Source organism: Polyodon spathula, chromosome 3 (assembly GCF_017654505.1).
Source record: "Polyodon spathula isolate WHYD16114869_AA chromosome 3, ASM1765450v1, whole genome shotgun sequence".
NCBI lineage: Eukaryota > Metazoa > Chordata > Actinopteri > Acipenseriformes > Polyodontidae > Polyodon > Polyodon spathula.
The window spans coordinates 91516984-91589072 of NC_054536.1; the positions used below are offsets into that span (position 1 = coordinate 91516984).

The 72089-nt window shown below is 39.4% G+C and overlaps 1 protein-coding gene and 1 long non-coding RNA gene across 2 annotated transcripts; both read right to left on the reverse strand.

Moving 5' to 3' along the window:
* Window positions 1–2267: 2267 nt before the first annotated feature.
* On the reverse strand, window positions 2268–4397 carry LOC121308830. The gene is made up of 3 exons (XR_005948568.1): window positions 4308–4397; window positions 4039–4159; window positions 2268–2944 (listed from the first exon to the last, which is right to left on the reverse strand). It is a non-coding gene; the product is annotated as an uncharacterized LOC121308830 (long non-coding RNA).
* A 13600-nt stretch (window positions 4398–17997) lies between these two features.
* Window positions 17998–58014, reverse strand: LOC121313649 (serine/threonine-protein phosphatase 6 regulatory ankyrin repeat subunit A-like). The gene is made up of 27 exons (XM_041246388.1): window positions 57350–58014; window positions 56538–56621; window positions 51359–51437; window positions 49919–49989; window positions 48509–48709; window positions 41872–41959; window positions 41590–41732; window positions 40766–40978; window positions 38704–38782; window positions 38205–38319; window positions 37647–37729; window positions 37084–37147; window positions 36206–36274; window positions 35650–35790; window positions 35011–35146; window positions 33524–33598; window positions 32440–32641; window positions 31606–31693; window positions 31340–31457; window positions 30538–30757; window positions 28745–28832; window positions 28551–28634; window positions 28127–28272; window positions 27611–27693; window positions 27314–27396; window positions 21490–21581; window positions 17998–20762 (listed from the first exon to the last, which is right to left on the reverse strand). The coding sequence occupies exons 1-27, from the start codon at window positions 57467–57469 to the stop codon at window positions 20476–20478; spliced, it is 3252 nt and encodes a 1083-aa protein (XP_041102322.1). The 5' UTR covers window positions 57470–58014; the 3' UTR covers window positions 17998–20475.
* Window positions 58015–72089: the final 14075 nt, after the last annotated feature.

A 72089-nucleotide genomic window follows, 5' to 3' on the forward strand; every position in this document is an offset into this window, starting at 1 on the left:
CACATTGATCGCTTCTAGCCCTTCACAGTTCAAGTCCAGGCCTAGGATGGAGGGATCTTGAACGGCAGCTATCCAGACTTCATGGTGGTATTCGTAGCCTCCACATTTGATCCTCAATCAAATGTGGAGATCCTCGCACTTCTATGGGGGCTAGTTCACCAGTCACCGTCCGTAGCCAGACAGTCACTCAGGTTTTCCAGTCAGTGCGGGTTTGGTGGGTGACATCAGGGTGGACGACACTTATAGAAAAGCCTGTATCGATAAGAGCTGTGCACGGTACGTCTTCGATCTTGACTGGGGTGTATAGGAAGGCTTCTTCTTCGGTGCGCCCTACAGCAGCAGGAACAGATGTCAAAGTGCAGCTTTGGGGGTCGGGAGGTGGGGTCTGCATCTTCCCCTCTATGCGGACCTGTTCTCTTTTCCCAAAGCCTGACAGGCATCGGTCTCAGCGTCAGTAGATCCTCTTTATGTCCCGCACCCTCTCATTGTTCCACGGTCTGTTCTTAAGTATGTAAGGCCCCCTCTCACTCTCCTGTTCTTGCTTGATCCAGGAAATTTGGAGGTTTCTGTAACTGATTTTGCAGCAGCAGGCTAGACTTGCTTTCTGTAATTCGCCTCTTCAGGGCCCTTAAAAGGACTCTGTAGTCAGCTCTTTCCTCAGGTTCCAAATCCAGTAGTATCTCTAGTGTGGCTCCTTCAAGTGGTGGGTTAGATAAGATGCCTTCATGACGAGCTCCAGCCGCGCTCAGTGGCTGAGAGCGCAAACTGGGCCAGGAAGGGTTCAGGCGATGTCTGCCCGGAGAAGGGGGGGGGGGGGGTTCAGTTTAGGGCAGGAGAGGGTGTGTGCCTGAAGCAGCAGTGCAGTAGCAGGGTTTGTCGGTATGGTGGATGTAGGGGCCGGTGATGGGGTGGTAGTAGTAGGTAGTGGCCTCTTGCTGTGTTCAATTAACAGCTGCTCAAACTGTTTCAGCAGGGTCTAGAGGTGAACTTGGGCAGCCAGAGGCGAGGGTCTTGGTTGGTCTGCTCCAACCACTGACTCAGTGCAGGACATCTGTAGTTTTGAGGGTCTGGAGGCTGTTGCATTGGTGGGGGTCTGTTTTGGCTCTGCAGCTGTTCCAGGTCGAGCTTCTGGGGAAGCAGCGTAAAGCAGAGTTCTGGGGGCGGCACGTCTCGCAGCAGGGTAAACTCCTTCTCAGTATATCGGCAGTGTGGGGAAAGGCAACATAGGTCTGCTTCTTTTTGTCCACTTTCGTGAACACTCCCTCTTCCAGCTTCTTCATCAGCCAGGCAGCTGCCCATTCTCTGTTCCCTGCTTCTAGGGTGTTCAAATCCAACCTCTTCATATGCCACTGTTCCCACCACCCCCCCCCCCCCCCCCCCCCCCGCAAGTTCAGTACAGAGCACTCAAAGTCCCAATTCTCAGTTTCATTGACCCTGCACTACAATACACTCAAGGAGTCTTTTTGTAAAAAGGTAGAGATGTTTCGTAAGTGTATTGAATGAAAGACTCATTAACATGTGAAGCTCTGAGCTTTATATAAAAAGAGTACAGTAAGTGATAGAACCCAATTTCACGTTGTGACTTTTTAGTTTGTTTGTAAAACATCTCAATAACAAAGAGATAGCACTGTTGCAGCAGCAAAGGTCATTCAAAATGACAAGATTCAGAACTGGGCAGACACATGGCGAATTACATTTTATAGAAAAAACTGTAAGGTACTGCACACAGGCAATAAAAAATGTGCATTAGAATATTGCATTATTAATATTGCATTATTATATTAGAGATACCGAAATTGAAGAAGGAATCTATGAAAAAGACCTAGGAGTTTTTGTTGAATCAGAAATGTCTTCATCTAGACAATGCGGGGAAGCTATACAAAAGGCCAACAAGATGCTCGGATATATTATGAAAAGTGTTGATTTTAAATCAAGGGAAGTAATGTTAAAACTGTACAATGCATTAGTAAGACCTCATCTAGAATATTGTGTTGAGTTCTGGTCACCTTGCTACAAAAAGGATATTACTGCTGTAGAAAGAGTGCACAGAAGGGCGACCAGAATTATTCCGGGTTTAAAAGGCATGTCATATGCAGACAGGCTAAAAGAATTGAATCTATTCAGTCTTGAGCAAAGAAGATTACAGGGTGACCTGATTTAAGCATTCAAAATACTAACTAATGCTTCATGTCTTAGGTCAAGAATTAATGGTTGTATACAGGATAACAAAAATACACATATATAGACAGAGTACAGAGATTGGCATAGATCCAACTTAACCTTTTATTGTGAAATTGTTGAAAACTGTTTACAACTTGATAGAACTCTCCAAAGAATCACATTATTTGTTTGGAGCAACTTCAAATGAAAAAAAAAAAACAGATGGTGCAACCCTTTAGTGCATAGATTCAGTCAGTACACAAACTTTCACTTTACCTCTTATCACATGATGTGCACGAAGAATGTGAAACTAAGAGCTGAATTAAATCCAGTTGTGCCATTCTATAGGCATTGGGCAAATTCATATATATATATTTTTGCATACTATGCATTGGTAGTATAGTGTATGTTCTATCTCATGTGTTTATGTTCAAGGTTAAATATCAATTATTCACTGTCAAAAGCCTATATATATTTTAGTCATATTTGAAAAAAAAAAAAAACATTAAAACACATTTTAATTTTGGTAGTTGCAAATACCAAACCTGAAAGTATGCAAAGAAGGGTTTTCAAAAGGAAATTGCAGCTTAGTTAGTGATTGTTTGAAATTGATGAAATTGTTACATTTTCACACATAAAAACTGTTGTTCTCCAGCTTCTGCCTATATCTGTCATAGTTGGAGTTTATTTTTCCTCCCATATTGCCGAGCAGTTTGTCTTTTCTCCCCATGCCAACCAGCTTAATGCCTCTTCTGTTAAAGTAGGACTGGAGAATGTTGTAAAACTGTGAAGAGAACGGAGAGTTCAAACATGACATCGTGGTCTTGTTAAACAATCAAGGCTCACTTTCAAGCCATCTACATCAGGTACACTGGTTGAAAAAGTGTAGATATTGAAAAAAAGAATTCTGCATGATCCAGGATGGTCAAAACAGAAATAAAAGCAGTCTGTTGTAGCCTCATGCTGTAGTTTTCTGTCATTATACAGGCTTTTTTTTTACTGTGTAGTATGCTATATTTAGTATACAAAGATAAAAAGACACCAGCAAATTAGACACAAATTATTTTTCTTACTTTGAATCATTCTCGCAGTCTAATTGCAGACTAATATGCTGTTTTGGTAATTCACACACAATACCAGCTTTAAAGCTTGTTTGTGCATTTTTTTAAACGAGCATTTCCCAAAAGGATTCCAAGTGCATAGGTTTTATCTTCAGTGCAGGAGATGAGTTAAAAGCAAATATTTATTTGTGTGCATTGTAACCTGTTAAGGACATAACTGCATAATAATGTGCACAAACAAGACATGTGAATATAGGAAGAGTAAAGTTCAGAAAGTAGTCTGTTTATATTGTTTAGCAGAGAGTTTCATGAACTAAACATACAGATAGAAAACTACTAAACTAAATTCAATAAAAAAAAAGAAAAAACTGCCCAGCATAGGACATTTAGGTGGTACGTTAACCAGTCTCTTCTCTTCGCTTATACCGGGTTTTTTCAATTAAGGGTTACCAGTATTTTGATACCGGAGTTAAGGGAAGTTTAATCTGTGATGCTTGCTCCAAGTAAAAAAAAAGAATGAATTGCACATTATCTAAAAGAAAATCCCTTTTAATAAGCATCTAATTTCCTACAAACAAACAAGCTGCAAGTAGTATATCAAACAGGATTAGTCACGTATTAGAGAAATATTAAAAGAATAATCCATTTTTAAATGATTCACGTTCCTTCATTTCCAGCATACAAAACTGTAGAATCATAGAAATAATTTCCAGATTAGTATTACATTTACTGACAGATCATATACTGGTATTTAATTTCAATGTATTGTTTAACAAAATTATTATTTTAACCAAAATAAAAGTGTGAAATAACTTACCAGGTTCCTGTTCTGTGGATTTCCTAGATATTTCCATTCTTCACCTGAATCAGGCTCCGGTGTAACACAAGTAGCAAGTAATATAGTCACAAGGACTGCTGCAAACTGAGCATGCTTCATCCTACAGGGTGCAAAATAAGAATGCACAAACATACATCTATATCTTGTTTAACAAGTTAAGAAAAAACACATTAAATCATAATCAAACTGACCCTGTTGATATTGCTGATGCATGCATTTCATCAGGGAGAAGTGTGTGTGTGTCTTACCTGACTGAAGTTTGAAAAGCTTGTGGACACAAAACGCAGGTTTGTCAGCACAAACGATTTTCCTCTGTGTCCTCTCCAGCCCTCTTTGCAGCCATCATTTATAGCTTGCATTACAATAGCCATCCCACTCTTGAATTGCAATGCGATGAGCGCAGTAAATGAACCCCCCATTGTGACTAATAACAGGATTAGCAATTATTCACTGGTGATGAAGGAAAGTAGAGTACACCCAAAAGGAGTTGCAGCAGCAGAATGAAGTAAGAAGGTATATACTGTATATGTTATCCTTTATCTATTTGATTGAGATTTAATTTTCCATAAAATACAGCATGTTGTTTTCCTTTTTGGGGGGGGCACAGTCCTGGGCATTTTTTTTACCGCTTCCAATATAACATTCCCTATTTTGGTGTATTTAATAGTACATGATTTTCAAATGACTATTTCAGGCTGTGTTTTAGTGTTATTGAGCTTTGAACACTTGATTGCATATCTAAAATCTTATTCCACTTTCAATTTTATTTGTGGTGCTTTAGATTTAATGACCCTCATGTTGTACATTCACTCCATAAAATACAGCATGTTGTTTTCCTTTTTGCTAGGTTCCATTAAAACATAAAAGAGGACACACAAACCTGGTACCTTACTATACAATACCAACACTGCCTGAACCCTTCAAATAAGAAGAGCTGTATTTCAAAGTACCGCTATGCCATTAGAACTAAATGTGCCATGACCACTAGCCATAAAATGTCAATGCAAAAAATGAAGTGATCATTCACAATGGTCTGGAGTGCAGTGCAGGAGTGCACAGTAGAACTTCATTTAGATGGGGTTGGGGGGAGACGTTTTACAAAGAACTGATGTAAACAATTGTCCGTGTTTATTTGTTTCTGCCTTAAAATACCTGAGAATGAGCCACACCAGTCTTTGTGTCACCCTTCTTAGCAAGTACATTAATGCTTACTACAATGAGCGTTGCAGTATTTTCAGCAAAGCCCATGCCACTCTGGATATGGGTGTGCATTTGTGGCAGGGCAGAGCCCTGCTCGGAAATGGTGTTTTGTTTGTGTGTTGGTTGGGGTGGTTGGCAGGGACGGGGGTTAATTCCTATCCCTGTCAAATACATGTGAGAATGTGGCTGTTCCCAAATTAGATAATTGGTGCTAACTGACTAAGAGGCAGCAGTTGGGGTTGGAGAGAGATAGAGACACAGAGACAGAGGCAGAGACAGACACAGACACAGACAGGGCTCCAGGTCACTTGGGTGACTTGGAGTGAGGATTTTCTTTTGATTTTGTTGATCTGTGAGCGGATTTCTTTTTTTTTTTATTATTTAAATAAATGCACTCTCTGGCACTTAACTGCAAACTCCTGTCTGACCTTCTTGTTGTATTCCACCACCAGTCATCTTGTCATAGCATCAACAGAGTCCAACATTCTTCAAAGGTATAATTCATAATATCTACATTATTAAAAAAATATTCACTTCAAATAACTGTTTAATATACTGAACTCTTATGTATACATTTTGTTATTTTCTATTTATACTTCTGCAATTTAGCATACTATTCCCTATAAATCCCCCCCCCCCCCCCCCGAAAAAATAAAGGAAATACCAACTTGAAACAAGATCTACAAGGATATCATGAAAAATGTATGTAGTGCATAAAGGTTCATGCCAATAGATCATTAGACCTTTAATAGATTGCGCTAGCTGTTCCTGAGATCACATGTTTAATCTCATGGTTGCTCATGGCTGCTGGGACTGGTGCACTTTGTTTTTATTCTCTTCTTTACTACAGGTAAAAAAAAAAAAAAAAAAAAAAGTCCTTGTTTTGTCTTGGCAGTCATTGCTGTTTTGCGGCAGTGTCATACTGACTCTTCACAAGAGGACAGTGGACATTGCCTTTCTGCTGTTTATGAGAAGAGTCACGCTGAACCTGAACACCTGTGGTGTGTGCAGCCAGCAGAAAGCGCTGGAGCACATGAGCAAAAAACTGGAGATATTTGAAGAACAGGCAACTGAGACTTTACGAGACTAGCATAACTCTAATAGAAAAGTATAAAGTGAAGCATATCGTCTACGCACTGCCTGGATGAATCAGATGCCACTACTGGCTTCTATTCAGATCCAGCAGTCATTTGCAACTGCATTTGGATTAAACTTTCTGGCAGCCAATATTCACAGTATTGTCTTGAATATGACCAGCAGTGGCATACCCCTTCACACTCGGTTTACCATTACAACACAGATACTAAGGAAGGCAGGCTTCTAGTGACCAAGGTTCCTGTGCTCACAAACAGTGGTGGTGGCTCTTTTAAGAGCAATGTCTGGGATGTTTCCAGTGTGCAGCCCCATCCACAGTCTTCATTCTGTGTAAACAGAGACCAAGTGTGTGGTGGACCCTCAATTACTAAGATTAAAATCTGCCCAGGCCCCTTCCATGCAATAATGATGTATGATAATTACACGTTTGTCCCTCTTGTCGAAACACAAGTTGACTTTGACAGTATGTGATGGCCGTTTCTGCTGCCGATATCACATATCAACGTACCAACTCTACCAGTGAGCTCTATTCCCTCGGTGCTTTTAATGGGCTGCATGCAGTCCATGGTATTTATTACCTGGAGGTGTGCGCCCTGGTTAAGTGTGCTGACTCAAGCAGGGAGAGATGCAGAGAAGGAGTCATAGAGGCTGAGAGGTGGTTCAGAAACGGCAGAAGCACAATGCTGCATCAATGCCAGTTCTGAGACGTCATAACTCGTCTGTGTGAAAGGGGTAACAAAACCCAGTATATTCAATCCCAGGGTCACTTTGTTTGGGATGCTGGAGGATGCAGTGCTAAAGGTTATCGTCTCACTCCGCAAGTCATCCTAGACCTAATAGCTGAATTGAGGGATGAGCTAGACCGCAGCATCAAATAAGGAACCACTATCCCTACACACGTCAAAGTGTGTGCACTGTCTCTGCACTGCTTAGCTTCAGGTTACTTCCAGACCACAGTTGGAATGTCTGGAGGGATAGCCCAATCCACCTTTTCCAGTGATAGGCACATTTCTGGATTTCATGCTAAAAGGGCAGGCCAATACATAACTGATGCTGGCCGAGGCTTTTTTTAAGACTCTCAGCTCCATCTTGGAAAACTTTTTTTTTCTTTTCCGTGTGTCAAAAGGACTTTGCTACCCATCCTGACATATTTTTTTTGGTTTGTATTTGCGTGCTCCACAAATGTCAAACAGCAACTACTGCTCTCTGTACTTTTAAGTGCGACTGCTAAATTGACCAACTCACTGAGACCCTGTGCACTGTGCCTATACTTACATCAGCCCCATAATGTTTTTCTTATAAGGCATTTGTATGAATAATATTTCCAACAGTAATAAAAAATTATTATGATTTTATTTCAAGCAGTATTTCCAGTGATCTGTGAGGAGATCGGTCTGAAGTAAATAATATCTAGATGTGCCTTTTACATAATTTGTTGGCTCTTGCATGATTCGTACAATGTTCTCAGGAGGAATAATCTGAACGTTTCTTAGGCTTTTGTCATATCAGACCCATGTATGCCTATTTGAAATTGAATTAGCACAATCCTGATATCTTTTATTCAGGTTTATGAATTAATTAGGATCCATATACTTGAATTGTATAGGCAATTGTGTAGCCCCTGGTAATGTTCAGTTTAGCAGATTCTACTGGAGCATGTGGGAGCTAGTATTGTTAAATGGTTTACACAGACATTTTCAATGCAGGAAATCTGGAAGCATACAACAATTTACTCAAACCCTCCACTATTTTTTTTTACCACTATAACAACCTTGACTTGCATAAAGAAGGAAAAACATTGCAAGGCTGAAGCATAATCAACAAGTGCAGAGAAACAGACTCTGTAATTGACAAACCCACGACTGGAAGACCCAAAAAGCAATCTAACAAGGATGAGCAATACTTAAAGATAATATCTTTAAGGAATAGAAAGACAAGCGTTGAATTGACAGCAGAACTGGCAGAAGGCACAAGTGTCGTTGTCCACCCATCAACAGTCCAAAGCACCTTTGACCAGTGTTCCATAGTCCAACTTCTGTGTTCTTGTGGATATTTTAGCTTTTTAGTCTTGTTCCCCTTTCTTAACAGAGGTATTCTGTTAAGTATCGCTCATCCTTGTTAGGCAGCTTTTTGGGTTGTGGGTTTGTCAATTACAGATGATGTTTCTCTGTACTGTTGAATATGCTTCAGATACCACAGCTTGAAAATCGAGTAATGCAAACTATTTCACTCAATGTTTTTCCTTCTTTGTGCAAGTCAAGGTTGTTATAATAGTAGAAAACACTAGTGGGGGCTTTGAGGAAATTGTTGATGCTCATAATGCATCAGAGTAGAACAAAGCAACATGTCTAAGACTTGCACAGCAGTATATGGTATATATAATGTTATGTTTCTGCCAACTTCCCAATGTTTCGGTATGTTAAACATACCTTTGTCAAGGGAAAGTGTGTTTGAAAACAAACATTGGCAGTCATTATAGGCTTTTGATGCCATGGCAACTACTCTCCCTTATTTTTATTGAAATCTATTAATGTGTTTGATGTCATTTACTGCACAGTTAGTAATGTCACGATCTACTGTTCCTTTCTGTTTAACCCTCCTCGCATCGTGGTATTGAGTCTATTTCTGTATTTGTTTTCCTTTAGTCTTCTGTATTGTATATTATCTAATAGTATTTTTTCTAAAACTACAAATTGTTTGTCATTCATGTTATGTTACTTTTTTGTTGAACTATTTGTTAATTGCCTTTTTTGAGAGCTGCTTCTGTATTATTTTATATAATGCTGCACTTGCCTCTCCTACATATTTTATTTTGTTATATATATTGACTGAAAGAAAATGTACCCCATTTCAACTCAGAGTGTGGAATTAGAACTGCAGGTGATACAACTGAACCACAGTAGTGCACTCAGGAAAGAGACATTGTCTCTAACATGCTGGTCAATATAAAGCAAGAGGGATTGCAAGCTAAGCTTACCATCTGGACCAGTGTCTTTATAGACTTGGAGTGTCTTTTTAATACTGGTACTTCAAAGCTGGTGTCCAACTGCATTCAATCTGTTTGAGCTGAGAAGTTCGCACGTTGTCTGCGCCATATCGTAATTTATCAGTCCACTGAATTTCTTCAGGCTTGTTGCCTACATGATGTCTTTGAGAATGAGGCAGTCTGTCTGAGGTAAATATGTGTAATCAATTTAAGTGCATTTACTTATCTGTTATTGTATTATTACATGCGTAACCTATGGAGGATATCTTTTTTACTCGGCAGTTGATTCATTTACATACTCTGTAGGAAAATGATGCTCTAAGAGAACCTTTCTCGAGGCTTCGGCCCAGCGGCAGTCAACCCCGGGGCCCGAGCTAACCGCCGAACTCCAGCCACTGATGATGGAAGTCTGTCTCGGCCCCCTAGCTCAGCAGCAGCCCACACTCTGGCAACATGACATGGACACTGCAGCAGCTCCGAGTCGCATTGGCGAGCGGCACTCAAGCCTGATCAAGCCAGGGAAGTTTAGCAGGAAGTATATGCCAGGAAAAGAGAGGCTGCAGAAAAGCTGGGTGTCTTGGCCGTGGACACTGAACATTTGGCAAGCCGTGCCTTCAAGGATGCGCCACCTGAGCTCACCGAATGGCTTGCCCTCGACCTATTCATCCATGGCCTCTTTCCTAGAGAGCTGCGTCTCCATGTCCATCTGGCCCACCCACGCTCCATCTCACAGGTACTTGAGAAGGCAGATAAAATAGAGGCTTAATGGAAGAGTCCAGGGCCAGACGCCATAGTGGAACCAGAACCGTCCAAGCTGCTGACCTTTCCGGGACTAAGAGCAAGGGGGAACCCGAAGGGGAGGCAGAGCAACCACGGAAACCGCCAAACTGCTGTCAGTGTCACTGGCCCTTCACCAAGCCATGACCTTGGCCTGATCCTACTAAGGCACCTCAGCCCCCCAAGCCGCCGGGGAAATGCCAGCGGGTCGGCGTAGTGGAGGAACCACCAACCCATCTTACAGCACCCTCCAAACCAGCAACCCTCGGGTTCGTCGGGCGCATAGGACAAGGGAGAAGCCTGCATATCCAGTGCCAGCTTAACGGATTCCAGTTACAGGCCCTGGTCGACACCGGATCCACCATTAGTCTGCTATGCCCCGACACCCTTCCTATGGACAAAGGGGGGAACCTAGAAGTGTGGCACCCCACTACAGCCAGGATTAAGACATTCACTGGCCAAGTGGCACCCATCCATGGCAAATGAGTTCTAGAAATCTGATTGGGGGACCTCCTCCTGGCCCATGAATTCTGGCTTGCTGACATTGGGGACCCGTGTATCCTAGGCTTAGATTTACTCTCTAAGGCTATTGCACGGTTGGTGCCTCAGGGTTCCGGAGCCAAGCCGTTACCAGGGGTCCACCAGACGCTGGGCTTCCAACTACACAGCCCTGCCACAGACACCACCAATGCCGCACTCCTCCACGTGCAAAAGGCTGCCACGACCATGCCAACTCAAACTGAAAACCTGCCTACCACCTGCCCCGACACTGAACCCCTGGAACAGGAAGGAGTGGTAGCTGAGCTGTGGAAACGCAGCCGCAATGGCCTATCTTCTGACGATCAGAAGTCACTCTCCCACCTCTTGCATGAGTTAACGCAACGTCTTCTCCGCTAACTCCCAGGACTATGGCTGCATCGGGTTAGTTCAACACACCATTGACACAGGTTCCACACGCCCCATCCGCGAAGGGTTTCTCCACCCACTACTGGCCAAAAAGGAGGCTGCTGAACGGATGGTGTGAGAGATGGCTGCTGCCGGAGTCATCGAGCCATAGGACAATCCTTGGGCAGCCCCCGACCTGCTAGTAAAGATGGAGGAAAGGACCTACCAGTTCTGCATGGGCTATCGCCAACTCAACGCAGTGTCCCACAAGGACTCTTACCCTCTTCCCAGGATCGACGAGGCCCTAGATTGCGTCGCCGGGTCTTTGTGTTTCAGTTCCTTGGACCTCCGGAGTGGGTACTGGCAAATGGAACTAGACACAGCTGCACATGCCAAAATGGCTTTCTCCCTCGGACAAGAGCTTTGGACTGTGCAACTCTCCCGCTACCTTTGAGCATTTAATGGAAAGAGTTCTAGTGGATGTACCCCGGTCGGTTTGTGTAGTCTACTTGGATGACCTTATGGTGCACGCCCCCATCTTTTAGTAGCTTCATGAAAGACTTTGCCCGACTAGCCAAGCCTCTAGATCGCCTAACCGAGAAAAGATACCGGTTCCAGTGCGACTCTAACTGCCAGAAAGCCTTCAACCTGCTTCCGGAAACTCACCCAGACTCCGGTTCTCGTCTTCCCTGATCCCCCAGAAGGAATTTGTCCTGGACACTGATGCTAGCAATGTGGGCATCAGGGCAGTACTTGCACAACCGACGCCAGAAGGAGAACAAGTGTTAGCCTATTTCCATGCCTCTCTCCAGTGGCTGCTGTCTTTCAAAGAGCCCAAAGGACAGGTAACCCGTTGGATAGAGGAGCTTCAGGGGTTTGACTTTGCCATCTGCCACCGAGCTGGTCATTGTTATGCAAACGCATACACTCTCATGCCGCCCCTGTGAGGAGAGCTTGTGCTAGTACTGCATCTGCCTGGAGCAGAAGGAGCGCCTGCATGAACTGGAGGTGAGGGTCGTTAGCGACGGGGACAACGACGCCACGTCGCTTTTCACACCGGTAGCCCTCCAACAACTGCAGCAGGATGACCCAGAGGTAGCCCCCGTCCATCAGTGGAAGTTAGCCGGACAGTGACCTTGTAAGGAGGACCTTGCCAGGATTTCCCCCGCGGTCAAGGCGCTCTATGGTCAATGGGAAGGTTTGGAAATCAAAGAAGGCATCCTGTACCGGCACTGGTGACTCTCACCGCTGGCAACTACTGGAGCCAGTGTCATGCCGACATGGAAACTCACTGCCGCTGGTGAGACACTCTACACTGCAGCAGTACCAAGTGGGGGCACGCCTCGAGCAGGTGGGGGTCGACGTCCTGGGCCCCTTCCCTGCACAGATCTTGGCAACCATTACGTTCTTGTGGCCATGGACTACTTTATGAAGTGGCCCGAGGTGTATGTGGTGCCCGATTAAGGCGCCATCACCTGTGCAGGCGCCCTACTGGAGGGAATGTTCTCCCAGTTCGGTGTCCTCGAAATGCTACAATGCGACCAGGGAAGAAACTTTGAATCCCAGGTCCTTCATAGGGTTTGTGACCGTCTGGGTATTCGCAAAACCCGGACGACGCCTGTCCACCCTCAGAGCAATGGGTTGGTGGAGCGTTTTAATAGAACGATGTCCATCCAGCTGTCGATTGTGACCTCCAGCCACCAGCGCGACTGGGATAGTCACCTGCCCTTGACACTTCTGGCTTACCGGACCACCACCAAAGAATCTACGGGCTGCACCCCAGCAGCCCTGTTGTTTGGCTGCGAGCTGCATACCCCAGTTGAGCTACAGTTTGGGAAATCACTGGAACTGGAGTTGAGGGAGGGCCCCGGACTGAAATATCTGGCCACTCTCCAAGATTGCCTGGAAACTGCCCATGCTTTCGCCCGGGAACATCTACAGGGGGCTGGAGTCTGCCAGAAACAGGCCTATGACCACCGTACCCGTGACCAAGAGTTCCAAGCAGGTGAGCTGGTCTGGGTGTATTGCCCGCGGCACAAGAAGGAACTCAACCCTAAGCTGGATAGCGTCTGGGAAGGACCCTGCCAAATCCTAGAGCGTCTGACAGAGGTGGTCTACTGCGTGAGACTCCGCACCCTGAATTGGATTGTGGTGCTGCACAGAGAACATCTGGGTCGCTACCTAGGAAATAATTCCAAGGACCCCGCGGCCGACCACCCATCCCGGCAAAGCCCCCACACCAATACTGCTCCTGCCTCACCGGACTCAGAGCCTGCCCGCTCTGGGTCTGCACTGACCAGCCACCGCCACGCCAGTCTCCCCCCCTGCCTCGCCGGACTCGGAGCCTGCTACAACTGGGACCAGACAGCAGACCCTGCTCCGGAGCCAGCAACAGCGTAGGCTGCCAGTTCATTTCTGTCGCCGACTATTTGTCTATGGCCAGCCAGGACAGCTGGAAGCAGGGGGGGGGACGACAGTGTAACGAGCTGGACCTGAAGCTAGAGCTACTCCCCTCTGTCGGACGGCTTTGGGACACTTGGTGTAGAGACTCATTTGTATACAGTGGAGCAAAGGACTATGGGGATGGTCCAGTACCCGATTATTTTCCAAAACTATAAATGTTATTGTGTTAAAATGAAGAGTTTTATCTTCTGTTATTGTTCCTGTGACCCTCTGTATCTGTCTATGAAATGTAGGTCAGTCACCGTCATGTCACCATCTAGTCCGTGTGTGCCCCTTCCCCTCTGTGTGTCCTGTTTTTGGCTTGTTTCTTTCCCCAGTCTCTCTCTGTTGAGAAGATGTGTTGTCCTTTTAAGGGTTACTGGGAATTAAATAAAAAGCCCTTCTGCTAAAGATCCATCACAGTCTCTTTCATTGAACCCATGCAAGCAGAAATGCTACAATGCAACTGCATTTTAACTCACATAATTTTAAAAAGAAATACATTTTATACTGCTGCTTCAGGTTGTACTAGTATTGCAATTGTTGACTTTTTCATTACTGGAAAAAATAGAAATCTGACCAACAATAACATGCAGCATTTTCATTAGTGACGTAACTAGGAATTAGATTTTCTGACTGAACTTATATACAACATACCCTCGTTATAAAGAACCTGTTGGGGTCCATGCCTTTTGTTAGTTATATCGAGGGGTTCATTATAGCGAAAGGACAATCAAAATGAACAATAAACTGTTTGAGTGAATAAAAGTAGAATTACATGTACCTGTTCGTCTCATCTATGCAGCAGGCCTATTCTGCGTTATCCTACAGCAAATGGACTCAGAAATGAATTGACAGCACATTCCCATTTAAAAGGCTGAAATAAGAAAACAGCAACAAACAATATCTATTGTATCTTGTGGTAGTATGAACATGATCTGTCCAAAACACTGGGGGTTTATGAATCAGTCGCATCTTTTTGTCTTTGTGATCACTTGAGAATTATATAGCCTTTTATCATCGAAGTATAACACAATGGTCCAGATCTCTTTTACTTTTACAGTGGCTGAAAAAAACAAAAAGCTTTACTACACTATATAATGATAATGTTTTTTTTTTGTGTTTAATATTCAGGGCATTTCTAACCGTTAGTTCTATTTCCACCACATGATTTCAGTAATAGTGCTGCAGAATTTGACATGGCAATAAAGCAAGCGTGTCTGAAAGCCTGTTTTTTGGCTGAAAACAGGCACTTTAGTTACTATTTAAAGAATAATGGAAGTACTAGTTATAAAACAAACAAACCATGAAGAACATTTTGTCTTGCCTTAAAAAGTATTGTAGTCAGTGAAGGAAGCTGTTCTATTCAAAGATTTTTAAATTTTTCTTTTGGAACTGGCGTGGATTTCTATGTAGGCTATGAAATAAAAATAATGAAAGAGTTATAAGAGAATGCATGGCTGGTGTGACTCATCCAGACGACCACAGCAATTCAAAAGGCCTTAGATTATTTCTGAACTTCAGTTTATATTAGAAAAAGAAAGTATCTGTATAGAGTCATGGTGACAATGAAAATGTATCCGGGTTCAAACGAAGGAGCTGCTGAGGTCGAGTCATTTCAATGTGCTTTCTTTTTATACCTGGCTTGGACAGATAAAGGTGTGTTATTTATTCATTTATTTTGTGTGTGTAGTGTGTAGGCAGGAAGAAGTTTGTCTTACCTTTAAATACAGTCTTTGTATTGGTTGTCAGTATAGGAGGTCTTTATACAGTGTTAAGAAAGGCTTCCTGGAAATGACAAATGGCAAGGCCTTTTGGGAATGCTGTGAAAAACTACACAACTCACTTTGACATCAAATTGGCTGCCATTATTGTATATAATAATCTGACACCACAATCATTTGATAGGATTTGACAATCCAGATATGTCTGGTTTGGATTCAGTTTTCTTGTGGAAAACCTTTAATTCACAGAACATGTTCATAATGAAAAGGGACTTTGAAAAAAAAAAGCCCCACATCATCAGTCCTTAACAAAGCATTCTTTAAAACAGTTTTCTGACTAGCCTACCAGTCACAGATCAATCTCATTACTTTTCTTTGCTGTTTTCTTAACCTGTGATGGGCATATCCTTGCAAGGCGCACATTTCACGCTGTGACTTGTAGAAGTTTGGGATATTGAGCATTTTACATAAACAGCATTGACCCTGTTGCGTATCCAAGCGAAGGCTCCCTAGTAAGACCATGTTTTTTTTTTTTTTTTATTATTATTTTTTTTCTGAGACACAACTTAAAAGGGGGTGTTAGAAAATGGAATTCCATTTCTTCAAAATGGAATTTGATGAGTTTGGGTGATCAGGCACAAGGACATGGACAATCTGTCCACCAGGTGTCACTAGTGCTTTGTCACAGAGTGACCATAGAACCAGTCTTCTGTTGTAAAACTGCAAGCACCTTTTTTGAATGAAAGGTATATGCAGCAGAGATGTCTGGCTCTTTCATAGGAACAGCTTAATTTATTTTCTGGTTTGCCCTCTGACAAAGGGAATGAGAATGTAGAGATGGGAGCCCAGCTAACAAGATTTAAGTTTTTGCAGGTATCAAGTAAAGAGCCTGGTCACCCACACCTCTGATGTAAAACGCTGGATGAAAAGGTCTGTCATAGTGTTCATAGAGCTGAGCCTGGTGCAGAGTTCGAATCTTGTTGGGAACGGGCTGATTTGTCAGACATGAATTGGATAACTTAAACTAACATGTATGAAATAATATGATATACTCTGTCAATAATTCTAGTAATACTGTATGTATTCCTTTCAAATAAATCTGTAAACCCAGTAGAAAATATTATGTAGCTTTTTGTGTGCAGCACGTAAAAGAGCCTGAAGAGAACGTCTGGGCTGACCTTCTGTTGGCAAGCTCTTATCAGATGAAGGCAACTCTTTTAACTAGGTGCCAGACCTTGTTAGAACATTCTAGTTTGATGAGAAAAGGTAGCCAACTTTCTGGAGAGTTGCTGTGCTAAGCAAAAAAGGAATAACATAGCCCAAAGCAAACAAATATATATTTTTACTAATGTAGATGTTTAATGTAGAAAAAGAATAAAAGTCTTGTAATGGCAAAACTAAAAAGACTTAGAAAACCAGTGTATAGTTTAACTAGTTCAAGAACAGACTCCCAGTCAAGTCTCTTTTTAATGAAAGATGTGAGTTTGATTATAGAGAGGATCTTGGCATTTAAATTGCTGACCATCAGAAAAAAAGCATTGCCAAAACCAATAACATCTCCAGCACTGCTTCCACTACAAGTAGGTAAGAACAAGGTTACAAACTTAGTTGTATTCCTTCAGCAAGTTCACTGTTAAAGTTAGTTTATACTATTTCATCTTCTTGTCTTGCTTTTCCAAATATAACATTTCTAATGGCTGTATTATTTTGGTCTTTCTAAAAATGTGCTTATAACTCAAGGGCTCATTTTAGCTCAGTTCTTAATACTTATTTCAATTAAGGTACATGACTAATAACTATACTTTTGTTCAACTAAGAAATATAGCAGCACTTTTAAAACTGTAAATTACTGATTCGAGTATTCTGTTTCCATTACTTTAATTCAGTGTAAAGTCAAGCTTGTAGAAAGTTATTGATAAGGCTAAACAAGATCTGCAGTTCATAGGTGTCTTTATGTTTTATACGTCACTAGCTTGGTATATTTTCTTTAATTTAGTGTAAAGTCAAGCTTGTGGAAAGTTACTGATAAGGACACATTCCTTATTTTGGTATGATATCTGGAGGTGGTTGGTATCGTGTACTCTTCCTGCATCTTGTAATCTATTGCAGTAATATATCTTATCTGCAAGGTGTGGTGTCAAATGCATGTTATTATAAAAGGACCAAGAAAAGGTATGGAAGGATATTAAGCTACACTGGAAAACAAAGAATCACTGAAAAATGATGTCACCACAGGTTAGTTATAAAAAAGCTTATCTAAACTCCATGTTAGACCAGAGGAGGAAAATAAGACTGCATACAGTTGTTTCCAAAATTGGTAATTACACACATTAATGCCTTTTTCGTATTACATGCTTAATAGTTTAATAAAAGCATTTGTATTAAGAAAATAAAGTGTTGTATTGAGAGAATCATTCTGGGTTGATCCACACAATAAGACTCACACCAATGAGCCAGTTCACACATGCAACATACACCAGTGAGCCAGTAACACATGCAGCACAAAGACCAGTGAGCCAGTGACACATGCAGCACAAAGACCAGTGAGCCAGTGACACATGCAACACAAAGACCAGTGAGCCAGTGACACATGCAACACAAAGACGAGTGAGCCAGTGACACAGCAACACAAAGACCAGTGAGCCAGTAACACATGCAACACAAAGACCAGTGAGCCAGTGACACAGAAACATAAATAAACTGAAATCACTCTCCTCCCCGCAATGGGTATTTAACTTGTGTGGCCAAGCTTGTTTTGAAGCAGATACCAGTGTCAAAAAAAATGCAATATAGCTCAAGAAATCAATTTGACCATGAATAAGAAAATAGTAAGGGTCATACACACATTTTTATTTATTCAGAAAACAGTACTCAGGAGTAATTTAAATACAGTCAAATTTTTTATATATATTAGTCAGCAAGTTTGTTGAAAGGAGTGCTAGTAGTCTCGGACAACCTGGGGGTCCGCAGACTAAGTCTTAAGAATACCCCTCCCCCCCCTCCAATAAAAATAAATAATTCTACTTGTATCTTTTTACACTAAGTTTCATCTTTTGAAATAATAATAATAAAAATAATCATTTTAATGTGCTGGAGGTGTCTCTGCTGCCTTTCTCTGAAGTTAGTCCAGTGACCCTTGTCATCTTGTGTGGCCTCTTTGTCACAACCCCATTTCCTAGACAAGTTACTATGGCAGGCTGCTGGTTTGATGCAGTTCCCCTTTTTAAGAGAAAAGTAATGCATTTTATGTGCCTTGCGATATTTTGGCATGGACAACCCCCATCCGGAAAAACAAAACCCCCAAAATACAAACAAAAGCATGATTTGTTTGATTGTCATCTTCTCCGTACACTTGCTCCCTAGCAGTGGTGTCAGCTAAGCTGCATTTTTATATCCCCTTCTGGAAATAGTTAGGCGTAATACACTAGAGTCCAGTACTCTGCAGACAGTTCATACTCTATTCTACAGCACTGTTCCTTTTGGAAACAAAACTCTAAAAAATGTCACTTCTTATTTCTCCTCTTTAGAATTCCATGCAGGGATCTTGGGTAGAAGTCATATTTCCAAGAAAGAAAACCAAAAAAAAAAAAAAACTGACATCTACACAATAAAACCTGGATTTACTCAGCCAAGTAAACTAAGTAGTGAGCTGCTCAACAAAGGGGGGACGGTCGGACACCGATGCACTACGAATAAGTAGCCACACATCACAGCAAGTCACTTTGTTGGCTGCTTAATTCAGGTTTCACTGTATATAAAATTTACACATAAATACCACAAACAATAAAAATCGACTTAAAATTACATATAACCCACATGTGGATTTTATTACAATCCATCAAATATACAGGAATCTCAGAGATGTATTTAAAGAGTGCAGGTAGGTATAGTGTCCAAGCAGTCACCATTTCCTATGTACATGCTATCATTTCATCTCTTCAAAATAGAATCACAAAATGTATTAAAACAGACAAAATTGTCCCGTTCCACACTGCTATTTTTCAGAAAACCAGCTGATATACTGTACAGAGTTCCAGTTTAAAATGCACTGAAAATAAAAAGAAATGTTTTAAAAGTTCACATGCAAGACTGGCAATATCTTGCATGTAAAAAAGCAACGCCTGCAAAATTCATAAAAATGGCAATAAATGACAAGCAACAAAAATACAACAAAATAAAACAAGCTGTATCTGGTTTCAGATATAAGATTAAAAACCATGCAATCCTGGCATTGGTTTTTATACAGTGTTTTTTATTCCACATAAAATTAGTGTCAAACTTGAAATATTCAGGGCCATGTCTTTAAAGTAATGTAGCGTTCCTTAAATTTGTCACAGTTCTTAGGCTGCCACCCCTGACCTAATGACCCCAATTATTAAAAACACGAAGGCACCAAAACAAAAAAAAATGCTAAGACCAACATAGATCATAAAATGCAGAGATATAACACAACATAACTGAAAATGCATTTATTATTCAAGCACATGTGGGTCCATTATACTGAACAAGTGAGCTCATTCTGACGTGTTTTATCCACCTCACTCACACTTTTCAAAAGCTTATTTTAAAAGAAAAAAAAAAAAAAAAAAACATTACAATAAAATAAGGATTTCAAAAAATTACTAATTGGTGTTTATAGTGTAACAAGTATAACCCTGACAGCACCATATTAGCTGGTCTTGATATTATATAATAGAAAAGTAAGACACTTGTTAAAAAGAAGGTATTCTTCCCATCTATATTTTATTTCCTCTACGCACTTGGATTTATGCTCTTACCAAAATAACGAAGAAGAATGACTTTGTTGCCTTTCCATTATAATAAATGAAATTAATCTTAATAAAACATAACTAAAACTGAAAACTATACTTGCTCACAGTGGGTTAAAAAAAAAAAAAAAAAGTTAACTACTGTATTTGGTCCCTTTGGCAACTTACTGATCAAGTGCTAATATCCCCCACTGGTTTATTGCCGACAGAGTTTTATATTTAGAGTCCCATTAATTTTAAAATGTTGCTTCATTCTAAATAACATATTTTAGTAGTACTGCTTCTGTAATGACTTCTGGCACTGCAAATTAAATAGTAAAAGGTACAGAATAATAAAGTAATTGGCTTTTCTTTTTGCCATCAGCTTTGACAAAGAAACCCAGCATCCTTCCATTTTTACACACTTGGGCTCATCTGATAGTCACTCAAGAAACAACAATACCAGCCAATGAAATCTTGTTTGAGCTCTTCAGGTTTGGATAGTCAAAGCTCTCCTTCAGTAATTTCTCAGTCGTTCACACATGGATTCATAGCGGATTCAATAGGTCTCAGAGTCCGAGTCATTGAGTTCATCGTCTTCATTGTAAGGGTATCCGTCCTCCCTTCCAATGTTGTTGAAACTGCAGTAGGAGCTGTGTTCGTTCCTCAAGATGGGCAGCGAGTCGAAGGTGACTGTCTTGGAAGTGTTGGTGAAGTGATTAATGGCGTTAAAACTAAGAGTGGGCAAAGCAGTGTTAGGAGACACAGGCATCATGGTGGCCAATATAAGAGCGAGGCAGTCAGCAACGTCTTTGTTTGGGGCACATGCCAAGGCGGGTGTGTAACCTGCAAAGAAAGTTTGTTCAGAAATAAAACAGACATTAACTAGTGGCCTTAATCCCCCCCCCCCCCCCCCCCCCCCCCCCCCCCCCCCCCAGCAATGGTATTATCCACAATTTGACTATTCGTTCCGAGCCTTGCCTGTTTGTATGATTTCCTCATTTCCCCTTCTGTATCATCACACCACAAGGCTGGTTCTGTCTAGTATCTGGGATACAACAGAGCTTTACTAAAAATAAAGACACAAACTAACTTCAACTGTAGAGGTCGCCACAATAAAAATGGTTAAATATTAACTAAGCCCAGGTAATAAATAAATAACCTTGGTCAACCTTTTATTAATGATTTCTTTCTAGACACGATTCTTAAAATGGGTGTCCCCTCAACTACACAGAATAAAGCTGCCTTAAAAAAGTCCCTCTACTTCCCAAACTCTACAAATATCTAAAAAAATAGTCTGCAGGTCATAGAACCAACCCTAAATCAATAAAGGCCCCATGCTGCTAAACCAGAAAACCAAAACACCTGATGTGCAGCCACATCTATCCAATACAATTAAAAAATGGCACAATAACACCCACTGTAAATACAATTGTACACTTAATCTGCAGCAAAATGAAGGAAAAAAGTACAACACACATGGTTAAAGATGGTGAAGATCGTTGATGATGATTTTATGAAAGTTTTCTTTTACTAGAAAGCTGATTTAAGTGCAGCATGGGTTAACGCTTACCATTCTCATCTACAGCAAGAACACTGGCGCCTTTTCCTAAAAGTTCTTGTACTACCACAGTCAGACCATGGCGGGCAGCCACATGCAAGGGTCTAGGGGAAAACAAGAAGCAACTTTAAACAAAGACAGAACAAAACTGGGCGAAATAACTACTAAATACAATGAAATATAGGGTTCCATTTTTTGTACAACCTAAATTATCCTGCAAAGTAGTGTGATTGTGTGACTAGGATCACCCCTTAATTAAATGATGTGTTGACTGAAATGAGGGAAACAAAATGATATTATTAGGCTATTAAAGTACTTAGATGGCATAATTTTATTTATATACAGCTCTGGAAAAAATTAAGAGACCACTGCAAAATTATCAGTTTCTCTGGTTTTACTATTTATAGGTATGTGTTTGGGTAAAATGAACATTTTTGTTTTATTATATAAACCACTGACATTTCTCCCAAATTCCAAATAAAAATATTGTCATTTAGAGCATTTATTTGCAGAAAATGACAACTGGTCAAAATAACAAAAAAGATGCAGGGTTGTCAGACTTCGAATAATGCAAAGAAAATAAGTTCATATTCATTTTTAAACAACACAATACTAATGTTTTAACTTAGGAAGAGTTCAGAAATCAATATTTGGTGGAATAACCCTGATTTTCAAGCACAGCTTTCGTGTGTCTTGGCATGCTCTCCACCAGTCTTTCACATTGATGTTGGGTGACTTTATGCCACTCCTGGCGCAAAAATTCAAGCAGCTCGGCTTTGTTTGATGGCTTGTGACCATCCAGCTTCCACTTGATCACATTCCAGAGGTTTTCAATGGGGTTCAGGTCTGGAGATTGGGCTGGCCATGACAGGGTCTTGATCTGGTGGTCCTCCATCCACACCTTGATTGACCTGGCTGTGTGGCATGGAGCATTGTCCTGCTGGAAAAAACAATCCTCAGAGTTGGGGAACATTGTCAGAGCAGAAGGAAGCAAGTTTTCTTCCAGGACAGGACTTGGCTTGATTCATGCGTCCTTCACAAAGACAAATCTGCCAGATTCCAGCCTTGCTGAAGCACCCCCAGATCATCACCGATCCTCCACCACATTTCACAGTGGGTGCGAGACACTGTGGCTTGTAGGCCTCTCCAGGTCTCCATCTAACCATTAGACGACCAGGTGTTGGGCAAAGTTGAAAATTGGACTCATCAGAGAAGATGACCTTACTCCAGTCCTCTATGGTCCAATCCTTATGGTCTTTTGCAAACCTCAGCCTGGCTCTTCTTTGCTTCTCATTGATGAAGGGCTTTTTTCTAGCTTTGCACGACTTCAGCCCTGCCCCTAGGAGCCTGTTTCGAACCCTCCTCGCCGTGCACTTCACCCCAGCTGCCATTTGCCATTCTTTTTGTAGGTCACTTGATGTCATCCTACGGTTGCTGAGTGACATTCTAATGAGTTGGTGGTCATCCCGGTCAGTGGAGAGTCGTTTTCGCCCTCTGCTGGTCTGTAGCTTTGTTGTCCCCAATGTGTGCTGCTTGACCTTGTTCTTATGAACCGCCGTCTTTGAAATTTTAAGGATGGAAGCAACCTGACGCTCACTGTATCCCTCTGCCAGTAAAGCCAGAATTGAACCCTTCTTTTCCTCACTCAAAACTTTCCTTTTCAACTCTTTGGGCATGGTCAATAGTTATTTTTTTATTCCAATTACTTTTGAGGTACTACTAGCACTGTTTTGCCATCCAGCTGGTCCTATTGCAAGAGGATAGTGATGACCACAGGAGTGGTTTTTATACTTTTCCTCGTTAAATAAGATTTGGTTCAGGTGATCCCCTAATCAGTACCTCATTCAGTAGAATGAGGTGTGCCTGTGTTGGAATTCAACAGACACTGGAATGGAATGGCTGCCATACATGTAGAGATGCTGATTTAAGAAAAATTTGCAGTGGTCTCTTAATTTTTTCCAGAGCTGTGTGTGTGTGTGTGTGTATATATATATATATATATATATATATATATATATATATATATATATATATATATATATATATATATGTGTGTGTGTGTGTGTGTGTGTGTGTGTGGTATAAACCACGATGGGTCGCATCTGGCCTTGTCGTTACCTGCTTTTCTAAGAGTTTTCCTGACTGACAGGAATACATTGTTGCTGATTTTAAACTTGCTGTTAGCAGAGATGTTGAAACTGTTAAAATATGTATTTAGTCCAGCTCAGTGTTAAAACTGGAGACTGAATACTGATCCTTAGTTGAACTTGCACTGGCATAAAATTCCTTTAAATGATGTTGAGATTTTTTTGACATTTCCATAAAATAAATGTCCATAATTTTTTCATTACATACATTAACCAACCCATTTTTTTTTTTTTTTTTCAATCTTTCAATGTTTTCTTCTTCATTTAGCTGTTCCTCATCTGCTGTTTTGTGTTTACTCTTGCTTCACTCAAAGTTGGTGTTCTACCAGTTATGTGGACTTTCAAACCCAAATATATTAAAGGAAATGGGTGAAATTAATAACAAACTAATAAATAAAATGGCAGTTTGTCAAGTAATTTAGAATGTAGTGGGGCGCAGTGATTTATTCAGTGTGAAGTGGCTCATTAGTATGCAAGCCATGGTATACGCTATATATACACATGGTCATGTGATGCTGTTTAACCAGTCAGGGGTTGTTATTTTTCCCAAGATGTATGTATGCATGTATGTGTATATACAGTGGCTTGCAAAAGTATTCAGACCCCTGACCAGTTCTCTCATATTACTGAATTACAAATAGTACACTGCAATTTCGTTCTATTCGATATTTTATTGTAAAACACTTAAATTCAAAATCAATTATTGTAAGGTGACATTGGTTTTATGTTGGGAAATATTTTTAAGAAAAATAAAAAACTGAAATATCTTGCTTGCATAAGTATTCAACCCCCACACATTAATATTTGGTAGAGCCACCTTTCGCTGCAATAACAGCTTTAAGTCTTTTGGGGTAAGTATGTACCAGCTTTGCACACAGTGTCGGAGTGATTTTGGCCCATTCTTCTTGGCAGATTTGCTCCAGGTTGTTCAGGTTGGTTGGACGACGCTTGTGGACCGCAATTTTCAAATAGTGCCACAGATTCTCAATGGGATTGAGATCAGGACTTTGACTGGGCCACTGTAGGACATTCACCTTTTTGTTCTTGAGCCACTCCAATGTTGCTTTGGCCTTGTGCTTGGGATCATTGTCCTGCTGAAAGGTGAATTTCTTCACAAGCTTCAGTTTTTAAGCGGACTGAAGCAGATTCTCTCACAGTATTTTCCTGAATTTTGCTCCACACATTCTTCCTTCATTGTAACAAGATGCCCAGTCCCTGCTGATGAGAAGCATCCCCACAGCATGATGCTGTCACCACCATACCTCACTGTAGGGATGGTGTGTCTTTAGGCATGGGCAGTGTTAGGTTTGCGCCACACATAGCGCTTTGAGTTTTGGCCAAAAAGTTCTATCATGGTCTCATCTGACCACAAAACCTTTTCCCACATCGCAGCTGGGTCACTCTCATGCTTTCTGGCAAACTCCAGACATGCTTTCAGATGGTACTTTTTGAGTAACGGCTTCTTTCTTGCCAGCTCCCATACAGGCCAGTGTTATATGGTTGTTATATGGTTGACTGGTGCACCATTGCTCCACTCCCAGCCACTGAACTCTGTAGCTCCTTCAAAGTGATTGTTGGCTTCTCTCACAAGTCTCCTTGTTTGAGCTCCTTCTTGTTTGAGTTTTGAGGGACAGCCTTTTCTTGGCAGTGCCTGGGTGCTGTGATGCAGCTTCCACTTCCTGATTATTGATCCAACTGTGCTCACTGGGATATCCAAACACTTGGATATTACTTTGTACCCTTTTCCTAATCTATGCATTTGTATTACTTTCTCTACCTTCTGCAGAATGCTCTTTGGTCTTCATTTTCCTATTCACAGACTTACCAATGATCCTTCAACAGTGGGGTTTTTATCCAGAAAATGTGACAGCAACTTTAATAGTTCACAGGTGAAGGCCAATGGTAAGGTAATTGTGTCCTTGTTAGGGCAATTTCTTTCATTGGTGCAAACTGGGAGCTTCCACAGCACAGGGGTTGAATACTTATGCAAGCAAGATATTTCAGTTTTTTATTTTTCTTTCTTAAAAATATTTCCCAACATAAAACCAATGTCACCTTACAATAATTGATTCTGAGTTTCAGTGTTTAAAAATAAAATATCAAACAGAATGAAATTTCAGTGTAACATTTGTAATTCAGTAATATGAGAGAATTGGTCAGGGGTCTGAATACTTGTATATATATATAATATAAATTTAGTCATTGCCAATTATTTTTATTTTCTCAAAATGGCCAATTATTATTTATGCTTGGCTCACCGCTACCACCCATGCGCTGAATTGGGAGTGGTGAAGATGAACACACGCTGTCCTCCGAAACGTGTGCCGTCAGCCGCCCGCTTCTTTACACACTGCGGATTCACCATGCAGCTGCCCAGGAGCTACAGCATAGGAGGACAACGCAGCTCCCGGGCAGCTAACAGGCAAGCCCACAGGCGCCCGGCCAGACTACAGGGGCCACTGGTGCGCGGTGAGCCGAGGACACCCTGGCCGACCTAGACTGCTCCCCCCCGGCGACGCTCAGCCAATTGAGCGCCGCCTCCTGGGAACTCCCATCCACGGTCGGCTGTGGAATAGCCCAGACTCGAACCGGCAACATCCAGGCTATAGGGAGCATCCAGCATTCATGCAGAGCGCCTTTACTGGATGCGCCACTTGGGAGCTCCTAGAATATTTTTTTTAACTTGGAAGTTGTGGGGTAGGATGTGCAGATAAATGAAAAAAAAAAAAAAAAAGATTATATAATATAATAGATAGATAGATAGATAGATAGATAGACAGATAGATAGATATTGCTCCTCTGCAGTAATGTATGAAAAATAGTGCTTTATGGTACTTAAATGTCCAGTAAATACAATACTGTATTTTGATTTTAGAATAGTGATCTAACATACAACATACCATATCCATCTGGTGTATATTTGGGAATATCTTTTCTGTTACCACTAGGGGGCATGCAGTGTATATAAAGTAAAGCTATATTTGATTTATGAATAAAACTCGCAATACAAATTGAGGATTTGTGGACATCAAATACTCAGCTAGTTAAATTAATCTTACAAAAGTATTAAAGTGTAATCACACACACAGTTTATTTAAGCTTTACATTTTTTGTTTTTTCTGTAAAAAAAAAAATATTGTTGCAGGTTAAGAACGTCCCATTAACAATTAGGGGCCTTACGGTGCCTGTAGCGAACAACACTCTTTAAATGTTGACTGCTGTGCAGTTCCATTTGTTATACTGGTCTCAATGTGCAGCTTTGAAAAAACACATCACAACTACCTGGGCCTAAACTAAATTCAAGAAATCTGCATGGTTTCAGATTTTCTTCACTTCCCATCCCCTCTATTCTTTCCTGTCATTAAGCACCCATAGTGACCGACATGCTTTCAGCTAGAAGACTGCTACACTTCCTTTCAAAGCTGCTTATTTGAGAGCTGTGTAGCTAATGCAAGTGAAAAACAGGTAGGACTAAATTATTATGGCATTCTTATGTTAGCTTCAAATCACTTTAACAGGCATCTTCCTGGACAATAATTGAAACAGTAAATTGAAAAGAGCACAGCAACAGGATGCTCTTTCAAAATGACAGACTTATATAAACAAATGTCATATAAAAGCAACAAGAGAATCTAAAGGATATTAGCAGTGAAATAAAAATTCAGCAGTATTTTGTTTGCCATACATACGTTTGTAAAGCTGTGTTGGTTGAGTTGATGAGGTTCCGATCGAGTATCTTCTCCAATATTAACAAGGCACTAGTTTCATGGCCCTAAAAGTATATTTGAAAAGGATATAGTTGAATAATACAATAATAATAATAATAATAAAAAAAAAAAAAAAAAAAAAAAAAAAAACAATTTAAACCCTGCACACAATGCATTCAAAAGCTCTATGGAACTTAAAGATTCATTGCACAGCTGTGTGCCGACTGCAAAGCGATCCCCAAGTGGCATGGATTGCTGATATTCCCTGGAAATACACACCTTGCTACAAGCCAAGTGAAGAGCTGTGTTTTTGTTAGCATCTTGCAAGTTAAGGTCTGCCTTTGCGCTGCTCACCAAAACTTCTAAAAATAAACCAAAATAAATAAGCACGTTAGAGGAACTTGATATCAGCCAAAAAATATGCATAAGCAGTTAACAAAAATAAAATAACCACCCATAAAGAGTAATGGGGAACTGGTGAAAATGTACATAGGCCAACAGAAATCTAATTTACAGTCATGTGTAGCAGTGACGGGACCAGCACATTTCCAAATCATATTACGGCACTTCAAAAGAAACTTAGGTGCAGACATTATATATCAATGTAGATGTCCACTACTTAAGACCTTGCTGAAGGCTACCAATTATATCTTCACATCAAGATCAATTCCTATGCACAATAAATGTGCAATATGGACATTGGCAAGTCTTTATGTTGCGTTACAGGATCTCATAATAATAAAAAATAATTTAAGCTTGGAAAACTAAATTTACAAAAAAAAAAGTCATTTGTACCAACGGCATTGGTCTGTCCATTTTCTGCTGCCATCATTAATGGAGTTTTTCCAGATGAATCGACTGCATTTACTTGAGCGTTGTGACTGAGCAACAGCTGCAAACATTCAACATGGTCTGTATAGGCTGCAGCATGAAGAGGAGTCCTAACACAAGGAATCAGAGAACAAAATAATGTTACATGCACATTAACACTTCCTGTAAGTTTAACAGATCATCACCCTGATTTCAAATGATGCAAGAGTGACGATTATTTAAGCATCAACTAAAGCACTGATACAATATTAACGTGTTCAAATATTCATGTTAAAAGGACAACTGCTAAACGTGTCTCCTTTTCTCTACAATACTGTAGTACACCATTACTTGGAAAAAGGTTGCAATACAATACAGTACACCAAGCTGCCTGGAAAACGGTTCTTACCTTATTTTAGAATCTGTACAGTTGACAATTTTAGCACCCAGTGCATCTATTAGCATTTCAGCTGCGCCCTCATTGTCATTTATCCTGAGAAAAAAAAAAAAAAAAAAAAAAAAAAAAAAAAAAAAATCGCAAGTGAACACTTTCTGGAAAAGTTATTCTTTCACTTATCTGAAATATAATGCTTATGGACTTACACAGCACAGTGCAATGGGCTGAAAGAATTGCCATCCATCTTCTGGAAAACCTCCTGTTCCAGGAGAAGTTCTACACAGGTGTCATGCCCTGAAACATAAGATAATGTACAGCATTTAAAACAGCTTCTTACTGGTGTTCAATACAAGCGCACAGCAGTGCATTACAATCCCCCTAAAGATGTGTTTACAAGTATAACCGGGGGGTCTACCTACTTCACGATTTCGCAGAAATTGAGGGGTCACCGTGGAATTCACCTCTTTAAGGGGCCAATGCATACCGGACAAGAACGGCGAGAAAAAAAAAAAGAAACCTCTTTTAAATGAACTACTGTACAGCGCAAGTGACACAAACTACTTAATGTTTTTTTTTTTTTATTCCTTCGCTGTCCTGTGTGCCGTCCTTAGACAAATAACACAGAAAAAAAAATTAAAATACTCCAAAAGCTGTTAACTTTGTTTACTGTACACATGACAGCGGTGTTTCAAATCAGCCTGTCTGTATCTGTACTGGCTTTTTTTGTGACCTGTACTGTACAGCAGGAGGTGGGACAAAGTCAGTGTTGCATTGTTATTTATGATTTAGGTTGCTAAAATCTAGTTTTCAGCATTGGAGGTGAAATACCAAAAATGGATGACAAAGCAAAAATAAGCAAAGTATATTTCAGCTTAGGATTGTTGCAAGAAATTTTCCATCTTGTAATGTGACTTTGGAGACAATACAATCGATCGCTATTCAGATTCATAATCACACATTAAAGGCTGCTACAGAGGCTGCTAAACAGAACATAAAACAAATAACAGCTTTCACAAAACAAACCTGAAAGTCAGCGCAGACAAATATAATAATTCCTTTCATTTGTAGCTAAATTAAATCAGTACTACAGGTCCAATCTAGCACATCCACCTTGCTTCAAACAACCTGCTGCTTACTTTAAGCACAGTTAGAATTTAGACCCGAAATAAGCATGTATTCTTTCTTTTGACTCTGTACTAATAAAATTAATTCCTGGATGGGACAGCAAACCTGCTGCATATATATCCTTTATTAAAGAATGCCAGTTACCGCGTTTTGGGACAGTTTCTAAGTCAATTTCCACATCTGTATAAATTGACAAAGCATTATACTTCCAACCAATTCAGTGGATGCAAAACGTGCAAGTCTTCACAACACAGGAGACAGAGAATGTCGGCAGCAACTGCTGGGGGATGTTGCATGCTTGCGTAAATTACAGCACTCTTAGTAAGGAATCAAGCATCACTATTTTTAGGCTTTTATAGTGCTCTGAAATATTTTCTACTTAGGCTTACTTAATGTTTAAACTGCAAAATCCACACCTTATTCCATAACCTACCTGGGAAAATATGTAAATTCTCTGCGATTTAAGTAGACTCCTAAGTATAACCTGTGATGAACTTGATTCTGAAAAGGGTGTTTTTTTATTTGAAGTATTTCAGACTCTTGGTAAAAGTTATAGTTTATATTTGTTTGTGTTTTAACAGGGCAAATAAAACTAGGCCATTTGATAAGATTTACACTAAAAGACCAACATAAACCAATTCTGACATTTAAAAATAAATAAATAAATAAATAAAAATCAACAAGAATAGCAATTTCAACAAGCCAACAATCTTGACGGTTACCTCGAGGGCACAAACATTGACATCACCTTTTTAAATTTATGGCAAGAACTGATAATATGCAACAGATAATACAACTGAACAGCATTTGCAAGCCTTAACATGCTAAATTAAACAACAAACACCAGCTCTACTGAAACGAGAGCAGCATGTACCATTGTAACAGGCCCAGTGCAGTGGTGTGTAGCCACGATGATCCGTTACAATGGGAAGGATCTCCATGGATTGTGCAGCTTGCAGCAGCCCACCCAGCACGTTGATGTGGCCACAGGCAGCTGCTAAGAGCACAGGTGTCCTGCCCTTGCAGTCCTGGGTGAGGAAGCCAGCGCTGTGCTGTAGCAGAGCCTCAACACTTTCTTCATGACCAGTCACAGCCTGAAGAAAGGTCGGGAAACAAACATTATTCAGTGGGAGGGGTTACACAATATTGCCTACATGAATCCATCCATCCAGCTATCTTTTTTTAAAAACTTTCAAAATTAGTATAATTTAAAACCTACATGTTTTTTGGGTGTTAAACTGGGAAAATACAAAGCAGTAAGACAGAAATGCTGCAGTTTGATAAACACTGTGGGACAGATCTAGAAGCCATTTTACCTAGCTATTGTGACCGATAAAAACGATAGTTTATAAAAACAAGAGGCTGCCTATTTAACACAAGTCAGATTATCCCAGGATACTAGGATCACGTGGACATGCATCTACATAAGACAAAATACTAGCATCTTTCACAGTCTCTCAGAGAAGCCAAGTACTAAATGGTTATGAACCTAAAACAGAATGGCAGGCATGTTTGTCACTTCTAGATGGAGGAGTGCAGCTTCTATATTTCACTAACTGACCAGCGGCTATGGTTTGTTTTAATGTAGGATCACTTAGTGGAATTAGTTAGGCCTTAACTGGGCTGTATTGAACCGAATCCTGCATGCTCCTGTTTAAAATTAAATTTTATTTTACCCCTCTGTGCAGTGCTGTCCTCCCCCACTTGTCTCTGGCATCCACATTTGCTCCCTTGTTAAGTAGTGAATAAACACAATCTGTATGCCCATTTAGAACAGACAACATCAAGGGCGTTCTAAGGAGAAAAAAAAAGATATTAAATTAATATCTGAGACAATGCAGAGTATTACTGGATAATGACCACTACTGAATAACACACTATGTATTTACCTCTGGTTGGTACATGATTTTATTTTTTTGTGTTTAAGATACACAGTACTTACTGTCCGTTTCCATCTTGAATGTCAACAGCAGTCTGAAGGTCTGCACTGCCTATTAGCAGCCGCAAGCATTCTGAATGGCCATTCGTAGCTATGAGGGGGGGGAAAAAAATAAAATAATAATAATTTAAAGCAAGTACAGACAGGCCACTGCCAGTGAAAACAACACACACATCTTTAAAAACAAGCATGTGCGTTTTACAATTTTTTTTTCATAGCAGTGGTTTAATAAAAATGTACAGAGCCCTCCTTGCATCTCTTTCAAATGTGGCACTTCTGTATCCCAGTATTCCTACTTCCACAGGAAGGACTTCAGAGTGCAAAGTATGTGAACTAGCTTCTTGTAACAACTGCAGGAGCCAGGCACCCAGTACTGGAGTGAAGAGCGTCTACTGTTCAGGTATAGTATTGAAATGACCAGCTACCAGGCCTGTGCTGAATCTGCTCTGGCTGCACTGATCAAAGAATCAATACGTTTCATCCAAGTCTGCTGGTTTAGAAACCATTTAGTTTAGAAATGTATTTATCAAGCCCGACTGCTTCTGGCTCCTAATCATTCAATTAATATACTTGACTGAGGGTAGTTCCGAAACCCAGGTCTGGGTGCAGAGTTAGTAAAAGTTTCAAACACTGCCAATGTTACATTTGGGCTGGAGGTTCAGAAGATATATCCTTCATTAAACCATTTCCAAGGTTAAATATTCAAGTCTGATGCAGCAGATTTAACTATGAACACTACTGGTAAAAAAAATATAATGTTTTCAATTGTTAAACAGCAAAAAGAATAACTTTTGTTTTGAGGAATGAATGCAGAAACTCTTGACACAAATACAGTACCTGCAGCATGGATAGGTGTCCTTTTCAAGGCATAATCTTTTACTAGGATGGTGGCTCCCTGATTAATCAGCACATCCACACACTCCACGTGTCCCTTGAAAGCAGCAAGGTCCAGGGGTGTCCGTCCCTTGCTGTTTCTGACATCCAGATCCAGCAAGGACTGGACAAGCACCTCCAAGGCTTGGTGATGACCATGGTAGGCCTGGAAGGAGGAAAACAAAAACAAGTATATATCCTTGTGACAGAAAGACAGTGACTCTTGGTGGTAAATATCCCTCCCGACCTGTAACGGGAACAGAGTAGCCTCGACTGACAATTAGCCTTTGACCTGACAATTTATTCCCAGTGTTAAAAGGAAGTCGGTCACTTGGAAAGGGGGCAGGGTTTCAGTGCACTAATGCATTGACCCGGAAGGGAAACGATGTGGCAGCGGCAGATTGGAGGAGAGGCTACAATCGTTTACCAAGGGGTCACATAGGACGGTACAAAAAGGGGACAAAGCAATGTAATCTGTTCCTTCGTTTGGTTAAGGAAACAACCCGGAAGGACATGTATTGACCATTGTGAAATATATTGCGAGTGTTTTGTTTGTTTTATCTAAAAATACTGTCTTATTGTTTAGACGACTAACAAGATCCTGAGCTTTCGCCAAAGGCCAACACCAACCCGAACAACATCACTGCACTTTGTTTCATTAAGGACTGTATAATCACTAAGAGCACTCGCTGTGGACTGTGTTTGTGTTACGTGTGGGTGAATAAGAACGGGGCTGTGTATTATTTGGGAACCAACCGTGAATTTAAAACAGAGCAATACAAGCCGCTGTATTGCCTGTTCACATTGTTTATTATTTACTGTTGTTACACCATCAAGCAATTGGATTACAAACCATTAAATAACACTGCACCTGGATTATAATCGTCTGTCTGTTTATTGATCACCTGCACACTGTTAACCACTTTACCACAATACTTCTCATTCCCTTTTGAATGAAGCGGTGCTTTGATTACACTTCAGAAAGCAGAGCTCCAGAAAAATAAAAAAAAATAAAATCTACAACATTACAAAGTGATGTTATACTCACAGCTAAGTGCAAAGGACTAATTGGTGCTCTTGTATCCGAGTCATTCAACATGTCTGCACCTGAAGTTTCCATTAACTGAGAAAATGAAAAACAAGACATTGCTTAAACAGTTTTATATAAAATAGTTATACACCAAGAAGCTTTTTCAATTTAAAAATCATACAATCTTTAGGTCCAAAACCTTTCTAGTAAGTGCCCATCTTGTAATTGTATCAGGCATTTAACAGACTGAATACTTGACCTACCAATTAGTAATTCGATGGGCAACATAATTAACAGTTTATAGGCATTTAATATTGATGAAGAAATATCAGCGCACATAGCTCAGGATTAAAAGTAGCCACAAAAGCGGTTTATTGAGGCAATAACTGCTAGATTCAATTTCCAATAGGGATCCATTAAAACACCAAGATCAATACCATGACATTTACAGAGAGGGCAGAGGTGTTGGCAAAATGTTCCCACCAAGGGGACTTGATGAAAGAATGTCGAACTCTATCAGCATCCCAGCAGGAAAGGAGGAGAGCATAGGTCTGATATGCGTCTTCCCCTGTTCTGTTGAGGTACAGCAGTGGTTCTCAACCCTGGTCCTGGGAACCCACTGTCCTGGTTTTTGTTCCAACCGAGCTCTCAATTACTTAATTATAATTCCTTAATTATATAAGGAACTTGAATTCTCCAACAGTTTGTAAGCTAATCAATTTATAAAGTCAAATTAAGCAAATTAGTTCAATTAAGATTTCAATTAAGTAATTGAGAGCTCGGTTGGAACAAAAACAGCAGGACAGTGGGTCCCCAGGACCAGGGTTGAGAACCAATGGGGTACAGAATCCATTGAGAATTAACAGGTATGGTATAGTTCAATGATTTCTAGACAATTACCCTATGTCCAAACAAATTCAACACATTTTCTAATTAATTAGGCATAAGAGGCACATTGTAATGGAATCAAGCTCTTCCTCTTGCCTGGACTATTTGGTTACATCTGCATTTTTAATAAAGCTCAACAATATATTTTCTGTGCTCAATTTCTCTCCCTACTACCATGAAATGCCACAAAACAAAGGTGCATCTCTTAACTGAGTTTAAGATAGTGTTTGTCAATTAGACACTGTAAAGCAGTGTTGTCAGTTTTCAGACCCTCCGTTTATCTTAAAAGGCTGTCGTCACATAATGAAATACTGCGCATTAAAAATATTCAAAAACTTACCACATCATCTCCGCAGAGGCGTTTCACGTGCAATCCCCCCCCCACCCCCCCTTATGGGGGGAATGGGGGTGTTTTTTAAAAGACAGGCTATTTAACACCATATACAGACCAACTATTCTTTATGAACAAGTCAAAGCTGTCACTTGAACACACTTCATTTTACATTCAATTATATTTTCTCAAAACTGAATATTCCATGTAGTCCAATAGCAGTTTCAGTTTCAGCTTTCCACCCCACCACACCCCACGTGGCTGTCTCCACAGACAGCCTGCTGACATGCTGGAGCAGCATATCACTTACCAGCTCAAGACACAACCGATGGCCAGAAGCAGCTGCATAATGCACAGCATTATAACCCTGCTTATCGCGAATCCCTGGATTTGCATCATTCCGGAGTAAATACTCCAGGCACCTGTGGAGAATAAATTAATCATCTTAATCCTAACAAATTGTAAAACAAGTGACACTGGCGAACACCCACTGAATATAATGAGCAATTACTGACCTTAAAATGAAGTAAAAGTGACCTGCTGACTTAGGTGGCATCAGGGTATATGATCACAGCCACTCCATACCTTAGGCGTAAGACTACGTGCCTTCAAGTTTGGGACTGACATTTTCTGAGATCCATTCTACTTTTTTGTTGAACACGATCAGCAAAACTTACAATTTTAGAGATACATTTGACACCTTTTACCTACTTTATTTAAAAAAACCTGCCTGTAGGCATAATCCCCTTATTTACCTTGTGGCGCTTTACTATAATGAACAAGTCTACTGCACTGTGTGGATCCTTGCTGAAAAGCAATGGTAACATCTGCTGCCTCAGCAACTCAAGTCCAGAGAATAAAACTGAACCGATAGGTATGACAGCTCCGTGCCAATCAACTTTTGCGAATCTGCGATTAAACTTACTTTCCATCTGTGTCTGATGCAGCTGCATAATGCAGTGGTGTGCAGCCTCTCTCATCAAGGTCGTTGACACTGGCTCCAGATCCCACGAGGGCAAACAGGCACTGGTAGTTGCAGTTGGCAGCAGCATAATGCAGGGGAGTCCTAAAAGTAGAAACAGATTGAAAAACAGTCAGCGAGTCATGGTGTAGTGGTTGGCTATATACTGGCTACAAGGATGTATTTATTAAAAAAAAAAAAAAAAAAAAAAAAAGTACCTTTTACTTTCAAATAGCTTCACTTCCAACTCTGGAAAGCAGCACTAGCTGGAATGTTTGCCTGTTTTTAAAGTTTTACCTAAGGCTGAAACAATCAATCTTCCTTTTCAAATCACTGTACCCAAGTCTGGGATCTGGAAACCATGATATGACTACAAGTTGATAAGGTAATGCATGATCAGGGAAAATATTAGCGAATGTAAAATTTCCCTGTTACTGAATTTGTCTCTACAACAAGAGAATTTTAATTTCAAGTAGAAACTACTGTACAAGGCAACTGAAAAAGCAAGAAGATACTTTACCTTCCGAATGTGTCTTTTTTGTTGAAGTCTGCCCCAGTGTTAAGTAAAAGATTCAAACATTCCAAATTCCTAGAAAACAATGCAACAGTAATACTGCACGTGTGGCTGAAAGGAGTAGGCATATAGAAAAAAAGCAATTTCACATATTTTTTTTTCAGAACTCACCAGCATTACTAAAAAATGCCAAGCAGGATCACTGTGGTTTACAGAAAGGTATATTACTGCTACACAGACTGTAAATGTGCTTACAGATATAACAGCCCATAAGGTTTATCCGTGTTCACACCATCCACAGTAAGAAAACAGCTTGTGCAAGTTAAGTCTAATGAAGTGGCATTTCCAATGAAATCGCATCTAATAATGGAGTGTTTGAGCCAATAAAAATATAGAAAAAAGAACTGAGAACAGAGAGGCTTTACATCTACCAGCAGCAATGTCAGTAGGGTAAGCACCTGATGCAAGGGGTTTTTAGGTATTGATTGTCAAAAGTAGGGTTAACCTCCTCAAAAGATGGGGTCAGTGCTTCACTGTAAAACAGGTACTGCTGGCATAGCACTATGAAAAATCATTCCCTGCTTACTCAGGGATAGACAATGACAGACCAGTTTTAAAACATATCAATAGCAGATCATTTAGTCTCAGTATTTCATTAGCGGTTTCTAAACTACAAAAGAAACAAAAAACATACTGAGTGAAGACATTGGGATTTAAAGAATGGCCCTTTGATACAGGATTATTTTTGCTCTACAATTTAAGGGTTTATTCAAGAACCTTACAAAAATTATTGCACTGTTGTATTTAAAAGGTTGTGTTATCTAAAGACAAGACAAATGAACTATTTAAAAGGTCTCTGGAAATACTCTTTTCTGATCTCTTACCCTCCAGCTGCAGCAGCGTGTAAACAGGTCCTCCCAAAATCGTCTGGGGTGTCGATGTCAAAGCCTGCGAAAAATGAAATGAAGGAAACCATTTTACTGAAACAAGGAATGCTGTATTTTCCAGAATTACTTTACACGGGTAATGTGCTGGTGTGAAGGGAGGTATGCTGAAAAAAAAATAAAATAAAATAAATCTGTGTACCAAAAGAAAGTGAGAACCTCCAACACAAAAGGGAAAAAGTAACTTCCATAGAAGGCACAATCAAAACAGGAGGTAAAGAAACTAAGCTATACAACCTGGAGTGAATGAGTAATTCCACTCTAACCTGAAAAGTGGGGAGTACATTGAAAAAAAAAAAAAAAAATTAATCTAGTAATGACAAACTACCTTTTCCTAATGAAACTTATAATGTACTGCATTCATAGAATGCATAATGCAACACTGTGGCAAAGTATAATTGCACCAGGGCATTACTGGGTTAAAGTCTCACTTCCTTGAACCAGAAATGGGATGCATCAAACATCTCGGGTTAATAAGTAAGGATTTAGGACTGGTTACTTACCAGAGGAAAGAAGCTTCCTACAGCAGTCTGAAAAGCCACTAAGTGCTGCTAGATGTAGTGGAAACATTCCGTGGATACCGCGCCTGCAGTACACCAGAGTGAAATAAATAAACCTCATTGTCAGCATTCATCATTTGCTCCTGGACAAACTGTGGAATTTGGGGTTAGAACATGGCATGACAGGGGGCTAGTCTTCCCGCCACAGAAACGTAAACTCTAGAAGCAGCACTCTGGGGCAACACTAAAATTAAAACTTGTGCGGTAAAGACACCTACAATAAAGAGTTTAAAATAGTAGGGTTTCTGATGCCACAACCCCCTAATAGCAGAACCTATGGTAAAATAATTAGCACTACCTACTGTAAAATACCTCCATTTTACACAGTGCAATAAGCATATATCCCTTACATAAAATGATTAAAAAGTAGCTTTCACTTACACGTCACATTAAATTCTAACCCTAATACCATTTAGGTATTTCACAGTTAGATAACTTAGACAGGGTAGGGGAGTACCAAAATAAGATTCTGTCAGAATCAATACAGTATCCTCTACTCACTTTGCAGTGTCAGCTCCGCTGGCAATTAGAGTGTTTATAAGTAGCTCATGGCCATATCGAGCTGCTATGTGCAAAGGAGTATTGCCATTCTTATCTTCACAGTCAATCTCCGCTCCTACATAAGAAAAAAATAAAACACCTTCAAATTAAATAGTTTGTGAGATACACTGCAGTAGCCATTCATTTTGTTGTGTCACTGGACGCCTTCAGTAAAAAAAAAAAAAAAACCTTAGTAAAATGGATGGCATATTCTTACTCATACTAAAAAAGGTAATTCTGTAAACTTACAGCAATTATGCCAATTGTTTATGAATACTTAGTTACAATATGATATAATTAATTTCAACAGTATTGTCACATTAGTCAACAATACAGGTATGAAGTCTGTCCACTTTTGCTTGGTAAAGAATTTGTAAGGACAGTATATTTTATTAGATTGTCCTGGAATGGAATCACGATCACCCCCCTCTGAGGCATGGCTAGGTTTTGAATGCCTTACCATTCTGAATAATGGTCTGTGACCTGGAGAATCTGCCATGAATAGCTGTCATGTGTAATGGTGTTTTCCCATCCTTACTCTAGGGAAGCAGGAAAAAAATATCAAAATAAATATAAATATATTATATATCAGTTACAAAGCGCTTCATGCATTTGTATTGAATTACTGCTTTAATTTTGAGGCCAGTGTCTTTGGATTAAACCACAATGAGATGTAAACATGACCTACCTGTAACAGAAACTTAGTTAAGTAGATCAACCAGAACACAGGAATACATTCACTAATGAGCTCCACAGCACTCAAGAGATTGTTTGAGTTCGATTGTTTTATTACTACAAGCTTGTCAAGGGGGCTGGGGGTTTAAGAAAGAGCAGAGAAAGGCCAGCACATCAGGGGAGTGCAAGACAAGAATGTCTTCCCTGTTATATCCCTTCTGCACTGGCACATCCAACCCGCAAGTAAATATATTTACAAAATAGCAGTAGAAGATACAGGTGTACCATTGGTGTTTTTGAACATCATTTGTTTACGCATCTTTTGGCAAACTGAGTTAATAACAATAATTAATAACAACTGTCTTTCGTTACGTGTGACGTCAGTGTAAAAACAAACCAGGCTCTCCATAACCACACTGTGAGGGCTCAGTACGACCCTGTCGTGGCTCGGTTGTGCAGTGGAAAAGAGGCGTTATATGCAGGTTGTTCATTATTCATTTTTGTTTAGATAGGAATGCATACCAGGTGAGTGTTACACAGTGTTTACAGCTGAACTCGACTGCCAGTGCGTTATAAAATTACTCTGTTTGCAGCGTTCTGTATTTTCCAAGTTTACTCCCTATAGCTTTTAGCACCTTTTAATTATGCCTTTTAAATGTTTTAGAACCTCTAGTGTAGAATTGCTTTACATACAGTACATTTATGCCAAGAATAAAAACTTCAACCATCATATTTATGAATAAAGCTTAGAAATCCCTAAAACGTATGGTATTAATACCACCAGCTCCAAGGATTGAGCTAAACAAACCCAGTTTTACAGAAGTACTAAGTCAGTAATTGCTAGGGTAGCAGCCACACAATAAGTTGTATAACCATGGTTTGAAATGATGAAAGAATGCAGACACGCTCCTTGCAATTCGAAGGCTCTTACTTAAAAAGATGTGTATGCTGGAACTTGGAAATATGAATATTCATGTCTCAGTATTTACTTTCTTTAATAGCTTGTGCTCAACCATTCAATTGACAGAACACAAACATGTGTGTCTGCCAGGAGTCTAACTCATTGACTGTTCTAGTGGAAACGTATTGCATTTCAATATTTCAACATTCCTGCCATGGATTTGAACTGCAGAGCTGAAGATTGAGATTAAAAGGTTATTTAGCTATTAAATGCAATGTAATACAATCTCTCTGCATTCTATCTTTTCAAAAATGATTTTTTTTTTTTTTAGTCTACAGTACACAAAACAGCATGCGTCTAATTTTGCATCAATGCTTTTAAATATGAAAAACGTGACGTTTTTAAAAAGGTTATTCCTTCAACAAGATTATATGGGGACCGGACTATTTGCTGTGAGGAAAAGCATATCGTTCTGCAGCTTTACCAAAAGATTAGACAGGACAATGAGGTTACCAAAGTGTTATAATTCACATTAGAATAAACAAAACAGGAGCAAAACAAACAACTTAATTCTGAATTAATGATGTACTGGCTGGCTTTCCTCATATTAGAGCACCAACAAAGAGAAAAACACTGAATCAGCTGGGAAACAAACATTTAAAAAAAAAAAAAAAAATGGTTCCACCTTTAATTGCCTTAAATGTATCATGTTTTGATATTGTGAGGTTGCATCAATATATTCCTTTGAATTACTCTTTGGAGATTAGGCTGAACAGAACTGATTTGGCTACCCAAATCATGGTAATTAAGTTTAATTGCTCCTAATTTGGACTACTGGGTAAACAAGCCGAAGGCATGCAGAAACCTTGCAGTCTTTGCAATCAAGCAAAGAAACAGATGAACTAATGACTATAATAAAAGTAATAAAAACACATCATTGTCTTACCTTGATATTAACATCTGCACCATTGCAGACGAGGAGTTCTAAGCACAGTGCTCCATGTCTAGATGCTGCAGCAAAGTGCAAAGGAGCAAAACCTTTTTCATTCACTTGGTTGACATTAGCCCCGCATTCAATAAGTTCATTCACTACCACATCCTGGCCGTTGTAGCATGCCACGTGAAGTGGCGTATTTCCATAGGCATTTGGTTCATTAATCTGGAAAAAAACAAGTTGTATATAAAATACATGGTGTGCAAGAGCAAGGCATATCTACCATAGATTATTAAGCTCCAAAAGCTAAAATTACACATTAGGCACCAGGTTATAATTCTACAGTCTCTAATGTTATGAGAGCTTCCCTGGATAACGTAAATTGCAATATTTTTACTGAATGCATCATAACATCTTGACATTCCAAATTCGTTACGTTGCGATCCTGAGTTAAATGTATCTTGTATCCCGATAGCATGTTATTTCCATGTCCTCATTGGATGCATATTCTTGTTTGAATAACTGTTTTTTTGTGAAGTTTCTGCACTGTAAATACATAGTAATGTGTAAAACAAACCACTTCGTAAGAGTCATCCTACAATTTAAAAACACAAAAGAAACTAAAACTTACTGTAGCTTTACAGTTGTATCTTAAAACAATGGCTGTTTTCTTTTTTTCTAAAATAATCAAGTTTCCTCTGAACATCTCAAAGGAGCAGCCTTGGATTAGCCTCTAGCACATCAGCACCGACTACAAAAGTTTTTTCTCTTGGTAAGTATATGCTTTATCATAAAACTTCAATTTATTTTTATTTATTTAAAATTAAGGCACTCACATCAACACCAAGGTCCAAAAGGTATTTGACAACACTAATCATCCCACTGGAGGCTGCAGCGTGAAGCGGTGTGTAGGCTTTCTTGTCTTTGCAGGTTACTTCAGCTCCATGGGACACAAGGAGCTTAACAACTTCAATGTGGCCTGAATATTGAAGCCAGAGAGTTATCACAGCCAGAGGCAGATATAAAAAAACAACAGTTCAGCTGCATTCAATTACTATACTAAATTACAGCTCCTCAATCCCTATGAGGAAAAGGAATAATCAGACTGTGTAACATACCCATATAAGCAGCCCAATGAAGAGCACGACGGTCTTTCTTGTCAAAGGCATTAATGTTGGCACCTCTTGACAGCAGCAACTTCACCATCTAAGAACAAAGAACAGAATATGTACTGACAGGTTGCATATCCTGCAAAAAGCTGTATTTAAAGCTACATATGTAGCCCCAGGACACCTGGAATAAGTATGATGTATAGCGCTGTTAGAGCTCTGCAACACCAATGCCCAATTTAATACTGCAACAGTGAACAGAATAAAAATAAAGGTTATCAGGATCAAAAACTAGTTCCTTATCAAGTATGAAATGTAACCATTACCATATGGGTGTTTACCTCCTAAAGACCCTGAACCTGAATAGATATATCAAAACTGTACACAGTGCCTGTGACGCAGTCATGCCCGCCCCTGAGGGCATGCAAGGACTGCCCACATAGATCAAAACAATTTTTCCTTTGGGAGGACTGAAACCTGACGGGAGAGTCATAGATAAACAAGTACTTGTTATTTTTTCTCTGTGTATTACTCGCTACTTGGGTATTGCACCAATTAAAATGCGATAATTGTTGATTAGTTTACTAATTACAAATTAAAGTTTCATTTCTGTAAACAATATTATTTTGTGAACTGCAGTTGTATTACGGTTTTTGTGTGAATTTTTTTTCCAGATGAATTTTTTTTTATTTTTACAGAAACACAAAGCACTGCTGCTGGGCTCAGCAACTGTGCGTTGGCCAAGATACGAACTTCAGGTTGCTTGCAATCTCCCCTAGTGCCTCGTTGCAGTCTTGGTGACTGCTTGCACCACCATTACAAAGGCTGGGCTCTAACAAACAGGCATCACTCAGTCTCGTAATCGTACTGACTGGTTTTGCCAGAAGCTTGCAATAATATAATAATAATAATAATAATAATAATAATAATAATAATAATAATAATAACAAATTACACAAAGCACTTTTCAAAGAATCAAAGCACTGTACAATTTATATAGTAAACAGACAATAAAAACAAGCACTTAATCATAAAAGCAATATTAGATAAATAACAAAATACAACATAACAAAGAAAACACTGAAACAATTTAAAAAGCCATAGTAAAAAGTTATGTTTTTAGAAGAGATTTAAAAAATCGACAGAAGGAGCCTCTCTCTGTGCAAAAGGAAGACTATTCCAGAGCCATGGCGCACAAACAGGAAAAATGCCTGATCACCCATTGATCGCAGCCTAGCTTTTGGAACACTTAATAGTTTTTGCTCCGCAGATCTCAAGGCACATATGGGGGCATGAAAGGTTAATAAATATCTTAGATAAACTGGGGCCAAATTATTTAAAGCTTTATACGCAAGTAAGATAATTTTAAAATCAATTCTATACCTCACCGGTAACCAGTGGAGAGAAGCCAACACTGGAGTGATGAACAGAGACTGGGGTTTTGGTTAAAACCCAGGCTGCTGCATTCTGAACCAGTCTCTGAAGAACCTTACCAGATACTGCAGGCAACAGTTCATTCCAATAGTAAGTGCGAGATGTAATAAAAGCATTAACCAACTTCTCAGCGACTCAGGGATTTTAGTCATGTGAAGTTACAAAGATGGTAAAAGGAAATCTTGGTGATGTTTTTAACATGAGCCTCAAAAGACAATACAGGAGTCAAAAATCACACCACAAGACTTCGGGCTTCTGAGGTACAGCTTACTTCAACCCAGCCAATTTTTAAGCTGACACTATCAACTTTGCGAAGTTGTAAAGGAGAACCAATTAACATCACTTCAGTTTTAGAAAATAATTTTGCATCCAAAATTTAATGTCAGACAAGCAATCGTGAAGATCATAAATCAAGGCTTGTTTCAGGTTTGGCCTGCATAACAATGAAAATTAATTCCATGGCTGCAAATTATTTGGCCAAGGAGTAAAAGACAAATACTAAAAAAGAACAGTCCCAGCACTGAGCCCTGTGCAACACCAGCTGACACCAGCATTGTATTCGAACTGGCACCTTCCATTGCCACAAGCTGCCTTCTATCAGACAGATGGGACCAAAACCACTGGAGTGCAATACCGGAGATGCCAACATAATTCTCAGACAGCCCAGCTAAACCGCATGATCAATAGTATCAAATGCTGTACTCAGATCAAGGAGGACAAGAATATTAATAAGGCCAGAATCAGCAGTTATCAAAAGGTCAGTGACCACCATCACCAGGGCCTGACTAAATTAACTCAAAAGGTTGTTCAACATCAAGTGATTTTGAAGTTGACCAGCCACAATTAGCTGTAAGATTTTTGTCAGGATTGGTAAATTAGAGATTAGCCTACAGTTATTGGTTAAATCTGGATCCAGGTTTGTTTTTTTTAACAATGGGGTGACCGCAGCAAGGCTGTTTTATATCAGAAAAGGAAACCACAGCAAAATCAGTAAGGCTATGGCCTACATAAGGAGAAGTGATTGTTGGGCCAGCAATATCAATGGAGGGTAGTAATTTGCTTCTAAAGTTTGCTATTTTATCCTAAAAAAACTCAGCAAAAGCATTGCACTGTTGTGTAGAAACAAATACAGTGGATTTGCTTGCTGGCTGTAACAGTTATGGTAGCAAAGAGAAATTCTGGATTACCCTGACCATTCTCAATCAGATGTGAATAATGAGAGGCCGTGGGCGAATTTAGGTCATCCCTATATGCACACTGATGCAGTTTAAAGGCTTGAGAAAAAAAAAAAAACAGTTAGCTTAGATTTCCTCCACAGATGCTCAAACTCACGTCCCTCGGCTTTCATAGATCGCAATTCAGCCGTATACCAGGGAGGGGAGCGGGAGAAGAAAACAGATCGTGTTTTTGAGGGGCTAGACAATTCAAGATATTTTTTAAAGTAACATTATATAACTCAGCTGCATTCTCCAGGGAATTAGGCACAACTTCACATAATGAAGTTTGAATTGCCTCAGACTGCAGTTGAATCAACTGACTTCAAAATGTAATTGTGTGCTTATTATTAGGACGCGCTTCAGGAATTTCCAAATCCAACAGCACAGCTAGATGGTCTGAAATGCCCAACTCGTATACTTGCAAATTGGAAACCAACAAACCCAAAGAGTTCACAAGATCTAATATGTGACACTGATTGTGTGTAGGAACATTGACACATTGAACTAGGTCAAAACAATTAAAACAAAAGACAAAGTCGACAGCAAATGAACAGGCCAGGGAGTCTACATGAATGTTAATCTCCAAGAACTAAAATCTTGTTATAAGTAGTAAACAGGGAGGTCAACAGGCCAGATACTGTAGTATTCATTTTAGGGGCGGACTACCAGAACTACAATATAGACTGGGCTGACACTATTCTAAAAGTCAAGCGTTCAAAAGGAACTAAAACTGAGAATGGATTCCACGGATAATGGCTAGACCACCACCACGACCAGTAGCATTATACAGGTGGGCATCCCTGTATACTGCTTCTTACGGTAAGGTGAATCGAGTAGACCTGTAGGTCACTGAGCCACTCCGTTCCCGACCCGGTACCTGTACCGAACAGGTAATAAGGTTACTGTACAACCCGGTGCAAGCACCGAACTGGTACCAAGCCAATCAGTTACAGTCCAAGCACCACTCCGATTCACATACCGTACCAACCCACTGCAAGCACCACCTATCCCCTTGGGGTCCCAGGGGGATACGAGTGCAGATTAACAGCCCTGTTGCCCAATTTCTTTAGCAGCAGAGGCAGAAGCTGTACATTCTTACTGTACACTGCTTGCTATTTGCATAATGCCTGGGCTTTATCCCTGTGCCAGCAACCTCACATACCAGCTGCGCCTGCTGCCAGAGGTGGTATTCAGAACCGAATGGGCGTGAATGTAACATCAGTCACGGTACCACAGGATTCCGCTGTGGTGTCTCAGGAGGTAGCAGCTCTGGTGTAAAAAGCAGGCTACTCGCATGATAGAACCCCTCCACTTGGAGTGAGGGCTCTACTCCACATACCTGGTGCCCAAGTAGGACGGTGGCCTCAGCCAAATCCTTGACCTCAGGCAGGTTAACCTGTGTTTGAGCCAAAGGAGGTTCAAAATGTTGACGATGCAACAGCTGTTGCAGTCAATAATGCTAGGCAACTGGTTCAAGATGACCATTTCCATATCTCCATGAAACCGGTGCACATGAAGTAGTAATTGCAGCTCGCCTTTCAGGGAACCACATACGAGTTTCCAATGTTGCCGTTTGGCCTCTCTCTAGCTCCCTGTGCCTTTTCGAAGCTATACTGGCCCCATTGAGACGCAAAGGTACAGTACTCCATTATTTGGAAAGCTGGCTCATTTGTGCCAAGTCTCCAGCTCAGGCATATGCTCACACGTAGTCACGGGCCACCTTCAACAGTTGGGTCTCACGGTGAATCACGTGCAGAGCCAGCTCACGCCTTCTCAGACAGCCTCCTATATAGCAGTGTACTTTGACTCTGGGTCCATGCTGTCTACTCTGTCGGACGGCAGAGTGCAGAGAATAGCTGCATGTTTAGTATGTCACACATACAACTGCCACAATCAGACCATTTAAATAACAGTATACACACACAGTAATAATACAAAATCAGCAATTTTAAAAGTTACATTAAAACCCACTAAGATAAGAAAGCCATTTTATAAAAAGTGTGTTTTTAGTCTTGACTTAAATGCAACAGTCCCAGCTTCCCGGACAAACAAAATCAGAGCATTCTATAATTTAGGAGTTCTACAAGAAAAAGCCCTACCTCCCATGTTGCTTTTGTTGACCCTACGAATAACCAGCAGCCCCGCATCCTGTGATCCTGTGCGGTCTGGAAGACAGGGGTCGACAACTCCTGCAAATAACTAGGTGCTAATCTTCTAAGCCTTTTAAGTGAACAGTAAAATCTTAAATCAAGAATGGCAGGGGGAGCACAGAGGGAGGTAGTAGCCTCATTTGGAAAAGGTTGGGGAGAGCAGGAATCAACCCACTGTCCCCACTGACTCGTCATGATAGGAGGAGGGGACCGACTGGCGGTAGATGCCTTGGCACAAAAGAAGACAAAGCAGCTGTTATATGCCTTCCAATCACTCGCCTTGCTCACTCTGTCTGGAGAAAATCAGACAGGACCGGGCCAAGGTGCTTCAAGTAACATCTTATTGGTCCAGGAGACTCTAGGTTTAAACCCTGATGTAGCTCCTGAGCAGCCAGCCATGGAGACTGTCCAAGCACCTTGACCTGCTCAGTCAGGCATGGGGGACCTTATGGTATACCTACCCATCAAGCCTGAAGGCTCTGGGTCTGGCCCACCCAAAGGCTGCTTTCAGCCATTTAGGTCTGTCCAATAGGGATATTGGCACCTTATAACATGCCAGAGGAGCGTGCACATGTTCCCAGTACGGGTACAAGTAGGCTGTTTTTCAGACGTGGTGTCTGTCTCGTGGGTTCGACCCCATGACTTGTCCAATGGCAGTTGCACTGCAATTTATGGAAATCCCCATTCGGCTAGCCATGTCAAAATTGACTCTGGTCTCTCCAGGAGCTCAGCTTCCTGGCAGGGCAATTTTTAAAAAGAACTTTAGAGGCTTCGGCCATCTATGAAACATTGTTCCTCACTGGAGGTTTAACGTGGTGCTTGATGCATTCATGAAGCCTCCATTTGAGCCCTTGCATTTCGGCAGAGCTGGAATTGTATCGCTCAAAGCATCTTTCTTGTTTACAATCACCTCTGCAAATCGATTTTCTATTGCAAAAGCCTGCTTAATTTTTCCATGACAAGGGTTATGCTTTGTACCAAGGTTTGCCAAAACTTTTTGGCATTTCACATCATCCGGTCTATGGAATTGAAGGCTTTCCAAACACCTCCTTTCCAGTCTGACAAGGAGTGGCAGCTCCACACGTTCTGCCCTGTGCGGGCACTAAAGTACTATGTTGACAGGATGAAAAGCTGGAGGCAGTCCAAACTGTTTTCTGTCTTATGGGGCGAAGTCAAGCCCTGTCTAAACATAAGGTGTCCAAATAGATAAGAGTCAGGACTGCTGAAGAGCGAGCCTACTTGCCCCCTCCCCCTGAGAAATGCTCATTGCTCATTCTACCAGTGGCATGGCAACTTTGTGAGCTTTATTCCAGGGTCCATCTGTCAATGACATTTGCAATACAGAGGAGTGGGTTACTCCCCATACCTTTGTGAGGTTCTACAGGTACTCGGGGGCATGCATGACTGTGTCACAGGCACTGCATACAGCTTTGATATACCTATTCAGCTTCAGGGTCTTTAGTAGGTAAACACACATACAGTTAGGGTTACATTTCTATTTCAGGGAACCACGGTTATGATAATAACCTAACGTTATCCTAAAAGAAACACACAAAGTGTTTCAATAAATGTAACACTTCAACCTTCCAAAAGAGCTAAAGTTGAATAGAGTACAAAATTAGGCACATGTCATTTGACCACTACATAATTCTTTATAGCATGATATAATGTAATATAATATACAAAGAATGATAAATCACCATTTATTTCCCCCTGAAAAACCACCACAACAAAAAAAATACATAATTATTTAAAACGGTTACATTGATCACTGCTAAGATTGTCTGGTCGCTTGCTAGCTCAACACTTAAAAACACAAATATCCCCAGTTAATAGCCCACTTACCTCCACATGACCACTGAAGGCAGCGTGGTGTAACGCAGTCCTCCCTGCTCGGTCTGAGACATTGACATTGCTGAGAAGAGGCACCAAAGCCTCCGCACACTTCACAGCTTTGTTTGCAGCAGCTATATGTAAAGGGGTTTGCCAGTTCTTATCACGAGCGTTAACATCAGCAGAGTGTTTCAGCAACACCTGAACAGCATCCTGGAAAGGAAAACAAAATATCATAAAAAGGTCTGCAGCAACTGAGCACCACTGATAAGAGATAGACAAATATGAATGAGATCCTGTTGTCCTCACCATATGGATCATGTATTTCATACAAAAACAGTAAATCTTAATACATTTTAAATAAAACATGTATTCCTTTAAGATATCACCCTTTTCTGAGCATTAATGTACTGTATTGGACAAAGAATGCTTTCATGAACCTTATATTCACCACAAGCCAGAATAAAACAGAAAAGAATGTAACAAACATATTTATGAATGTTTAATAGTACATGTTTAAGAAATATCAGGTGCAAAAGGTTCATACAGTGCAGGATCAGTAAACTATGAACCTGGATATTTATTAGCAAATAAATATACACTGTGCTTGTTCTGTGAACCTCAGGCAAAATGTCTCTAATGAACAGCATACCACAGCACTCCCAGCTCCCTATTTAAAAAATTACCACAGGGGTATTAATATTATTCAGCAGCTGCAGCTGAAGTTGCACATGAAGCACAACACACAAACTTTTAATAGCTATAGCAAGTTCTCAATCTTATCTCTTATTACGTAAGCATTTTGTTCTTCAGGAACACATGTAAAAGCTATAATTTAGATGCATACTTATCAATGCCGTTATTTGGATTACATTTCAACATTAACTGCAATGTATTGCATTCATAAATAAAAATGTTCTTAACAATTCTGATGTTCAGTGCAGAAAGCAAATGCATTCATGACCAATTTTACAGTCTGCTTTAGTTTTACATAAGATTAAAAAAAAAAATCAATCAATACATACATAAACACACATACACCAAATAGGTGTGGTGTGGTTGTCTGGTTAAAAAAAAACAGTACATGTGTTATGGTGATATGATAGGACTTCTTTCCCAAATAAAAATATAGCTTCTTGATCCTGCAGGTCACACAGTGAAAACATGCCAGTAAATCACCTACTGGAAATGAAACGATACCTCTCTAACATGATGAATGTGACAGCTACTAAAGCATCACATTAGGACTGCCATTGCGCCACTGCTTCTGTTCATATTGCTTCCCAAATGGGATTGATGTTTTGACACAACTGGCATGAGAAACCCAAAAGGTCAAAGGCTTTATATCCCATTTCTAACCCCACCCATAACACATTACAGCAGCTTCTTTAATGAAATCTCAACAAACACAAATAGCTTTACCTCACTGCAAGAAGCAACTGCCCTGTGTAGAGGAGTCAACCACTTGCTGTCTTTGGCATTAACTCTAGCGCCTGAAAGATAATCAATATTTGCATTAAACAAAAAAGGGAGCAATTTAAAATAAATAAATACATTTACCTTAACCATACACACTTGGATAGCTACACTTATGCCAAAACTCTTAATATACCGTAACAGTTTTAAAATGATAGGCCTTTGACGTTACAAAGTCCAATATCCAGGATCCTAAGCTGACAGTAGCTTTATATTTTAAAAAGCACCCTTTGCAAGTCTACATGTTGCTAGCAGGGTTCTTCCCAGGCCTTTCCACCAGACAGGCTGCCCAGCTAAGTGGCTGTTGTCGCCCAAGTGAAACCCAGAGCCACCTGTCTTGCAGATCCTACTGTGCTTTTAACGATAAGGACTGATCGCGCTGCTAGCAGACTAGATCACTTGCATGCGCTGGGTGAATTAAATTATTACAATTTTTTATTTTTTTTAACCACATAGGCCACGCTTAAAATTTGTCCCATGAATATAAAAAGAAATGTAGAAAATGAAAGAGAGCAACCCGATAGTCAAAAAGCAACAAAACAAATTGGAAGAATCGCAAGAGGGGCAGTGCATATTAAAAAAAAATAATAAAACACACATCCCGATAGCAGGTATGATGTTATGGGGGGGGGGGGGGGGGGGGGGGGGGGGGCTTTTTTTTTTTTACAGCCAGGAATTGGGTTGTATGAAGTGCCATCTCTGCCTGCAACACAAAAAACAATGTAGAGGATCAGGGGGTAAATGAAGCAGTGCAGCCTGTGTATGAAATAGGGGTGATTTATTAATCATTATTCAATTTCTTATTCTTCAAATTCTTTGTCTTTATATATTTAAGGTAAGGCAATTTTATTTTTCTGTTAGTGTCCTGGCTGTAATGCTCTGCCACTCAGTTGTTCAGAATCCTGACTAGTATAAAACTATTAGAGCTCAAGTTCTTTTAAACATGGCACAAACTGAACTTTCATTAATAATAAGAACATCTATTTTTATATAGGGCCTTTCATAGTGGACCATCATCACAAAGCGCTTCAGAGGAAGGCTGTGAACGGTCTCATGAATATGTCTGATGAATTAAAGTTACAACCAATGATCATTTGTGTCAATGTTAATACAAATGTATGTACCAGTACATAAACTTCATTTTATTTATTTTATTAATTAGCATTTTGCTCTTTGCTTGTTTGATATATTCCATTTTGCAATTTGATCAAAATAAGTTGCTCAAAAGACCGAAATAACCTTTAATTTCGTTCTTTGATAAATTGTACATGCTCAGATCGCAAAACTTATTTTTTTTTGCCGATAGATCGAATCCTGACTGAGTGCAACATTATATATATATTTTTTTATTGAAACAACACAGTCGATTAGTGACATGCAACATACCTGACAAAATAAGGAGTTCAATAATTTCTGCATCTCCTAGATAGGCTGCGGCATGTAGGGGGGTTCTCTTTTCATTATCCTGCAAGAATGTAAATAAAAACTTTGCAATGGGAAAATATTAAAATTAATCAATGTTTGTATTCATGTGCAGAAACATGGTTCTTGACAGGAAAGGGCCACTTCAGGCACCTCGTTTTACAAGGCGGCTTTCTGCTTGAACACTTGGTCCAGGAAGTTCCCTTCCCCTTCGAGCAACATAGCTGCTACGGGAGCAAGTTGCTCAATGGTCATTTCTAATTAAATCTTACCAGGAGTGAACCTGGATCTCCTCCAACAGTCCGGCACCAGAGTTACTGGTACACCATTATTCTGGTATAGAATAATGACTGGTATGTCATTATTCTGCATTTAAAAATATATGAAACAGCTGGTTCCGATACAGGGTTGTAGTTTGTGTGTAATTATATGCAAGGATATTTTTTGTACAAAGTTTTAAGCAGTGATGAATGCAATAGCATATTATTGTGGTCATACTGTTTAAACCCTTACCTGTATAATTCTAATCGCTTCATCATTGCAATAAAGTTGTGGCAGGATTATGAACTTTGCAACTGTCTTTATAAATGTCAGTTCATATTTCATCTATGTATATAAAGGATTGAGTATCACATTGGTGATAAATGTGAGATAACACTACCTTAAAGGTGTGTTTAAAATGCTGAATGCACAGTACCAAAACAATCACATTGTTGAGAATTATATAAATACCTATTTTCCCCCCAAACATCAGTGATCTATTTTTTTTTTTACCCACCGATTCTCATGGTTTTTAATTGAAAAAATAAAAAACAAACAAAAACAAAATAACCCTATATATACTTCAATGAATAAAACTTGGAAACAGGCACTTAAACCAGGTGCTCCCTAAAGAAATGCAACTTAACAAAAACAAAAACAAAGAATGAATGCATTGGAACAACGTGGTTTTTGTTATACAGTTTTTATCAAGACGAGTTCCAGATCTTTAAAAGGCATGATTCTTGTCAGCTTGAAATTGTTAAAAAAACAAAAAAAAACTGTAATATTTCATTTTTCACCTACAGTATTCAGAGCTGCTTTCTGTGCTGTCGCCACATCAGCTCTCTGGATGACAAACCTAACTATCATGTGAAATGCAATAGGTTTCAATGTTGATACCTTTAATCATCAACAGAATAGTTTGTTATTTAAATATTTGCTGTGTGATTTGTCTGAGAACAGCCCAGTAATTAACAGGTCAGCTATAAAAAAAAAAAAAAAATGAAAAAAACCACCCAAGAACACAATGCTGGGCAGCACCATCAGGATGTTATTTTAATAACTGAGTAATAAGTCAAGCAGATGAAATTCCCTGCTGCGACCATAAATATCTCTGAACACATCCTTCATAAAAAGTCATGTGATGTTTCACACTGCCTAGTTTCCAGTTGCAAGCCAATCTCAGAATCAGTGGCCATGTTCGGTCTGCCACCATTTCCAGCAACAAGGAACAATTCCCTATGTTAATGGAGTATTCTGTTCATTGAACAAGTATAATTAAACCTATTTAAAAACAGCAGAATTCAGAGGATTACTTTCCTTAGATCAACATCTGCATCTGTTCAACAATGACGGCAATTTTACATTCTGGTACTGCAATGAATACAAAAAAAAGATTCCAAAAATGGGTAAACGATATACAGCAGAGAGAGAGAGAGAGACAGAATTTATGGAAACAGCTAATGATTTACAGCAAGCCTAGGGGTGGGGATTGTATTGCCAGTTTTTTACTCACTCAGACCCCTAACTAACTAAATGCCTTGGTATCTCTGATTTACATAACTCTCCTTTAAAAACACGGGAAAGATTTTAAATGAGTATAAAAGCAACCAAAATTGTTCTCGATTTTCTTGGTAAGCAGTAAAACTGTGGATGGGATTTGTTGCCGGATATCTTCGCTCACACAACTTACTCACTAAATATTGTAGTATACCTGAGCAGAAAACTCTCCTCTTTCAAAATATTTTAATTAGCAGACTGTCCCACAAGTTCTTCATTTTACCATCAAAAGCAGGTTTCTAAATTAGGACTGCCAGGGACACACTGAATATTGTATCACTCGAAAAGCTTTTGGGAAAAGAGAACAAATGCTCCACCCAGTGATTCAGCATTGTTACTAAATGTGTCATATTTAGGGTACCACTGTACTCGTTAATCCTTAGGTTATTTTTAAAGAGGAGACAATTATCTATTAATGGGATACCAAGATATTCAGAGGTTTTTTTTTTAGTGCAGAAAAACATTTGGAGGACTAAGTTAATACATTTTAATTTCAAATGTAGTATTTCTTTAAGTGCTTCATTGTAATTACACTGAAGCTGAAAGTTAATTTATTGAGTTCAAAAAAGAACAATGTAAAAAATACCTCTATACCAAAAAGTTTAAATCAAATTATAGGTTCACAGTATGCTAAGCAGAGAGTCTGCCAGGGTCCAGAACCAAGACACCTTACAAATCAAATGATATAGTTCAAGACTGCTGGTTTTAAAACGCCAAGTTCTACAATACTGATTTATTTCAGACTCACTCCAACAACAAGATCATTTACAACTCATGACAACTGAAAATACAACAGAGTAATATTGGAACCACAACATCACAAGAACTGGGCTAAGCTTCCATATCAATATCACCAAGTCAGATTAATGTACATTCATTTCAAATTAGCCACAGCAACAACCATGACTCTGGTTGCATAATATATTCAAACCGCAGACCATTAATTCTGAATCCCCTTAAGAGCACAAATGGAGTACTTTCACAAAAATCAAATCACACTATAGTCAGACTCAAACATATCGCAGGGCAGTCTAAATATGTTAATTTTCAGATAATCAAACCACTCTCACGTGACTTAATCCTAACTCCAAACACGTATTTAATAAAACACAATGGGTGGAATTTAGTCCCGGGGGGGTGAGGGGGGTGTAAGGAGTTTAAAATGTATAAACTTTTGTAAACGTTTAAATCTCAACATGTACGCCTATATGCTATTAAAGAATTGATCAATTGGGACAGCACAGTGGGTCTTCATGGGTTAATTCCTGAAACTTGAGCAATGCAATTGCTTTAGGAAACCAATCAACCATGGAAATGGAGCGAAAGAGCCAGGCGTACCGTATTAGCAGAGTAGCTAGTGCAGTCACCTGCAAGTCAACCTTTCTGAATATGGATATATTATGTAAAAATAGGTGATGGAGGGAGGGGGAGAGGGTCAGAAGGTAGTTGAAGGCTTCTGGCCAAGTCATTCCATGTGTAAACCCAATAAGCACCTGCACAACAACAGCGATTCCCCTGCAAACTGACACTAGGAACAAACCTTTGACAACGTCTGCTGTTTAGTCAATGAAACACAGCTAAGTGGCCTCAGAGATCAAATGTCAAAGGCTACAGAAAACATATTTTTAGAAAATTAATTCTCTTTGCTGTTGGGCCGGAAAGAATTAGCAGTTACATTTTTACAAAAAAAAAAATCAGTGGTTTTACAAAACTATCACTATGGTCATCAATATGGTACTATTAAAAGGCTTCAATAAGGAAGATAAAATTGAATTACCAGTAATCCCCCTTCTTTACTATTTAACAATAAGCATTAGGTCTGTTAACATGAAGCTAACTGTCCTTTGAAATCAACAAAAATATAAAAACTTTGTCATAAAACCAGTCAAAAAAAAATAATCCTACACCACACTGTGTACAAGTGCAAACATGTATATTTAAAAAATATACAATCTAACCCTGAGGCACTGCCAGCAGGTTCAACACAACTTCAGTTTCCAAACCATGAAAGTATTTTTAGAGGGGTTTGTATTAAATCACATATACAGGCACTCTTACTGTATTTCTAATCTAAATAATCGATGCCAGGCCTGTGTGCATTGTGTTCACACACCATTTATTCTGCTACATCAGCATCAATGAAAGAGCCAACTTCCCAATATTTCGGTAAGTTTAACATACCTTTGTCAAGGGAAAGTTTCTATTGGAACCTTCAGGCATGATGGTATCTAGTCTATTTATCCATGTATTTTCTTTTATTCTTCTATTTTATTCTTCTATACAGTACATTAGCCAACTATTTTCAAATCACAAATTTTAGGTCATCCATGGTGTGTGTTCCTTGCAAAATGCTGAACTATTGGTTCATTTACTTTATTTCTTAGATTTGACAAATGGTTCAGAATTCTTATAGATATATATTTGGACATTGTACTAATTGCCAGAGATGGCATAAATGAAAGCTTGTATAACAATTCAGACGCGTGAGACTAATTTATATCCAAACACATCCCTTTAAACCCTGTAATAGCTTAAATATACTGTCAGGAGAAACTGAAAGAGTTTGATTCAAGTTGTATTCCTTGCCTAAATTTGATTCTAAATACAATCTTAGAAAGGATGTACATCTAAATGAGATATGACAAGTTTCTTTTGAATGAAGGACTCCTTAAAACACAGCACATCAGGACCCCACTTCAGAATGCGACAATGATGGGTGCACATCCCCTCAGAATGTGACAATGATGGGTGCACATCCCCTCAGAATGCGGGAATGATGGGTGCACATCCCCTCAGAATGCGGGAATGATGGGTGCACATCCCCTCAGAATGCGGGAATGATGGGTGCACATCCCCTCAGAATGCGACAATGATGGGTGCACATCCCCTCAGAATGCGACAATGATGGGTGCACATCCCCTCAGAATGCGACAATGATGGGTGCACATCCCCTCAGACCAGATTTTAGGATCATTCCCCCCCCCAGATATTGTCCATGTCGTGCCCTGGAGGTTTCATATGCAACTCCTCAAAATACAATGGAGTCCTCCTGCTGTTATCCAGCTCCACTGCTGAATGAGACAGAGGCACATGGGAAGATTAATGGCCTGCCCTAGGATACACAGTCTGTGTATGAGCTGGGATTTGTAAACAGAAATTATATCCCGAGTCAACTTAAATTGTTTTATAGTGAATTTCCCCGATGTTCCAAACTATTTATTGATAGAGAAAGAGAGAGAGAATGTTTGTTCAATAATCCAAAATTAATTTAAAAGATAGGTTTACATAAAATAAATATTATACATTAAATGAAAAGTATTACCTGCACGTTTACATCTTCTTTCTTGAATATAAGGGATCGGACTTCATCGGGATCCACATTAAATATAGCTTGCACCAGTGGTGGCTGAAACATAGCAAAAAAAGAATGGTGGGCATTATCCTCATTGACAAGATTAAATCAAATATGTCACCATTATCCATTTGAGGAAATTAGTAACACAAGCAATAGGCATCTGGTTTCAGAAAAACAGAGTAGAGACCTATACTTCAAACCTACTGAGTTAAAACAAGCATTTGAGGTTGTAACAGTCACACTCTTGAGCATAGTCATTTAAAATATAATTTTTATATTCTTACTTCTTGATACTTTGTAAAAACATGTTGTGAAATACCCAAGAAATGGTGCCAACATTCTGCCAACTCTTAAAAAAAAATTAAAAAAAATAAAACCTGCATACCAAATTAGGCAGCCCGTTTTCTTGAACTAAACATATGCCAGGTCTTCACTAGCCACAAAATTGGAATTTAAACTGTATCTTGTTTTGGCCTGCAGGAACAGGAGGGTGGAAGCTACTGTGCAGTATGTTACTAAAACATTGAACTGTACAAAAATTGTCAATGCATTTTACAATACAATATTCCTTTAATATAATAAATCAATTAAGAAAAACATAACACACAAGGCCTGCAGAAGTCTGAGCCTCCATTTAAACCACTACAATCAAAATTATTACTTTTTTTTTCTACATTTAAGATTTCCACACAAAAAAGAAATGTACAATTAGGCCAAAAAGTCTTGGGCATTGAGAAATCAAATATTTCCAGCAAGGAAATAAGAAAGCCAAATCTCACCTTTACATTCCGAGTAGGTAAATGTGATGCATGTAGAAAATTGTCCAGAGGAACTTTCGAAACAAAAGTGGAGGGATCCTCTTCCACCTCCTCTAAGACCACAATACACACACGGCTCATTCGAACCCCTTTCAAAACAAACCTACAAATGATCCAAACTTTCCGCTGCACAGCTCCAGTAACAAAAAGCCAGAGGGCACGATACAGTAGAAATTCACATCACTGGTTCAATTATACAGCAGTAGCAGAATGATTCAAATAGGAAATTATTAACATGCACCCATTAAATCATTTAACATTTTTACACCCAATGGGAAAACAAAAACACACCCACACAATATTCCAATGTGCTGATCGTTTACTTCAGCCTGGTGAAGACAATATTTAGAACCACTGAACTCCCCATTCATCCCCAGGCTGCTGAAACAAGCAATCTGGCTCACAATTATCTGCATCCAGCAATCGTGCTGACTCCAACAATAGGCTTCCTGTTTTCTCCGTTTACATGTAAAAACCAGGCATGTTAAAGAAATCCTCGACTCATCTGATCCTTAGCATACATGAGAATTCTTTTCACTCTGAGAGCGCAGCCATGCAAGATCAGACAGTGACATTGCTGATCGCATTGCCTTTATCAGGTTGCAAGTGACATTATGGTGCTTTGCGAAATAGCAGCGATAATGCAGCAGTCCATGTGACACAGAAACTGCAGAAGTGAAGAAAGGTGCTGTGACAGTAGTCTCACACAAGCAAAATACAGAGGTCACTTAGTCCTAGCCTGAAGGATTTTAGAAAAGGTCACTCCTCAAGCATACACTTCAGAACATCATTCCACGTCTCATTTGATTATCAGAAAGCATTGGACTGTCCAGTGGCTTGCAGAGGGCTCTACTGTGTTACTTGGATGCAATTCTCCCTTTCATTTAGATGACTGAAGGCAAATTCCTCCTCCGATGTTTCTTAGCGTAGAGTCCTGTACTGCTTCTGCTCTGCATGAGTTACCAGGCAACTGCAACAGCGTTTTCATGAAGTACAGATAGGTCAGACCATGTGCTCCAGTGGGAATCCTTCTACAGCAGTACAAAGTTTACAACTGTTTAGTCTCCACGAGAGATTCTGACAGCTATACTGCTTCATACTCGACAAGCCTATACTGAAGCGCCCCTTTTCACTGAAGACGCAGTTATAGCAGCCACTGCAGGTGTCCTGATGACTGGACAGAGGGGGAGGTGTGCACTACAGCAAAATCATCCTAGATTGGTATGCGTTGCTTGAGCTGGTGAATGAACAGCTGTGTGAAAGCAAGAATTATTGCCTCAGATCCTCTCCAGTATTTTACGCCTGTACTGATTGCAGCAATGGAACAAAGACAAAAGGTTTATTATTCTTCACTGAAACAAAAAACCTCAAAATAAATACTACGTCTTTAGTGTGATCCAGGCCCTCTTCTTTCACCTTGTTTTTACAGTACTGTAGGCTCCCCCACTCTCCCCCCTGCTTCATATTATGTAAAGCAATCCTTTCACCTTATAGAATCATCCTCTCAGGCATCCCCATTGGAGCCATAAAATTATGAACTCCTGCATTTAGAGCAGGAATCAGGCAGATCAGCAAAACACAAATCAGCATCGCTGCTGCATAACTCCACCAAGGAGCAAGAAGCTCTCTCCTTCACAACAAATCAGGACTACCCAATAAGACTTTCCTGCTATAATTCCATCCAGACGAGGCGCTCAGATCTCACAGCTATCCAACCCCCTCTCCCCATCCCAAAGAACAAAACTGCCTTTTGGGCAGGTTTCCCAGACCTACAATCTGTGCCATCTACGTGACTAATCAGCTTTATCATAAAGACTGTGAGCAAGCTTCAATATTTTTTCCCTACTGCAAGCCACAGATAAATCTCTCTGCCTTATTGGCTTTTATGACGAACAGTGCTCTGCTTTCTGCACAGGCTACTGAAGAGGCAAGTCAAAACATGCCAGCCTCACCACACACACACACCATCATATCCCTTGTGAGGGATTTCCTAGTGAAGATCAAAGAATTTCAGAACTGATTCTTAAAGTATTGTAATTAACTGTCTCCTAATTTGCTACTGATATTAAAATAACTTTGGATAAGCTACTGTAGTAACACACACTTCAGCTTTGAGCAGCTCAACACAAATTGTATTTATGCTCACACAGTCTAGCGGTGGGTGGTCTGGTAACTAGAGGATACCATGGGAGGGATGGGCCTGATATGCCAACTTTTAAGACTGTAAAATGATAAAAGCACAAGTCAACAAAAAATGTGCCTTTCACATTTTTCCCCCCAAAGTTTAATTACAGAATCATCATATATTGCAAACCACTGACTAAAATCTGTATTTAACATATTAAACACAAAAAGTAAAAACAGAAATAAATACATACATAAATCTCAGATTTACAGCTTTAATACTACGGATTAAAAGAGCAGCCTTCCAGACCAATACATTATATTACAAAGGAAAGAGCCTACTGTATGTAACAGGCAAAAACTAGCATTCCTTTGCCATCTCAGTTGTAGCCTTAAGTAAAGCGCTTACAGTACTTTCTTCAGCATGCCTAGTGAAGAAATATTTTAAAAACTTGCTAGATTAACATGTCAACAATTAAAATGACAGGACTTCACAAAATAGTGCATTTGGTTTCCCAAAACTGGGGCTCATTGGATTAAGTTCTGAACAGTACATGTTGAGTGGCCTGTAAATATCTCAAAAGGGACATTTCTGCATTTGTGAAAGATCAGAGCTGATCTGTATATATTTGTTTAATTTAAAAACAGGATATTCAATGTTTTTTGCAGGAAATTCAAATTCCACAGTAGCGGTTTCAAACAGGTATATAAAAGGGATGCTACGAGCTTATTCCAAATGGTAAACGTTGCTTGGCCTTCCCAAAAGTCTTGTAGTCAGCCATTCTTTATCAACTATATTTCTTTCTTAAAACAAAATATTGTGAAAGAACACACACAACATCCCTGGTGAAACACTCTTGGAATAGTAAATGACACTCTGAAACAAGGATACTGCATTTCTTTTGAATCCCTTCAAGCCAACAATTTACAAAACATGTATCAACATTGTATTGGCATGCTAATCTACAGCACCATGTAAATAAAAATTCAAGAGAGGGATTTTACACACAAAGAAAATAGGTGAGGGATCCATCTCCTGATGTCGAATGTAAATATTTCGAAACAGTTCTATCATTTGAAATCTGCTTAAATGTTAGAAGCTTAAATCTAAGGTTGGCCATGCTTTGGCTCCGGAGCCCTCGAGCCAGCTCCGTGCTATGGAGCCAGAGTGGACCTGGAGCGCTCCGGAGCATGAAGCTGGAGCCTAGCCAGAGCGGACCTGGAACATGAAGCTGGAGCCGAGGTTCCGGAGCAGCTCCACCATTTCCTGCCTTCCACATTTAAAAAAAAATCATGAATTATTCAGTTCAAACATTTAAATGAACAAAATAAATAAATAAAATACAATACCTAACTGCAAATTCAGAAGTACTTCAATCTATGTAGTACTTATTTTGATACGAGGGGTCGTCCAACATTATCAATTAGAATCATGTATTCCAGCATCTGCAGACATTCCCTTTCACAAAACCCAGTGCAGGCGTATAGAGAGGGTGCTCTTAATTGTGTAGTAAGAGGACAGGGCGTGAAAGATTAGTCAAATGCAATTGGAAACATACATAAGAACATAAGAACATAAGAAAGTTTACAAACGAGAGGAGGCCATTCGGCCCATCTTGCTCGTTTGGTTGTTAGTAGCTTATTGATCCCAAAATCTCATCAAGCAGCTTCTTGAAGGATCCCAGGGTGTCAGCTTCAACAACATTACTGGGGAGTTGATTCCAGACCCTCACAATTCTCTGTGTAAAAAAGTGTCTCCTATTTTCTGTTCTGAATGCCCCTTCTTCTAAACTCCATTTGTGACCCCTGGTCCTTGTTTCTTTTTTCAGGCTGAAAAAGTCCCTTGCGTCGACACTGTCAATACCTTTTAGAATTTTGAATGCTTGAATTAGGTCGCCACGTAGTCTTCTTTGTTCAAGACTGAACAGATTCAATTCTTTTAGCCTGTCTGCATATGACATGCCTTTTAAGCCCGGAATAATTCTGGTCGCTCTTCTTTGCACTCTTTCTAGAGCAGCAATATCTTTTTTATAGCGAGGTGACCAGAACTGCACACAATATTCAAGATGAGGTCTTACAAGTGCATTGTACAGTTTTAACATTACTTCCCTTGATTTAAATTCAACACTTTTCACAATGTATCCGAGCATCTTGTTAGCCTTTTTTATAGCTTCCCCACATTGTCTAGATGAAGACATTTCTGAGTCAACAAAAACTCCTAGGTCTTTTTCATAGATTCCTTCTCCAATTTCAATATCTCCCATATGATATTTATAATGTACATTTTTATTTCCTGCGTGCAGTACCTTACACTTTTCTCTATTAAATGTCATTTGCCATGTGTCTGCCCAGTTCTGAATCTTGTCTAGATCATTTTGAATGACCTTTGCTGCTGCAACAGTGTTTGCCACTCCTCCTACTTTTGTGTCGTCTGCAAATTTAACAAGTTTGCTTACTATACCAGAATCTAAATCATTAATGTAGATTAGGAATAGCAGAGGACCTAATACTGATCCCTGTGGTACACCGCTGGTTACCACACTCCATTCTGAGGTTTTTCCTCTAATCAGTACTTTCTGTTTTCTACATGTTAACCACTCCCTAATCCATGTACATGTGTTTCCTTGAATCCCAACTGCGTTCAGTTTGAGAATTAATCTTTTGTGCGGGACTTTGTCAAAAGCTTTCTGGAAATCTAAATAAACCATGTCATATCCTTTGCAATTATCAAATATCGATGTTGCATCCTCAAAAAAATCAAGCAAGTTAGTTAGGCACGATCTCCCTTTCCTAAAACCATGTTGACTGTCTCCCAGTACCCTGTTACCATATAGGTAATTTTCCATTTTGGCTCTTATTATAGTTTCCATAAGTTTGCATATAATAGAAGTCAGGCTTACTGGTCTGTAGTTACCTGGTTCAGTTTTGTTTCCCTTTTTGTGGATCGGTATTACGTTTGCAATTTTCCAGTCTGTCGGTACCACCCCTGTGTCAAGAGACTGCTGCATGATCTTTGTTAGCGGTTTGTAAATTACTTCTTTCATTTCTTTGAGTACTACTGGGAGGATCTCATCCGGCCCAGGGGATTTGTTTATTTTAAGAGCTCCTAGTCCCTTTAACACTTCTGCCTCAGTTATGCTAAAGTTATTTAAATGGGAGGCTAGGATTGAATAATAAAATAAAAGCTTGGTGAAGACTGGTACAAAATCAAGGCAGTTATGTTCACAGACCGTTAAATTAAATGTATAGGCTCTAATATATATTATAATAATATGCAACATAACGTATGCTAGATACTGTATTTTATAGAACACCGGTTCTATCCATGACACATTTCATTATACTGCTGGAATGAACATTACATTTTCATGTTCACATATTTTTCAGGATTTAGACATATATTTTAATATTTATTAATTTGCAAAACATTATCAGTCATTATACATAACACTAAAAGTTGAAAAATATTCCACAATTAAGAAAGGCCTTACTTTACCCTTGTGAGTTAATTACCAAACAAAGGGTGCCATACAGTAGTGACAGTTAAACAAAGTAGACAACGCATATCTTAATAATCCTTGCCATTGTAACTTTGTATGTGTGCTGAGAGCACTAAAGTATGTGGCAGCTAGTTTTGCATGCACAGCCTAATCTGGTCTCATTTTATTGACAGCCAGAAGTAGAATATAAAAAAATATATAATGTGACATTAACTTTTATAGCCACTTGCTGTCAAACATTGCACATTATAACAGTAATAAATTTCTGCTTCAAAATGCTGCCTAAATTAGGGGCCCTGTCATGCGTCCAAATCGAGGTACTGTCGGGACACTATTTGTCACAATTATTTAGAGAAAATGTTAAAAACAGACGTAAAATGTGAAATTTTGATTTTCACGTTAGGAAATTTTGTATATGTGGCTGCTGTACTGTCTCGTGGTGCAAAAGCATACTCTACTGGTTTAGGGTGTGTTTGAGCGAGTTATTTACAACTCTACGGCTATCCAATCACATTAACCTGCAGTCATATGAATGAGGATGCGTCACGTGCTTTTTGTGCGTGCGACATTATGGCTGGTGTTGATGAACCCGTCACTAAAAAGCAATTACTGAACGGAGTGAGAAAAAAGAAATGACACCTGGATTCAATCACAGGACTGCTACCAAGGCATTTTGTAAATTGTCTAACAAAGAATTTACAAAAGCAAGTCACTGGTGGGATACAACATTATTATTATTATTATTATTTATTTCTTAGCAGACGCTCTTATCCAGGATGACTTACAACTTGTTAGAAAATATCACAATACAAAGCATCACTTTACAAAACATCATATTAAATATCACATTACAGACAAGAGCAGTTATAAAATACAGTAGTCAGTATATATGCAAATGCAAATAAATACAGTAAATAATTGCGTTCGATAGTGATTTCAAATAAGAGCAATTATACAAATAGTAAATATGTGCTTATAAAAAGAGTAAAGTCCATTAAGCCCGTGTCTTGTGACTGTAAACTGAAGGTTGTGTGAAGAACTGAAGCAGTATTGCGCTGGTGAGGTGTGAAATGCAAGTGGGAATGAATTTCAGCATGAGCTGCAAGGAGTTCTACAGTTATGTTATCTTAATTGTACTGTAATTCTTGACATGTATTTTTTGTATACAACTATAAGTTGCCCTGGGTAAGGGTGTCTGCCAAGAAAAATAATAACAATAACAATAATGTTATGCACATAGCCATGTCATCCAAGAAATACTAGACCGCTCTCTCAAAGACATCGCAGAGGCAGTTTTGTAACTAACCGTGCATTGATGCTGCATTTGAACAATAATTTGCCTGGTCAATACTATTTTGTTACGAACAATAAAATTCCTAAATTTATTACAGAGCCGATGGCTCTGGAGCCAGCCTGGAGCCGGAGCAGGGGGGTTCCGGCAGCTCTGGAGCCAGCCTGGAGCTGAGCTACTAGAACCACTCCAGAACCTGAGCTAGCAAAGCCGGAGCACAGACAACCATACTAAAATCTCAAGACAGAGAGCCTAGTTCAAGACAAGTTACATTATGAAATTTGTACATTGAATGTTTTCCTATTGACTGGGTTCTGGTCTGCTATTACTAGTGAAAAACTAAGAGCTATTGTATTTCATTGTGAGATACAATTATAATACTCTACGATATTCGTATGTATGTGGGCGTTGGGCAATCAGAGCACTTGGCTTGTCTAAGGCAATTCAGAAGGCGGAATACTGTCATGTTCCATTGTTTTTTATGGGCAGTGATACTGTACACTTAAATGCATTTAGTACCCAAGCATCAATCAAAAAAAAAAAAATATATACTTTTTTTTTTTTTTTTTACTCAGCTAATTTTACATTAAATGATTTTTACCAATGTTCTAAAAAAAATTAAAAAAATAAAAACCTGTTTATCAAGACTGTCAACATGCTGGGAATTTTTCACACATTCCTTTGTGGCCCACACAGCTACTGTTAAACAGAGAGGTCTAGCTACATTTCAAAATCTCAGTCTGTCCCACAGAACATATCCGTTAAGTTACCCATTTCTGGGAAAAAACACTAAAATAGCAGGATTCCCAAAGGATGTCCTCACAAGTATTGTACAATGGTTTTAAAGGGAAGTGGATGACTCACACAGCCCAAGGCATTTTCAACCATCAGATCTAACCAATCGGACGACAAAGGGGGAATTATATTCATCTTATTTAAAAAGTCTTTCTGACTGCACTGTGTGCTGTAGGGCAGTTGGTGACTATCAAGCAATCATAACCCTGCATACTGTGTATTACAAGTGTGGGTATAGTGTGGGATACATTTTTAAAATCAGTTGGATAACATGCCCACCAGGACTAGTTTCAAATGTGTTTGTTTACAATCCAATCCAGTGGAAGGCTGCTGAAATTCAGGACCGAGTTGAGCTTCAGTAGTTCAAACAATACGGCCACCGATAAGCGTTTTATAGCAACTTCAAAATGTCAGAAATAATTTCAAATTTCTATTGTTTTAATTCCGATTTCCTTGAAGGAGTTTAGTTACCGATCTGCCTGCGTCGGACTTACTTATAGCCCCTTCGTTAACACTGGGGTGGTAGGAAACAGAGGCTGCAAACTGACACTCAAGGGTTTATCTAAAAAAAGACACTGCAAAGCAGCCATAAAAAGGTTCAAAATGAATCTGTCAAAAGCGCAGTCTGTTGATAACTAAAGTAAAGATCGGGCAGGTAAATTAAATTCAGGGATTATTTTAATTTAAAAAAAAAAAAAAAAGTTAAAATTGTGTTGCTAATTTAAAAAATATATACTTGTGATCATCGTTCCTTCTAAGGCTAAAATGCGTACATTTTTCACAATAACTGACAACAACCTTCGCACTAACTTTCGCAGGCTATCAAATATCAACCTTGAAATCATTTTGAGAGCATTCTTGCAAAGTCTGAACAGAAGCATATTCATGTCATCTTGCAGCTGATTCTCCGATTTCCCTCTGTAAAAATTCATGTCACATTCGTTCAGAGCTCGCTGGGTGCCAGCGAATCTACTAGTGCAGGGTGGGCGAAGGAGGCATCTGGCAATTCTGCCTCTGTGGAGAATGCAGCTCATGAACTTTACAATGTTGAACTCGTCGTATAATTGAATACTAATAATTGAAGCACCATCTTTCTGCATTATTTAGAAGTAGAAATACTCCGGTAAACAAATACAAAAACTACAACACTCATTTTGACAGTTCTGTTTTATTTCCCTTTTAGAAAAGGGCCATTTCACAAATATCAACATCAGGCATTATGAAACTAGTAAAAATGTAATCCAAATATTAGTCGAAAATACAAATTTAAGTGTATAATATAACTGATTACCATGTGATTTTTATTTTTTTTTTGGCAAGTTGAGTTTATTCATCATGTGACTTCAATCACGTGCCTCTGCTGAAACTCAACATGTTAGCTGAACCAACAAAGAAAAAAAAATGTTTCAGTAAAAGAAAAAAGGACTGCACTCCTCTATGCTGATAAACTAAGATACTGGACTGCGCTCAGGTGGGGCTGCCCCAAAGGAAAAGCCACTTTCACACTGGCATGATGTACCTGGGTCAGGACCCGGTGTCATGCGGTTTGAGTACATGATTTCACATCGCGTATCAATGCCCCAGAAGCAGCTCGTTACGGACTCTTCCATCCAAGCCGTTGGGCCAAATGTTGATTAGAGAAAATGTTTGTTCATCCCTGCTGCACTCTGGTTCATGATGTTCTCAACAGAAATGTTCTTTGCAGAAGTGAAACCTTCACGCAGGCGTGGCTGTATGTTATTGTGTCGGCTCACAAACGGCCTTCGTGCATTTTGTCTCGCTCAACCCAGGTCAAAGCGTGTCAACCCACATCCTGAGATGGGTCGCCTAGACCCGGGTTAACCCAGGTACATTGTTTCACACTACGTGGGATTGTGACCTGGGTAGCCAGGACCCAGGTAGGAGTGCCAGTGTGAAAGGGGCTTAAGTTAACCAAATTAATTGAAGAGACAAGCTCAAAGCTAGTTTTCCATAGCTATACATTCGTTAAAATGAAATTGATTGCTTTACTATGTAAAGTCAAAGGACTATACACCGTTTGTCTCATAACGACTTCTGTCCAGAGACACACCTTGTTAAATTTAGCAAATAAGGCCGCATCAGGAAGAAACAATTGGGGGGATTAATTCTGAGTTTACAGTAAAAGGGGCGCTATTTATGTTACAATCGGGTAATACACAGCACTGAACCTGTGTAGAGCAACAAGCCAGTCAACAGTGCACTTTTTTTTTTTTGTTTTTTGTGTTTCATAGTTTATCCTGGTTATTGTAATGCCAGTAAAACGTTAAACTTAATTTGTGGAATACTGTAGGATTAGTCTCACATGACATTGCTGGACTTTTACTAAACTGATTCATATTTTTTTTTGTTATTGTAATGCTAGCAATAAAATAAACAGGTATTTTCAAAACACCTTCATTTCTAGGCTGAAATACACTGTTAGTTTAAGACTGTAAATAAGATTTTCACAACTGTGCTGGACATTTGTTTTTCTGAACTTATGTAATATTATTCTCAGGTTTTCCTGCTTATTTTATTGCCAGCAATGATCCAGTGATAAACACTATGACAGGTTTGAAGAGTCTTCAGGTACGTTACTTACAATTACAGCAACGAGTCGGATTAAAAAAAACTCTTGGCTGTATAAAAATAAAATAATTGTGGTAAAATGTATTATTTTACTGATTTTAACTATGAACATTATATTTATGTTCAAATCCATGTTTCATTATTAATGCGATGATAAAACGTGGGGAAAAAACTGAACTTACTGTTCCCAAAAATGGAAGGTCAGTAGCCATAAAGATGGTTACAATTGAAGGCAGTGCAGATGGCAGTGTTTTATACAGTAGTATAAAGAAATTCTATGCAGGCCACCAGTTAAGCATGCAGTCTACTGAAAAGGCTGTATTTATGATAAGATCTCAAACAGGCTTCATGAAATTAAAATATACTTATTCATAAAAATTATATAGTTATTTTGTGTGACTATATATATATATATATATAATATCCGAGGATGATTCAGTCAGCAGAGTCTGGTTTAAATTTAAAGCAAACTGTAACATTGTTGAGATACTTGTGTTGGAATATTGTTTCAAAACTGTACAATGCAACAAAAATATATTAAATGGGTTAATGTGTGGCCAAAGACCCCCTTTTCAGTCAAAACAGCAAGTTTTAGTACCTAAAAAGCTTCAAGGGAATGCGGCTTGTGATAAACAAAATACTGAATGACTGGCTCGTGATTTACTGGAGTGAACAACAACCGTATACCACGAAGAGTCACTGGGTACCCTCTGTCACAGGGAACGGAAATCCACCATATACCACGAAGAGTCACTGGGTACCCTCTGTCACAGGGAACTGAAATCCACCATATACCACAAAGGGTCATTGGGTACCCTCTGTCACAGGGAACTGAAATCCACCATATACCACGAAGGGTCATTGGGTACCCTCTGTCACAGGGAACGGAAATGTTCCGCTGAAGGTTTCACTGCACTTGAAGACAATCCTTTCCTCACACACAGGACATGTGCAGCAGTACACCTTTGTATTAAAAGCTCTTTTTTTATTTTAAAATGGCACTCCTACAAAAAGCATTCTCTTTGTGTTTCAAATTGATTCGAAACAGTTCTGTAACCAGGAGGACATCAGCTGCCTGCCACCCTGCCTCAGAATTCATGTAATATTTTAAGTTGGTTTCATGAGCTTTTTCACATTTAGACTATCAACATCTAGCCTATTTCGCAGAAAGTTTAGTACAGCAGTTAGAATAGTATAGTATAGCATGTTAGAACTAGGAGTATTTAAAAAAAAAAAAAAAAAAAAAAAACTTCTGGAAAGGAAATGGCAATATGCTAAGGTTCATGTGTCAAACTAAACATATCTCAGTAAGGAGAACCAAACATCTTTTTGACAGCAACAGCTGCATGTGTGATGGATGGGCTGCCTTTACACTGGGTTAAAATGTACATGCACAGTACATTCCAAAGCACCTCTCTACAGTGAGCGATAAACCTCCAAGAAACAAATATAAATTCTGAACTAGTGTGGTCACAAAAAGGCTTTCCTGTTTTTGTGTTTTGCCTACTCCCCCCTGCTAATGTACAGTACCAGATGGATTTGAATAACAGTCCAGTAATGGTTGCAGAGTCCATGAATTTGTTGACAGGCGGTTTGTTCTGCCAAACACAGATTTGCTGTCACGCTCCTGTGGACAGTTAATTAAGACTGCTCTACAGTTTAGTCTACAGATATGCTTTTGACAGAAATTGACACACTCAAGAGAGTAACATCGAACTAAAATTTGTCACTAGATGATTATGTATTACTCCTACAATTCTTTATTATTCTCACATCAATTTCTTATCTACATTGTGTGCCACTAAATCCTTTAGCATGTAAAAAAATGTAATCTTCATTTGAGTCTTACCTTTGTTAGTTAATGAGCATCACAGAACAGTAGTATCTTTTTAAACCATCAATAGTTATTCAAAAAACTGATCTCAATTCTAATTCCTCTTATCTTTTGTACAAATACTGCCAAATGGAATATAGATTGAAGTCCAACTAGATTTTGGCAGAGCATTAATTGCAAACAAGATATATCAACTACCTATGCAAATGCAAATCTCTTGGATTGTAATAGCAACAGTGGAATTTCCTTACCTTAACTCAATCACTGGGTTTTAGAATAAAGAGGATTTAATAATAATCCCACAACCAACTGAAAGAAACACTTCCAGGGCAATTACATTTTTTTTTCTTTTTTTTTGGGTGGGTGGGGGGGGCCCCGCTCACTTGCTAGCGCCATTTGCACCTGTAAACACAAAAAAATCCTGCTTCTTCCTTTAAAAACGTGTCAATATGACTGTATGACTGTGCTATGACGTCAGTCTGTAATGAAAAAAAAAAAAAGCCTGCATGTCATATGTATTAAACCGAAGGACAGTCACAGTCTGATCGAACACAAATTAATACCCCCCCCCTCCTCCATTAATACTGTTTGACAATGTAAAAAGGATATGTTAAAGGAAAATACTGACACCTGATTCAAATAACCACTCCATTGTTTTAACATGAACAGTGCCATCTAGTGACTTAAATACACAACTTTTACAATAACCTTTATAAGAACGTTAGGGAATATAAAATGTTAGAAAGTGCTCAATACAACAATCTCAAAACTAAAACAGCATGTTGCTAACATTTTCCTCCAAGTAAACCTTACATCACAGAAGAATTTAATTATACACATGGTGGCTCTCAGCTCATTCTTAATCCTTTGGCGGACAGCCATTCTAAATTTCAGTGCTTCAGCATCAGACGCACTCTCTTCCGAGATGTCTCACGGAAAAAAATATGCCATGGGAGAAAAAAGTGTTTGAGCCTTGTCATTGAATAAATAAAAAAAAAAAAAAAAAACTGTGACACACAGGAAATGCATCTACCAGCGCATATTTAAGGTTTTATCGAGTCACACAACTCCTGTTTGTGAAGGCAATTGCCTCTGAAATTATAATTCAGTACACATTTAGATTCAATATCTAAAATAAGAACTTGGATAGCATTTCATTTTTTTTCCTTTAGAACAAGAACAAGAAGAGGCTTGACATTTTGCTTTTGCTATGACATTGCAGTTTGTATTTTTTGTAATTTTGTAATCCTGTTTTTAGTTTTTGCTATGACACCAATTTGTATTATTCGTAATTTTGTAATCCTGGATTTAGTTTTTGTTGACATTGTAATTTTTGTATTTCTTTGGCATGGCACTGCCATGAAAGGCGCTACATAAAAACAAATTGGTTAATTGTTAAACTGTTGCGTGGAATTTACAGGTTGAAAAGATGCCTGGAAGAGGCTACAAGAAACTGATGGAGTTCCTGAAGACCACCAGAAAGCCCCTTGATCAAGAATATCAACACCCTTTTCTTTGAGGATCATGAGGGGATTGATCTACTGGAGGACCAGATGGATGAGGAGCTGATGATGGAAGAGGAAGAAGCTGCTCCAGATAAGCCCCAGCCCAGAATTCCACTGTCAAGAAAATGCACTGTTTACAGTATTCATTGTTTATTATTTTTTTTGCATATTAAAAACACACATTTATGTATTTCTAATTGACTTTTATGCATTCCTAATGGTTTGTCTTTCTTATATAGTATGGCCACCACAGATGCTGACCGTGCACACCAAATGCCGTTGTACACATCGTCGCAACGCACCGGATTGCTGGTCACCAGACAGGTCTGCACCCGCTCGTTACACACCTGATGCTTCTGCAGAACCTGCTCCAGTCTACTTTTTCGATGAAGAGAGTGAAGTAACCAGGTTTCTTCAAATATGAAGACGCAGACCACGAGGCACCGAGACCGCTCCCTTTCAGACTTAGTCGTCTTGTAGGAATTGACATCTCCATGGTTACCTGTGCTCTTCAATCCACGACTGCCAAGTCTACCTGCAAAATAGATTTCTTCCTTCTCTTTTTCACACAGGTTATCATCGCTGAGATCTGCACATTTACCAATGCCCAGGGATGTCATTTAGTTATAGAAAAACCTAGCTATGGTAATAGTCAAGGTGGTTGGAACAAAGTTACCCCAGAGGAGATAATACAATTTAAAGGTTATCTAATTTATATGGGCATTGTACGGTTACCTTACACTCATCAGTATTTGAGCAAGGCTTCTTTATATCATGGCTTGTGGGCTTGGGCATTCATGACATGCGATCGATTCAAGGCGATAACGGCTGCGCCACATATTGTCGATCCCGCTGAATGGCTAAAATAGAACATAAGACGTTTGTTGCATGCTTCGCTCCCAAATGCAACAGGAAACAGTTATGTATGATTCGCAAACTGCCTTGCTTCTAAATGTAGTTAATTTGTCCCAGTTTCGACTACTTTTGATAAAGAACTCCATTTGCCCTTTATTTTGTAATACATTACCATGCTAAAAGGCTTTACATAAGATTTGGCAATGTA

Excerpts from the sequence above, each read along its gene's own strand:
- LOC121313649 (XM_041246388.1), bottom strand. The coding sequence starts at position 57,469 with ATGAGCCGTGTGTGTATTGTGGTCTTAGAGGAGGTGGAAGAGGATCCC. Across the intron at positions 32,642-33,523 it reads TTAGTCCTTTGCACTTAGCT|GCCTACCATGGTCATCACCA; the intron begins GTGAGTATAACA and ends TCCTCCTTCCAG. Across the intron at positions 21,582-27,313 it reads ACCAACACAGCTTTACAAAC|ACCCTTGCATGTGGCTGCCC; the intron begins GTATGTATGGCA and ends GTTTTCCCCTAG.